This window comes from Leptopilina boulardi, unplaced genomic scaffold (assembly GCF_019393585.1).
Source record: "Leptopilina boulardi isolate dan_hultmark-lab unplaced genomic scaffold, ZJU_Lbou_2.1 LbouV2_316, whole genome shotgun sequence".
Classification (NCBI taxonomy): domain Eukaryota; kingdom Metazoa; phylum Arthropoda; class Insecta; order Hymenoptera; family Figitidae; genus Leptopilina; species Leptopilina boulardi.
In genome coordinates this window covers 4,189,978-4,262,066 of record NW_026137881.1, presented here as the reverse complement: position 1 = coordinate 4,262,066, position 72,089 = coordinate 4,189,978, and the positions used below count along the sequence as shown (strand labels likewise).

General features: G+C 29.6%; 2 protein-coding genes across 16 annotated transcripts; one reads left to right on the top strand and one right to left on the bottom strand.

The window, feature by feature from the left end:
• Positions 1–48,902: 48,902 nt before the first annotated feature.
• On the bottom strand, positions 48,903–71,730 carry LOC127283922 (odorant receptor 9a-like). Of its 10 annotated transcripts, none has more exons than XM_051309051.1 (11): positions 54,693–56,311; positions 54,341–54,424; positions 53,984–54,259; positions 53,806–53,918; positions 53,302–53,419; positions 52,897–53,152; positions 50,567–50,683; positions 50,293–50,383; positions 50,074–50,210; positions 49,653–49,785; positions 48,904–49,489 (listed from the first exon to the last, which is right to left on the bottom strand). In XM_051309051.1, exons 3-11 carry the CDS (start codon positions 54,213–54,215, stop codon positions 49,436–49,438), a joined length of 1,251 nt encoding a protein of 416 aa, XP_051165008.1. In that variant the 5' UTR covers positions 54,216–54,259; positions 54,341–54,424; positions 54,693–56,311; the 3' UTR covers positions 48,904–49,435. The 10 variants fall into 10 exon arrangements, with proteins under 10 accessions (XP_051165010.1, XP_051165008.1, XP_051165009.1 ...); XM_051309052.1 differs by having other exon boundaries at positions 54,341–54,800; positions 54,909–56,311; XM_051309053.1 differs by having other exon boundaries at positions 48,903–49,489; positions 53,866–53,918; positions 54,341–56,311.
• Positions 59,187–65,799, top strand: LOC127283925 (odorant receptor 4-like). 6 transcript variants are annotated; one of them, XM_051309062.1, is made up of 9 exons: positions 59,187–59,445; positions 59,512–59,603; positions 63,405–63,522; positions 63,666–63,918; positions 64,460–64,576; positions 64,764–64,854; positions 64,959–65,098; positions 65,182–65,314; positions 65,487–65,799. In XM_051309062.1, the coding sequence occupies exons 1-9, from the start codon at positions 59,289–59,291 to the stop codon at positions 65,538–65,540; spliced, it is 1,155 nt and encodes a 384-aa protein (XP_051165019.1). In that variant the 5' UTR covers positions 59,187–59,288; the 3' UTR covers positions 65,541–65,799. The 6 variants fall into 6 exon arrangements, with proteins under 6 accessions (XP_051165019.1, XP_051165021.1, XP_051165022.1 ...); XM_051309064.1 differs by having other exon boundaries at positions 59,189–59,445; positions 59,512–59,624; positions 64,824–64,854; XM_051309059.1 differs by having other exon boundaries at positions 59,192–59,445; positions 59,512–59,624.
• Positions 71,731–72,089: the final 359 nt, after the last annotated feature.

Genomic DNA, 72,089 nt, shown 5'->3' with positions numbered 1-72,089 from the left:
CCGATCCGAGTAGAGGAACACCAATTTTATGACCATTAATGCGATTTTCGTAAAAAAAAATTTTCAAAAAAATTCAATTTTTCTTAGGCAGACTATTTTATTGCAATTTCTTGCACAAAATACACCTAAAAGTGTAGAAAAAAATTGACAGCCCGATCCGAGTAGAGGAACACCAATTTTATGACCATTAATGCGATTTTCGTAAAAAAAAATTTTCAAAAAAATTCAATTTTTCTTAGGCAGACTATTTTATTGCAATTTCTTGCACAAAATACACCTAAAAGTGTAGAAAAAAATTGACAGCCCGATCCGAGTAGAGGAACACCAATTTTATGACCATTAATGCGATTTTCGTAAAAAAAAATTTTCAAAAAAATTCAATTTTTCTTAGGCAGACTATTTTATTGCAATTTCTTGCACAAAATACACCTAAAAGTGTAGAAAAAAATTGACAGCCCGATCCGAGTAGAGGAACACCAATTTTATGACCATTAATGCGATTTTCGTAAAAAAAAATTTTCAAAAAAATTCAATTTTTCTTAGGCAGACTATTTTATTGCAATTTCTTGCACAAAATACACCTAAAAGTGTAGAAAAAAATTGACAGCCCGATCCGAGTAGAGGAACACCAATTTTATGACCATTAATGCGATTTTCGTAAAAAAAAATTTTCAAAAAAATTCAATTTTTCTTAGGCAGACTATTTTATTGCAATTTCTTGCACAAAATACACCTAAAAGTGTAGAAAAAAATTGACAGCCCGATCCGAGTAGAGGAACACCAATTTTATGACCATTAATGCGATTTTCGTAAAAAAAAATTTTCAAAAAAATTCAATTTTTCTTAGGCAGACTATTTTATTGCAATTTCTTGCACAAAATACACCTAAAAGTGTAGAAAAAAATTGACAGCCCGATCCGAGTAGAGGAACACCAATTTTATGACCATTAATGCGATTTTCGTAAAAAAAAATTTTCAAAAAAATTCAATTTTTCTTAGGCAGACTATTTTATTGCAATTTCTTGCACAAAATACACCTAAAAGTGTAGAAAAAAATTGACAGCCCGATCCGAGTAGAGGAACACCAATTTTATGACCATTAATGCGATTTTCGTAAAAAAAAATTTTCAAAAAAATTCAATTTTTCTTAGGCAGACTATTTTATTGCAATTTCTTGCACAAAATACACCTAAAAGTGTAGAAAAAAATTGACAGCCCGATCCGAGTAGAGGAACACCAATTTTATGACCATTAATGCGATTTTCGTAAAAAAAAATTTTCAAAAAAATTCAATTTTTCTTAGGCAGACTATTTTATTGCAATTTCTTGCACAAAATACACCTAAAAGTGTAGAAAAAAATTGACAGCCCGATCCGAGTAGAGGAACACCAATTTTATGACCATTAATGCGATTTTCGTAAAAAAAAATTTTCAAAAAAATTCAATTTTTCTTAGGCAGACTATTTTATTGCAATTTCTTGCACAAAATACACCTAAAAGTGTAGAAAAAAATTGACAGCCCGATCCGAGTAGAGGAACACCAATTTTATGACCATTAATGCGATTTTCGTAAAAAAAAATTTTCAAAAAAATTCAATTTTTCTTAGGCAGACTATTTTATTGCAATTTCTTGCACAAAATACACCTAAAAGTGTAGAAAAAAATTGACAGCCCGATCCGAGTAGAGGAACACCAATTTTATGACCATTAATGCGATTTTCGTAAAAAAAAATTTTCAAAAAAATTCAATTTTTCTTAGGCAGACTATTTTATTGCAATTTCTTGCACAAAATACACCTAAAAGTGTAGAAAAAAATTGACAGCCCGATCCGAGTAGAGGAACACCAATTTTATGACCATTAATGCGATTTTCGTAAAAAAAAATTTTCAAAAAAATTCAATTTTTCTTAGGCAGACTATTTTATTGCAATTTCTTGCACAAAATACACCTAAAAGTGTAGAAAAAAATTGACAGCCCGATCCGAGTAGAGGAAGACCCCTATTATGACCTTTAAAGCGATTTTCGAAAAAAAAAAATTTTCAAAAAAATTCAATTTTTCTTAGGCAGACTATTTTATTGCAATTTCTTGCACAAAATACACCTAAAAGTGTAGAAAAAAATTGACAGCCAGATCCGAGTAGAGGAACACCAATTTTATGACCATTAATGCGATTTTCGTAAAAAAAAATTTTCAAAAAAATTCAATTTTTCTTAGGCAGACTATTTTATTGTTATTTCTTGCACAAAATACACCTAAAAGTGCAGAAAAAAATTGACAGCCTAATCCGTGTAGAGGAACACCAATTTTATGACCATTAATGCGATTTTCGGAAAAAAAAATTTTCAAAAAAATTCAATTTTTCTTAGGCAGACTATTTTATTGCAATTTCTTGCACAAAATACACCTAAAAGTGTAGAAAAAAATTGACAGCCCGATCCGAGTAGAGGAACACCAATTTTATGACCATTAATGCGATTTTCGTAAAAAAAAATTTTCAAAAAAATTCAATTTTTCTTAGGCAGACTATTTTATTGCAATTTCTAGCACAAAATACACCTAAAAGTGTAGAAAAAAATTGACGGCCCGATCCGAGTAGAGGAACACCAATTTTATGACCATTAATGCGATTTTCGTAAAAAAAAATTTTCAAAAAAATTCAATTTTTCTTAGGCAGACTATTTTATTGTTATTTCTTGCACAAAATACACCTAAAAGTGTAGAAAGAAATTGACAGCCCGATCCGAGTAGAGGAACACCAATTTTATGACCATTAATGCGATTTTCGTAAATAAAAATTTTCAAAAAAATTCAATTTTTCTAAGGCAGACTATTTTATTGCAAGTTCTTGCACAAAATACACCTAAAAGTGTAGAAAAAAATTGACAGCCCGATCCGAGTAGAGGAACACCAATTTTATGACCATTAATGCGATTTTCGTAAAAAAAAATTTTCAAAAAAATTCAATTTTTCTTAGGCAGACTATTTTATTGTTATTTCTTGCACAAAATACACCTAAAAGTGCAGAAAAAAATTGACAGCCTAATCCGTGTAGAGGAACACCAATTTTATGACCATTAATGCGATTTTCGGAAAAAAAAATTTTCAAAAAAATTCAATTTTTCTTAGGCAGACTATTTTATTGCAATTTCTTGCACAAAATACACCTAAAAGTGTAGAAAAAAATTGACAGCCCGATCCGAGTAGAGGAACACCAATTTTATGACCATTAATGCGATTTTCGTAAAAAATAATTTGCAAAAAAATTCAATTTTTCTTAGGCAGACTATTTTATTGCAATTTCTAGCACAAAATACACCTAAAAGTGTAGAAAAAAATTGACGGCCCGATCCGAGTAGAGGAACACCAATTTTATGACCATTAATGCGATTTTCGTAAAAAAAAATTTTCAAAAAAATTCAATTTTTCTTAGGCAGACTATTTTATTGCAATTTCTTGCACAAAATACACCTAAAAGTGTAGAAAAAAATTGACAGCCCGATCCGAGTAGAGGAACACCAATTTTATGACCATTAATGCGATTTTCGTAAAAAAAAATTTTCAAAAAAATTCAATTTTTCTTAGGCAGACTATTTTATTGCAATTTCTTGCACAAAATACACCTAAAAGTGTAGAAAAAAATTGACAGCCCGATCCGAGTAGAGGAACACCAATTTTATGACCATTAATGCGATTTTCGTAAAAAAAAATTTTCAAAAAAATTTAATTTTTCTTAGGCAGACTATTTTATTGCAATTTCTTGCAGAAAATACACCTAAAAGTGTAGAAAAAAATTGACAGCCCGATCCGAGTAGAGGAACACCAATTTTATGACCATTAATGCGATTTTCGTAAAAAAAAATTTTCAAAAAAATTCAATTTTTCTTAGGCAGACTATTTTATTGCAATTTCTTGCACAAAATACACCTAAAAGTGTAGAAAAAAATTGACAGCCCGATCCGAGTAGAGGAACACCAATTTTATGACCATTAATGCGATTTTCGTAAAAAAAAATTTTCAAAAAAATTCAATTTTTCTTAGGCAGACTATTTTATTGCAATTTCTTGCACAAAATACACCTAAAAGTGTAGAAAAAAATTGACAGCCCGATCCGAGTAGAGGAACACCAATTTTATGACCATTAATGCGATTTTCGTAAAAAAAAATTTTCAAAAAAATTCAATTTTTCTTAGGCAGACTATTTTATTGCAATTTCTTGCACAAAATACACCTAAAAGTGTAGAAAAAAATTGACAGCCCGATCCGAGTAGAGGAAGACACCTATTATGACCTTTAAAGCGTTTATCGAAAAAAAAAAATTTTCAAAAAAATTCAATTTTTCTTAGGCTGACTATTTTATTGCAATTTCTTGCACAAAATACACCTAAAAGTGTAGAAAAAAATTGACAGCCCGATCCGAGTAGAGGAAGACACCTATTATGACCTTTAAAGCGTTTATCGAAAAAAAAAAATTTTCAAAAAAATTCAATTTTTCTTAGGCTGACTATTTTATTGCAATTTCTTGCACAAAATACACCTAAAAGTGTAGAAAAAAATTGACAGCCCGATACGAGTAGAGGAACACCAATTTTATGACCATTAATGCGATTTTCGTAAAAAAAAATTTTCAAAAAAATTTAATTTTTCTTAGGCAGACTATTTTATTGCAATTTCTTGCACAAAATACACCTAAAAGTGTAGAAAAAAATTGACAGCCCGATCCGAGTAGAGGAACACCAATTTTATGACCATTAATGCGATTTTCGTAAAAAAAAATTTTCAAAAAAATTCAATTTTTCTTAGGCAGACTATTTTATTGCAATTTCTTGCACAAAATACACCTAAAAGTGTAGAAAAAAATTGACAGCCCGATTCGAGTAGAGGAGGACCCCTATTATGACCATTAATGCGATTTTCGTAAAAAAAAATTTTCAAAAAAATTCAATTTTTCTTAGGCAGACTATTTTATTGCAATTTCTTGCACAAAATACACCTAAAAGTGTAGAAAAAAATTGACAGCCCGATCCGAGTAGAGGAACACCAATTTTATGACCATTAATGCGATTTTCGTAAAAAAAAATTTTCAAAAAAATTTAATTTTTCTTAGGCAGACTATTTTATTGCAATTTCTTGTACAAAATACACCTAAAAGTGTAGAAAAAAATTGACAGCCCGATCCGAGTAGAGGAACACCAATTTTATGACCATTAATGCGATTTTCGTAAAAAAAAATTTTCAAAAAAATTTAATTTTTCTTAGGCAGACTATTTTATTGCAATTTCTTGCACAAAATACACCTAAAAGTGTAGAAAAAAATTGACAGCCCGATCCGAGTAGAGGAACACCAATTTTATGACCATTAATGCGATTTTCGTAAAAAAAAATTTTCAAAAAAATTCAATTTTTCTTAGGCAGACTATTTTATTGCAATTTCTTGCACAAAATACACCTAAAAGTGTAGAAAAAAATTGACAGCCCGATTCGAGTAGAGGAGGACCCCTATTATGACCATTAATGCGATTTTCGTAAAAAAAAATTTTCAAAAAAATTCAATTTTTCTTAGGCAAACTATTTTATTGCAATTTCTTGCACAAAATACACCTAAAAGTGTACACAAAAATTGACAGCCCGATCCGAGTAGAGGAACACCAATTTTATGACCATTAATGCGATTTTCGTAAAAAAAAATTTTCAAAAAAATTCAATTTTTCTTAGGCAGACTATTTTATTGCAATTTCTTGCACAAAATACACCTAAAAGTGTAGAAAAAAATTGACAGCCCGCTCCGAGTAGAGGAACACCAATTTTATGACCATTAATGCGATTTTCGTAAAAAAAAATTTTCAAAAAAATTCAATTTTTCTTAGGCAGACTATTTTATTGCAATTTATTGCACAAAATACACCTAAAAGTGTAGAAAAAAATTGACAGCCCGATCCGAGTAGAGGAACACCAATTTTATGACCATTAATGCGATTTTCATAAAAAAAAAATTTCAAAAAAATTCAATTTTTTTAGGCAGACTATTTTATTGCAATTTCTTGCACAAAATACACCTAAAAGTGTAGAAAAAAATTGACAGCCAGATCCGAGTAGAGGAACACCAATTTTATGACCATTAATGCGATTTTCGTAAAAAAAAATTTTCAAAAAAATTCAATTTTTCTTAGGCAGACTATTTTATTGTTATTTCTTGCACAAAATACACCTAAAAGTGCAGAAAAAAATTGACAGCCTAATCCGTGTAGAGGAACACCAATTTTATGACCATTAATGCGATTTTCGGAAAAAAAAATTTTCAAAAAAATTCAATTTTTCTTAGGCAGACTATTTTATTGCAATTTCTTGCACAAAATACACCTAAAAGTGTAGAAAAAAATTGACAGCCCGATCCGAGTAGAGGAACACCAATTTTATGACCATTAATGCGATTTTCGTAAAAAAAAATTTTCAAAAAAATTCAATTTTTCTTAGGCAGACTATTTTATTGCAATTTCTAGCACAAAATACACCTAAAAGTGTAGAAAAAAATTGACGGCCCGATCCGAGTAGAGGAACACCAATTTTATGACCATTAATGCGATTTTCGTAAAAAAAAATTTTCAAAAAAATTCAATTTTTCTTAGGCAGACTATTTTATTGTTATTTCTTGCACAAAATACACCTAAAAGTGTAGAAAGAAATTGACAGCCCGATCCGAGTAGAGGAACACCAATTTTATGACCATTAATGCGATTTTCGTAAATAAAAATTTTCAAAAAAATTCAATTTTTCTAAGGCAGACTATTTTATTGCAAGTTCTTGCACAAAATACACCTAAAAGTGTAGAAAAAAATTGACAGCCCGATCCGAGTAGAGGAACACCAATTTTATGACCATTAATGCGATTTTCGTAAAAAAAAATTTTCAAAAAAATTCAATTTTTCTTAGGCAGACTATTTTATTGTTATTTCTTGCACAAAATACACCTAAAAGTGCAGAAAAAAATTGACAGCCTAATCCGTGTAGAGGAACACCAATTTTATGACCATTAATGCGATTTTCGGAAAAAAAAATTTTCAAAAAAATTCAATTTTTCTTAGGCAGACTATTTTATTGCAATTTCTTGCACAAAATACACCTAAAAGTGTAGAAAAAAATTGACAGCCCGATCCGAGTAGAGGAACACCAATTTTATGACCATTAATGCGATTTTCGTAAAAAATAATTTGCAAAAAAATTCAATTTTTCTTAGGCAGACTATTTTATTGCAATTTCTAGCACAAAATACACCTAAAAGTGTAGAAAAAAATTGACGGCCCGATCCGAGTAGAGGAACACCAATTTTATGACCATTAATGCGATTTTCGTAAAAAAAAATTTTCAAAAAAATTCAATTTTTCTTAGGCAGACTATTTTATTGTTATTTCTTGCACAAAATACACCTAAAAGTGTAGAAAGAAATTGACAGCCCGATCCGAGTAGAGGAACACCAATTTTATGACCATTAATGCGATTTTCGTAAATAAAAATTTTCAAAAAAATTCAATTTTTCTAAGGCAGACTATTTTATTGCAAGTTCTTGCACAAAATACACCTAAAAGTGTAGAAAAAAATTGACAGCCCGATCCGAGTAGAGGAACACCAATTTTATGACCATTAATGCGATTTTCGTAAAAAAAAATTTTCAAAAAAATTCAATTTTTCTTAGGCAGACTATTTTATTGTTATTTCTTGCACAAAATACACCTAAAAGTGCAGAAAAAAATTGACAGCCTAATCCGTGTAGAGGAACACCAATTTTATGACCATTAATGCGATTTTCGTAAAAAAAAATTTTCAAAAAAATTCAATTTTTCTTAGGCAGACTATTTTATTGCAATTTCTTTCACAAAATACACCTAAAAGTGTAGAAAAAAATTGACATCCTGATCCGAGTAGAGGAACACCAATTTTATGACCATTAATGCGATTTTCGTAAAAAAAATTTTCAAAAAAATTCAATTTTTCTTAGGCAGACTATTTTATTGCAATTTTTTGCACAAAATACACCTAAAAGTGTAGAATAAAATTGACAGCCCGATCCGAGTAGAGGAACACCAATTTTATGACCATTAATGCGATTTTCGTAAAAAAAAATTTTCAAAAAAATTCAATTTTTCTTAGGCAGACTATGTTATTGCAATTTCTTGCACAAAATACACCTAAAAGTGTAGAAAAAAATTGACAGCCCGATCCGAGTAGAGGAACACCAATTTTATGACCATTAATGCGATTTTCGTAAAAAAAAATTTTCAAAAAAATTTAATTTTTCTTAGGCAGACTATTTTATTGCAATTTCTTGCAGAAAATACACCTAAAAGTGTAGAAAAAAATTGACAGCCCGATCCGAGTAGAGGAACACCAATTTTATGACCATTAATGCGATTTTCGTAAAAAAAAATTTTCAAAAAAATTCAATTTTTCTTAGGCAGACTATTTTATTGCAATTTCTTGCACAAAATACACCTAAAAGTGTAGAAAAAAATTGACAGCCCGATCCGAGTAGAGGAACACCAATTTTATGACCATTAATGCGATTTTCGGAAAAAAAAATTTTCAAAAAAATTCAATTTTTCTTAGGCAGACTATTTTATTGCAATTTCTTGCACAAAAGACACCTAAAAGTGTAGAAAAAAATTGACAGCCCGATCCGAGTAGAGGAACACCAATTTTATGACCATTAATGCGATTTTCGTAAAAAAAAATTTTCAAAAAAATTCAATTTTTCTTAGGCAGACTATTTTATTGTTATTTCTTGCACAAAATACACCTAAAAGTGCAGAAAAAAATTGACAGCCTAATCCGTGTAGAGGAACACCAATTTTATGACCATTAATGCGATTTTCGGAAAAAAAAATTTTCAAAAAAATTCAATTTTTCTTAGGCAGACTATTTTATTGCAATTTCTTGCACAAAATACACCTAAAAGTGTAGAAAAAAATTGACAGCCCGATCCGAGTAGAGGAACACCAATTTTATGACCATTAATGCGATTTTCGTAAAAAAAAATTTTCAAAAAAATTCAATTTTTCTTAGGCAGACTATTTTATTGCAATTTCTTGCACAAAATACACCTAAAAGTGTAGAAAAAAATTGACAGCCCGATCCGAGTAGAGGAAGACACCTATTATGACCTTTAAAGCGTTTATCGAAAAAAAAAAATTTTCAAAAAAATTCAATTTTTCTTAGGCTGACTATTTTATTGCAATTTCTTGCACAAAATACACCTAAAAGTGTAGAAAAAAATTGACAGCCCGATCCGAGTAGAGGAACACCAATTTTATGACCATTAATGCGATTTTCGTAAAAAAAAATTTTCAAAAAAATTCAATTTTTCTTAGGCAGACTATTTTATTGCAATTTCTAGCACAAAATACACCTAAAAGTGTACACAAAAATTGACAGCCCGATCCGAGTAGAGGAACACGAATTTTATGACCATTAATGCGATTTTCGTAAAAAAAAATTTTCAAAAAAATTCAATTTTTCTTAGGCAGACTATTTTATTGCAATTTCTTGCACAAAATACACCTAAAAGTGTACAAAAAAATTGACAGCCCGATCCGAGTAGAGGAACACCAATTTTATGACCATTAATGCGATTTTCGTAAAAAAAAATTTTCAAAAAAATTCAATTTTTCTTAGGCAGACTATTTTATTGCAATTTCTTGCATAAAATACACCTAAAAGTGTAGAAAAAAATTGACAGCCAAATACAAGTAGAGGAAGACACCTATTACCACCCTTAGGTCAACCTGCATCATAAAAAAATCACTAAAAAAATTCAATTTTTCTTAGGCAGACGATTTTATTGCAAATTCTTGCATTCTTGAATACTGTCATTGATATTAAATTTGAAGGGGTTAATATTTATTGGAAATATAAGGTTTATTTACAAATTATTTGTGTTTTTAAATTTTCTACAATGTACTATTTATCTACTAAAGGCAATTACGACCATCAACAATAATTGGTGCACCATCGGTAACTGGTACACTTACCCTACTACGACTTACTTTTTTCAGAAACTATTTACGAAATAAGCCTTACGATTTCGTATATAAAAATTGACTGTCATTTATTATAATTTCTACCTTAACAAATAAGGTGAGAATAATTTAATAAAAAGTTCCGATAGATGTCACCTGATTACCATTTTCAATTCTATTCGTAAAATAATATTTGAAAAATTATAATTTCTAAGTATTTAGTAGTCTAAACGATTTTTCAATTTTATTACTTTGTTACCTGCGAGACCCGAGATTTGTTTTTGTTGCAGTATACAAAGGACAAGTCTTGAATTAATGGTCATAACAATGGGAACAGAAAATCTCAAAGATAATTAAATCAATTAATTAATTATTTTTAAAAATATAAATTTTATTCTCTGGTACATGACAACGAATTTTTATACTATTAATGAGTTATTCCGCAAAATTTTTGTCTCAATCTAAGGTCAGAAGTATATTTTTATATAATAATTAAAGGCGATTGTTTTCCTACAAAAATTTATTTCCTAAAAAATTTTTAAAATATTATATATTAATTTATTTTTATAAAGTTTATTAATATTATTTTAAAAATTAAATACTATGGAGAAACTTATTTTTTCTAAATAATAATAATAATAATTGCAAAAATTATATTAGTTTTATATATTTTGAAAATTTTAAAAATAAAAATATTCGTGTAATAATATTTGAATAATTGTAATTTGCAAGTATTTGTTTGTCGAAACAATTTTTCAATTTTATTACCTTGACACCTGTGTGACCCAAGATTTATTTACATTTAACGAGAAAGGAAAATTCTTAAATTGATGGTCATAACAATGGGAATAGAAAATTCCAAAGATGAATTAATCAATTTTGTAGGATTATTGTAAGAAAAATTTGGTTTTCCTGAATATATTGAATTTTTTAAAATCGAGATCGTTTAAATCTAGTGTGCAGCAGCAAAATTTTGGTGCAGCAGCTGTCCCAAACAAAAAAATTTCTATTTTCAGTTAATTTCGCTTATATAGAAACTCAACGTGAATATTAAGTATGAAGTTATAATTAAGGGTTTACACCACTTTGAAAGTTTTAAAAAATCTTAAAAATAATTTTTTGATTAAAGTACGCCTTATAGGCATAGAAATGATATGCTATATGGACCCGGCGTAGCTGATTACAGGTAATTTTTAATTTTATCATTGTTAATCACGATCAAGCTATTAAGAAAACTTTAAACGCGTTTCTCTCAAAACTACATTTGAAAAATCGGTGGGTACTCTAGCTGCCACAAATTTCAAGCGATCCTCTTAGTTTTTTTTATTTTGTTTGTGATATAATTATCCAGAGGAATACGTAGGGATTTTTCGAAATATTAATATTTAAATTTTCTAGGCTACGTATTCCTCTAGATTTTGAGTTGCAGAAACTAATGCTTTTTTTTATCTACACTCTAAATCTGAATCAGTGAAAATTTCACTGAATTGAAATCAGTGTTTTTACTGATTCCCAGTGAAATTTCGCTGGTGAATTAAAGAAAACTGAGCTCACACTGATTTTAATTCAGTGAAATTTTCACTGATTTAGATTTAGAGTGTAGCTCAATTCTGGACCGAGTTATGGTGCCCACCGCACGGCAATCCATTTTTGAAGCACTCCGCCATATAATTTGTCAGACCTACATTTTTGAAAAAAACACAACAAATTTTTTTTTTAATTCAAGAGTAACATAATACCCTACTGTATTTTAATTTTCTTAAAAAAATTTCTATTTTTTAATAAAAATTGCTGAAAAAGCGTATTTTTTGGGCGGGTCAAAGTGGTGTAACCCCTTAAATATAGAAATTTTTTGTTTGGGGCAGCTGCTACACCAACATTATTTCAGTGTATGTTTTTTTTATTTGCACAGAAATAACCCACGGTTGAAGACTATTAAAGGGCACTACAAAGTATTACAAAATTTATATTCTAATTTCAAAATTTTTTTTTTTGCTTGTACATTTTGAAATAAAATGCCCTATATGAAACAACAGATGACAGTAAACATTACAAAATAAAAATAAAATCTGTAATATGTAATTTGCATTTTATTTAATAAATGTAATTTTTTATATCGATTCGTATTAACTTTCTGAAATTATATTTATCGTTTTTTTTTCTTGTTGTAATGAGAAATTTTACACATTTTAATTCTTTATTCACCTTTCATTGATTACAACAAAAGAAATTTTTTTATTCTTAATTATGTACAAAGTACTGGAAATGTTTTTTTTATTTTTAGAATTCAAATAAACAAAAATAAAAGGTGAATAATAATTTAATTATTTTTTTTAAATTAAATTTAAGGTCTTGTGACTGTTAGGTCTGTAATGTTAATTTGTTCGTAACTTTTCTCGTAAAATGCTTAATGGATTCGAACTGAAATTTTGTGGAGGAATTTAAAATATGATAAAAAATGGTTGTTTTATATAATAATTATTTAACAATATATCAAAATTTTCGCACTTGATAACTACTCCTTATTATATTTAGAACACCTCCATAAAATTTCAAATCAATCCATTTAGTATTTTATGAGAAAAGTTACGGACAAATTGAAATTACAGATTTAACAGTCACATAACCTTAAGATTATTGCAAAATTATTAAGGATGATCAATCTATTGACATAAACTCAAAGTTATTTTTAACAACGAATAAAGCAGTTATGTAATTTAATTTTACAAAATTTTAAAAGATTCAGTTTTGTACTATTTTCAAAAAATTACTTGATTGATTACATGATTTTTAAAAATTTAGTGAAATGAATTTTATTTATAATTCATTTAATGATAAAATTAATTTTTAGGTTGAGGTTACACACAAGTGGTTGAACCGCTTTAAATGCAAAATATGTAAATGAAAGAAAAAATGATAAATGATCATAAAAAATAAAATTAAAAATAATATATGTATTTAAAACATATTTAGAATTTCTGTGTTAAAAATGTAACTAAAAAAATGGAATAAAAACACGAAAAAGATGATAAAAATTTTTTTTAGACTATTCTGCAACTCCCAAGTCGAATTCCAAGAAGAACAGTGAGAACAACTGGTGATATACCAACATGAAGTTGACACAACAGCATCTCGTGAATGAAAGTAGGAACACCGATAAACAGTTCCAGTTTATGGACACGTACTCCGACAGGTCTCATTAGTCCTGCAAGCGGATCAGCTTCAAGGTTTGTTTCATTTTTCAATTTAGTATAAAAAATGAAAATAATTTTCTTTTTTTATATCTCAAAAGAAAACTATATTAATTAACCCCTTTGCAGTCCAGTTAAAAATCGCTGGTGGGCCTAAAACGGCCCGAAAAAAAAGTTTCCAAAAAAATATGACTTCATCATATTTAAGGTTTTTGTGGTCGCTGAATTCGAATTTGAGGTCAGTTTTTCAAAATTCAAAATGGCGGATCCAATATGGCTGACAAATTTTTAAAAAATCAATCCAATTTGCCTGAAATTTGTTACTCGGGGGTTTTTGGGGTCGCTAAATTCAAATTTAAGGTCTGTTTTTCAAAATTCAAAATGGCGGACAAATTTTAAAAAAATCAAACCGATTTGCCTGAAATTTGTTACTCGGGGGTTTTTGGGGTCGTTGAATTTGAATTTGGGGTCGTTTTTTTAAAATTCAAAAACTAACATCAAATTCAAATTCAGCGACTCCAAAAATCTCTAAAAAACGATTTTCGGTGAAAACACATCAATTTTCAAATTGTCTGCCATATTGGATCCGCCATTTTGAATTTTGAAAAACTGACCTTAAATTCGAATTCAGCGACCCCAAAAACCTCTGAGCAACAAATTTCAGGCAAATCGGATTAATGTTTTAAAAATTTGTCCGCCACATTGGATCCGCCATTTTGAATTTCAAAAATCCGGCAGCCCCCTACGGGGGCGGCCACATTCTCATCACGCGCTTCGCGCGTAGGAGCTCGCTTCGCTCGCATAATTGAGCGCGCCCCGGGGCGCGCGTAGGACGATCGTCCCGCTTCGCGGTCCGGTATTGATGCTGACTCTACATTGACTGCGCAAACGTGTACGTGAACGTGAACGTGCTGACGTCACAATGTTATTCAAATGGGTGACGTCAGCACGTTCACGTACACGTTTACGCAGCCAATGTAGAGTCAGCATGATTGCGCGCTTCGCGCGCATTTTCTTACGTTGCGCTACACGCTCCGTTTGTCTTTTACAATTAAATAACCTAGTATCATTAATTACTGTTTATCTAAATTGTGTAGTTCAAAAATTCATGAATTTCATTTAAAACTTGTATTAATTATTCTATCAGAAAGTACTTAAATGACCCAAGAATCAGTTTGGTAGAATGAGATTTTGTAGTAGTTTCAGATTTTTTAGTTCATTTAACTAAATATTTAAGTGATACGTGTAATAGAAAGAAATTTTTTTTATTAATTTTATTAAAAAGTGTAAATTTAATTACACACAGAGTTTAAATAAGTACAAAAGTAGTTACTTTAAGGTGGAAGCTTTATGTAAATGACCTGTTTTGTATAATTTATTAGGAAGAACTAGTATTGAGTAAACGAATAAATTAATTGAAAATTTTAAAACATTTTAAAAAAATAACTTTATAGTAAATCAATTTTTAAAGCAACAACAAAATTTAATTTTATACGAGGTATCGCCCTTTTTTTTAATTCCTAAAAAATTTGTGTACAATGGATGTAAGTGAAATTTTTTAAACATTTAATTTTCTTAAAGTACTTTGACTTTAAGGATAACATTCTCATCACGGCACTCGCGTTTCACGCTCGAAAATTAGAAAAAAGGGATAGCAAAACTTGCAGATTTAGAGGAATTATTAAAGAAAATTCAAAATAGTATAAATCTAATCTTAAAGAGAAAAAAATTTCTTGATAATGTTGTTATCATGTCGAAATTTTTGGGGTGCATGAGGCCAATGGTGTTTGCCAATATTGCACCATTATAAGAACATTAATCTAAATTTTCTTCATTAAAATACCAATCTTTTATTTACGACGTGCACAATATTAAACAAAAAAGGTTCAAAAAAATAGTTTAATCGATATACACCTTCACTTTACATATAATATAACTGAGCTAGCTATGATAGTTAAAATGTTGTACATAGAATTTTAATCCGAAAATTTTGATATATTTTAACGAAATTTGGATAATTTTATTGTTTTTTTGACGAAATCACCTGGCCATCGATCTCAGGCGACATTTTGGTACACTTAAAGTATATACCAAATTTGAAGTCGATTCATTAAAATTTATTCAAGTTATCGTCAGACCAAATTTTTTGTCTACAGACATTCATGCGTACATGACAAAGACAAAGACAAAGATTTTTGTATTGTGAATTTATTTTTTTAGGATTCTAGAAGTCTCAAAACGTGAAGATTCACTGGAATTATAGAAGGCTCAAAAGCGAGCAATTATAATAGGTGAGAGTGGGGAGTTGTGCTTAAGGTTTTGTTTTTCCATCAAAATGATTATATAATTTTTTTTTAATCTATTATATGAAACTTTTAGTAAATGTACAAACAACTTTTAGCATGATCGATTAATTAAAATTTAAAACGAAAATTTGCTTGTTTTCAAAAATACTGGTTTTCTTATTTTTCGAAAACAGTGAAAGATGACCTCCACCGTTAAAATTTGAAGAAAAAAACATTTTTTTTAGAATATTCTTTATTTAAATTATGAAATGTGAAAAAGTAAAATAACTTACATAGAATAAAGTAATAGATAGAATAATAAAAGATTAATTTTAGATAATTTAGATAAAGTTAAATTATTTTAAAAATAATTTAATTTAACTAGGTAATTAATTACATTTACAGTGAATACTGTTGTAAAAAGTCTCATTTTACTAAAAAACAATATTTAAATTGCATAAAACATTCTAATTATTCATAAATAATTTGAAATAAAAAAAATTTCCTCCATATTGGTTTGCAATTTTGAATTTTTTAAATTTTACCTTAAAATTGGATTCAGCGACTCCAAAAACTCCCGAGTACAAAATTTTAAACGAAACAAATCAATTTGAAATTATTCTGCCATATTGGGTCCGCCATTTTGAAATATTTAATTTGAACACAAATTCCAATTCAGCGAGTTAGTAATCGAAAACGTAAGAAATTCTGGTATAAACAACGCAATATAAACTATTTTGGAATAGAGGATTTTTTAAAAAACAATTGCAATGTTTGGAAATGGATAACAATGGTTGGACTTATAAAAAAAACAAAAAATTCGGTATTTTATGAGTAAGTTACTTTAATTTATGTTAATTTAAGGTGGTTTAAAGAGAAATAATACATAGTTGCTCATATTTTCTCAAAATAAAGTAATTTCGCCCTGCATTTTACCCATTTTTCATCCGTTTTTGTCATTTTTTGTCTTTTTTTAAAAAAGTGGTATAACTTTTTTGTTTTAATCGCTATTAAAAATTGTCAAAGAAAAAAGTGTTTATTTTTAGTCGTAATTTTCGAAAAAAAATTGAAAAAATTTTTTTTTTGAAAAATGCGAATTTCAGAACTTTTTAAAAACTAAAAATTTGAATTATTTTGTTGTTTTTCAACGAAATCATCTGGCCAACGAACTCAGGCGAGATTTTGGTACACTTAAGGTGTATACCAAATTTGAAGTCGACTCATTAAAATTTGTTCGAGTTATCGTCGGACCAAATTTTGTCTACAGACATACATACAGACAGACATTTTTTTAGGACCCATTTTTTCGGCATCAGATAGTCTCAAAACGTCGAGATTTACTAAAATTAGAGAATGCTCAAAATCACCCAAATGTAATACTTTCTCATTATGATGAGAATGTAAAAATAAATTTTTATTAAAAATTTAAAAAAAACAAAAAATTCGGTATTTTATGAGTAAGTTACTTTAATTTATGTTAATTTAAGGTGGTTTAAAGAGAAATAATACATAGTTGCTCATATTTTCTCAAAATAAAGTAATTTCGCCCTGCATTTTACCCATTTTTCATCCGTTTTTGTCATTTTTTGTCTTTTTTTAAAAAAGTGGTATAACTTTTTTGTTTTAATCGCTATTAAAAATTGTCAAAGGAAAAAAGTGTTTATTTTTAGTCGTAATTTTCGAAAAGAAATTGAAAAAAAATTTTTTTTGAAAAATGCGAATTTTAGAACTTTTTAAAAACTAAAAATTTGAATTATTTTGTTGTTTTTCAACGAAATCATCTGGCCAACGAACTCAGGCGAGATTTTGGTACACTTAAGGTGTATACCAAATTTGAAGTCGATTCATTAAAATTTGTTCGAGTTATCGTCGGACCAAATTTTGTCTACAGACATACAGACAGACAGACATTTTTTTAGGACCCATTTTTTCGGCATCAGAAAGTCTCAAAACGTCGAGATTTACTAAAATTAGAGAATGCTCAAAATCGCCCAAATGTAATACTTTCTCATTATGATGAGAATGTAAAAAACCGACCTCAAATTCGAATTCAGCGACCACAAAAACCCCCGGGTAACAAAGGGTATAGGGGGTTAAGGATACAAAAAGTGCCGTTGCAGGTATTCTGTTCAAATTGACACCATATATTGCTACCCCTATGAATATAAAATTCTGCAAGTATGAACCCATAATTCGAATTTTTCTCGAAAACTACTGAACCGATTTGAATAAGCTTTGAATATGTTATACATGTCGCTAAGACAATTCTAAAAAAAAATCTCAAAATTTTTTTTTTGAAAAAAAGTCAAAAAAAATTAATTTTGAAATTTTCAAAAATTTTTTTTGGGGTGATTTTTTGAAGTGACCACTTTAATTTTTTTTAAAAAGTTACCTTATAATATCCCCTTTAACATATATTTTTTTCAGATTTTTAAAAAATGTAGTTTTTGAATAATTTAACGAAAACCATCGTCGCGCTACATGACGCAGCGCGCACAGTGTGCTGATGCAGTATACAGGGTATTCCAAAAGTATGGAAACTCAAATATCTCGAAAAGTACGAATTTTTGTAAAAAATGTTCAAGACAAAAGTTGTTTCAAACAAAAAGATGTACATCTTTGAAACCAAAAAATTGGGCCCGGAGCCCAATAATGAAAAAAGTGGTTTTCTTAAATGAGACCACTAATTTTCAGTATCAAATTCGTAATCCCCATGAAATTCTGCGTTCAAACATGTGTTATAAGTGCCCAAAATATTGCGCCCAATCCAAGATATTGGGTCCAAAATTTATCAACAGATAAATAAATTTTAGAAAATCGCATCTTGGAGAGATTTTGAGATCACAGGGTTAGAAATTGGAAGCTAATTTTCAAATTGGGCATGGAGCCCAATGTAAGATTCCGCCGCCCAATGTGAGGCCCACGGTAAAAAAAATTAGTTGTCTTAAATAAAACCCATTAATTTTCAGTATCCAATTCGTAATCCCCATGAATTTCTTGAGTTAGACTTGTAGTAAAAATGACAAAAATATTGGGCCCAATGTCTGGGATTAGGCCAAACATTTTTCGTTAAATAAATTTAAAAAATCGCATCTTTAGGAGTTTTTGGGGTCATAGGATTAGAAATTCGAAGCTAATTTTCAAATTGTACACAATGCCCAATGTGAGGCACACATAAAAAAAATTAGTTGTTTAAATAAAACCCACCAATTTTCAGTATCCATTTTAGAATCGTTATGAAATTCTGGGTTTAAACTTGTAGTACAAAAGTCAAAAAATATTGGGCCCAATGTCTGAGATTTGGCCCAATATTTTTCGTTAAATAAATAAATTTATAAAATCGCATCTTTTGTAGTTTTTGGGGTCACAGGATTAAAAATTCAAAGCTACTTTTCAAATTGGGCACAGAGCCCAATGTAAGATTTCGCAGCTCAATGTGAGGCAGTAAAAAAATTAGTTTTCTTCTATTTCGTAATCGTTATGAAATTCTGGGCTTAGACTTGTGGTACAAATTCCAAAAATATTGGGCCCTCACATTGGGCTGCAGAATCTTACATCGGGCTCTATGCTCAATTTCTAATCCTGTGATCTCAAAATCTCTCCAAGATGCGATTTTCTAAAATTTATTTATCTGTTGATAAATTTTGGACCCAATATCTTGGATTGGGCGCAATATTTTGGGCACTTATAACACATGTTTGAACGCAGAATTTCATGGGGATTACGAATTTGATACTGAAAATTAGTGGTCTCATTTAAGAAAACCACTTTTTTCATTATTAGGCTCCGGGTCCAATTTTTTGGTTTCAAAGATGTACATCTTTTTGTTTGGAACAACTTTTGTCTTGAACATTTTTTACAAAAATTCGTACTTTTCGAGATATTTGAGTTTCCATACTTTTGGAATACCCTGTATACTGCATCAGCACACTGTGCGCGCTGCGTCATGTAGCGCGACGATGGTTTTCGTTAAATTATTCAAAAACTACATTTTTTAAAAATCTGAAAAAAATATATGTTAAAGGGGATATTATAAGGTAACTTTAAAAAAAAATTAAAGTGGTCACTTCAAAAAATCACCCCAAAAAAAATTTTTGAAAATTTCAAAATTAATTTTTTTTGACTTTTTTAAAAAAAAAAAAAATTTTGAGCTTTTTTTTTTAGAATTGTCTTAGCGACATGTATAACATATTCAAAGCTTATTCAAATCGGTTCAGTAGTTTTCGAGAAAAGTGGTTTTCTTTTTTTTCCTTTCCCCCACCATAATTCCCAAAAAATTCGAATTATGGGTTCATACTTGCAGAATTTTATATTCATAGGGGTAGCAATATATGGTGTCAATTTGAACAGAATACCTGCAACGGCACTTTTTGTATGCTTAACCCCCTATACCCTTTCAGACAAATTGGATTGATTTTTTAAAAATTTGTCCGCCATATTGGATCCGCCATTTTGAATTTTGAAAAACTGACCTCAAATTCAAATTTAGCAACCCCGAAAACCCCTGAGCAACGAGTTTCATGTAAATCTGATAAATTTTAAGTTTTCATGGTCGCCATTTTGGGTCCGCCATTTTGTTTTTTTGAAATCTGACTTTAAATTTGGATTCAGCGACCCCAAATACCCCCGAGTAACAAATTTCAGGCGAATCAAATGAAATTTTGTATTATTTTTTTGCGGTGGCCATATATGGCCGCACAAAGGTGGCCCGACTTTTTCTGGCCACATATGGGCCCTGGACTGTCAAGGGGTTAAACATTATTGAAATAATTACCCACTCAACAAAAGGATATCCCACGAAAAGATGGGATATCCCTAGGATATCCAAATTTCCACTCCCTGGGTAACCCGTGTTGTATATCCCAGGGATATCTTATACGGGATTTCCTGCAGTATCCCACATGATGCTAAACTATCCCAAAAATTTTTTTTGATATTTTGTATTAATAACAATAACCGATTTAACAATATTAATTTGTTTGATCGCCGAAATAGATTAACGATTAAATCGAGAAGTTTTTAGGCTGCCTAGATTTACTCATTTTTAGGGTTTAGTGGCCCAGGGCCGAAAACCTTATAGTTTCGCTTTAGCGTCCGTCCGTCGTACGCGGGTATACAGTTACCATAGCAACCCTTTTCATAGCAAATGTTTCCATGACCACCACCAATTATAAATTATTTAATACATATAAATGACTTTTGATCTGCATTTAAAATGCCACGAAACACTAAATGTAGACGCTTTGCGCCTGCTTCTTTTCCTGATTTTATAGGTAAAAAATACTTTTTTACAACGCCCCTAACGAAAACTGCACTTTCTACAGCTCTGTAGAGCTTCGAAATTAGCTAATGGCAGACGAGATCTCACTTGTCTACTTTCTTCCCGCTAGATAATAAATATTCTTCTCTAGGGAGGAAAGTTGATGACGTAGCGGGAGGAAAGAATATCTGGACTTTCTAATTGGTTAGTTAGATAGCCACACAGAAAAAACCTGTACTTATAATGAGTACGAAATCATACTCATTTTGATATGCAGCAAAAATGATAATACTCTTATTCATTTTGAGTTTTCAGTGAAAAAATATCAAAATGAAGCAAAAGTGTTTATTAATGATAAATGTCCCCTTTTTGTAAATCCAAACCATTGACATGACACGCCGATATCTCTTCGATTTCCTTCAATGTTTGCATATGAACAAGAATATTCTTTTGTCTATCGCGTTGTACCACCTAAATATCCAAATCCGAAAACAAGACCAATAAGAAATTTGTTACTGTTAATCCATGTTAATATTGCCTAATCATCGATATTTATTTGCTCACATTTTTCAAGGAAATCTGCAAAATGTTTTACCTCATTAGATTTATATGATTCATACTCAGATTGGCGTACCCTCAACTATCTATCGCTACTCAATTTTTCTGAGAACTCATTTAGGAGCCAACAAATTGACGATTTTAGAACTACAGTTTCTTTTCCGGTAGAATCGGTAACAATTGTAAATGGACTTGATTCATTCAATTTTATCTTACAGTCTGTATAGTCTCTCAATTCTAAATTACCTTGCACTGTTGATAATACTGTAAAATCTATTAAAAGATCAGAATCATTTTGCTCAGCATCGATGTTATCAGTATCAAGAGCACGCATTGCGTGAAATGCGTCTTGCTTCGCTTTGTTCATGATATAAACATTTTCATAAGCTAATTCTTTATCTTGACTCTTAAACGAAGCATTTAAATGTTTAACTCGAGAAAATTTGAATGTTTCAGTATGGGTTCGAACATTTTTTAAAACAACAGAATGATTCGTTTGGTAATCAGTCTGTGTATTTATTCCCCCTGATGTTCTTGTAGAATATTCACCGAACTGCTTATCAGACCTCTAGAAGATTGTCCAAAAGTAGAATCCATTATGAGTTCGTCATTTTAATAATGATAATCGGGAACATGTAAAGAAATTGAATTTTCAGAAAACGACGTAGGTTCAATACCGTTCATTAACATTTGGTTACCATTTTGAGACATACTGAAACTTTGATCTAATTCTCTATAAATGGTTCCATTTTCTTTATAGAGTAAGGATTTTCCCTTCCGGAATGTTTAGTAAAAAGTTGGGAAAAATTCGATTCCAAATTAGATTCGTGATTTTATTTTTCTGAAAATATTTCACTTCCACGTGCTGTTTACATCTAAGTTCATTGACTCCTCTATTTCATTTAGATTTTAAATTTTGTATTTTCAATTTAGTCTTGACGATACTGCGGTCTATAAACCTGACGTGCCAGCTTAGTCTGAGCAAAATAAAATTTTCTAACGCTAAGATGTAACGGTTTAACTAATTATTGGTAATTGTTATTACTTGTGTATTTTTATTATTTGTAAAAAAAATATAATGTGGTGTTATAAATAAAATTATAAATATTTTCATCAGATTTAACCTGAAGATGATGACGAACCAAGTCATCGAAACGTCGTTTCTTGTTTTGTGACAATAAACAATATTAATAACATACATTTTTTATGTTATTTTATTCCTTCCAAGGATCGAATTTTTCTTAACTTTTTATGGTTCCATTTTCTGTTTGATAAACGTTCTCATTTTCTGGTTGAAACGTGTTGGTTTGTAATGAAGGGTGAAATTCGCAACCTGAGATTTAGTTTTTTTTATTCAATTGTTTTCTGTTTTACTTATATGACTATTTATGTTCCTATAAAAAGTTAGATACTATCCATTTGCTCGATCCATTCTTATGTGATACTTTTGTAACTTTACATACCAAATCACATATAGAACATGTTATGTGAGATGTGTATGTGAATGAAGTTAAGGGATTTTCGGCATTAGATACACTTATAACATCAATCTTAAGATCGGTTAATAATTTTGCTTGTAAATCTGGGTTACTCAGTTCTTTAGATTTTTTTATGTACACAACAATCAAGTCCAATAATTTTTTTTTCTCGAGTTCGGTATTACAATTATTTGGAAATGATTGATTAGTCATAGACACCATCGATGATACTGTACTCATGTTTAATTTTTTTTTCTGTTCATTGTATAGGATTCGTTGAATTTACTTTCATTTTTGTATTCCAGTGTGACTGCTTTATTGAATTTGCATACTTCACATCAAAAATATTTGTTTTTATGCCACTTAGAAAACAGAAACTTTTTGGATTATTTCGCAATAATTTTCGAAATTGTCATTGGAATCCAAAAGTGAAGGCAAATCATTTGCGACAAATCTTTCGACTCCTTTAACATTCATTATTTGTATATGGTACACTTAATGTATATACATATACATAAACGGTCACATTTACATATTCACTGTTTTTCCCTTTATTTTTCATAATGTTTTATGGCTTTTTGGATTTTTCTAGAAGAATTATCACTTTTGGTAAAAAATGCATACAACATAAAATGTGTGTTTTTTGAGACCTATAACTTTTATTTGAAACATTTCACAAATTTTTGCGTTTTTTACGAGATAATCCCAAAAAACCATGATTTTATGGTGTTTTTTATGGTTTTTACTATGATAATCACATTTGCGCCAATTTTTACTATCATTTTTGTAATTAGGGCACAAAAATACGTTAATATACCAAGTTTCATTTAAATCGGGGGTGAGACCCTTTCGGAACTATATCCATAATTTTTTTCGCGCTTTAAAATGAGGGAGAACACGTTTAAAAAGTATAAACAAATTTTATTTTTTAAACAAATTGTTTAAAAAATAATTTTTTTTATAAAAATATTTTTTTTCTAAAAATATTTTTTTTCTAAAAGTTTAAGGTCTTTTGCGTAAAAAACATTCTCAACATTTTTCTCTATTTTTAGTACCGAAAAAGTTATATGTAAAGCAAAAAAATATAGCGCTGATTTGTTATTGTAAATATCTCGAAAAATAATAAAAATTTAAAATTTTGTATACTTATTTAGCACCACATTAATTAATAATATTCATTAGGGCAACTAAAATAACACATTTAGGAAAATCACCAATATTAAAATTTTTTTAAAAATAATTTTGCGTTTTTAAAACAGTTTTATATATTAAATTATAATTTATTATTTAACCTAACAATTATATCCAAAAAATTATTATAAACATACAGTTAATTGATTATTGTTACACATTACATTGTTAATAATAGTTGTTGAAATAGACAATAATTAATCAAATTTTTTTTTGCAGTTGTTTACTGAAGAAGAAGAGGTTTACGACATTTTCGATGTGCATACGAGCAGCAGAGACGTCCATCAATCGTATTACAAAATTTATTTTAACAAAAATTCTTTATGAATTATAAGTAAAAAAAATTTTAATTATCAGAGAATTCAAATTAAAATCGGTTGCGCGCCACTTCCAGTAAAGAAACAGCAGCCAATCAACGCTCAGCGTTCAGTGTTCTACCACCTCCAGCATCGAGCGACACTTCAAGAATAATCTCAGCCAATCAACGCCCGGCGTTCTGTGTTCTACCACCTCCAGCGTCGCGCGCAACTCCATCGACACTTGTCGAGTCTTCAACCATTTAGTCCGCCATCAGCCACGTGCCAGCATCGTCCGGAATTTTGGTGAGTTATTCTCATTTACTTTACCCATATACCACTTCCTTTTCCAGAAAGTTAACCATGTTAAGTTCCTTACTTAACTCTGTTAACTTCCAGTTAAATTGCATGAATTTGTATATATCTCCCTTTTTTCTTTCCTTTGTTATCTTTTCTAGTACTTATCAATTATTTACTAGAAAAATGCAAAGGATTATTTCTACAATATTAAAAGTGTATGTTTTAAAGTTTGTAGTTCTAATTTTTTTTAAATTATGTAATCTAAGTACTTTAAATTATTACTTGTGAATTTCCCCGAAAATAAAACTAAATTTTTTGGTAAATGGGACATTCTACTTGAATCGGACAACCTCGATCCTGGTTTGTTTTTCAATATTATTACTTTTAAATATTATTAATTTATTAAAAATTTATTAAGCGTAGGAAAATGGATAAATATTTTTTATTAAATTTAATTTCTTTGACGGCATTAAATTTAATATAAAATATATATCTATTTTCCTTCGTTTTGTGAATTTTTAATAAATTAATAATATTTAAATGTAATAATATGAAAAAGAAACAAGAGGAGATTTCCTCTTCATTTAGAAAGCCTCAAATGTATTTGAATTGAATAATATGTTTTTACACTTTTTTAATTAATATTTTTGTATGAATATTATAACTTGCAAAATTTTTTAAATCTCATTAAAATATTGATAATAAAAAGATGTTTTTGTCCAAAAAACTTCTTTTTATTATCAATATTATTAATTATTACTATTTTTTTATTATTACAATGAAATACATAATTGCATATATGTGACCTGGACAGTGAAAAGAGTGGTTACGTGAGAAAAAATTAATTTGTTATTGATTGGTTATTTTGATAGAGAAAACTTTTTTCTATTTGAATTACAAATCAATAAAAAATTAATTATTTCGCACTAATGCCCTCTTTTCACTGTCCTGGTCACAAATTTGCAATTTTGTATTAAATAGTAATAATAGTAAAAAGTAATAAAGTATAATATTGATACGAAAATATTAACTAATTAAATAATGTATAAAATATTAAATATATATAAATAAATATTATTAGAAAGTTAGTTTTATTTTCGGGAAAATTGAAATGTAAATAAACATTTAAAGTACTCTCTAAGAACATAATTTTTAAGAAAAATTTAAATCTACAAGCAACTTTCAAAACTTACGACTTTATTATTTTAGAAACAATCCTCTGTATTTTTCAAGTAAATGAACATTGATAAGTAGTAGAAGTAAACAAAGGAAACGAAAAAAGGGGGGATATATAGACATTCATGGAAGTTAACTGGAGAATGACAGACTTAAAACCGGGACAGTCTATGGTTAACTGAAAGAAAAGGAACCGGTATAAGGGGAAGTAAGAGAAGAACTTAACCAAAAAAAGGACAGCATGTACGTGGCTTAAAATGGAGGACAAGAGAGAGTAGGAGACAGCAGTACATAAGGGAAAACCAAGATATATTGAATAAAAAATTTATTAATCATTAAAAACATTTTTGTCTTCTTCTTTTTCTTTTTCTTCTTCTTCTTCTTCTCCTCCTCCTCCTCTTTCCACAGCCACGTACATCCTGTCCTTCTTCTTAGTGGAGTTCTTCTCTTACTTTCCCTTCTACCTGTTCCTTTTCCTTCGGTTAACCATGGTCTGTCCCGGTTTTAACTCTGTCTTTTTCCAGTTAACCTCCATGGATGTGTATATATCTCCCACTATTTTTCTTTCCTTTGTTTACTTATACTACTTACCACTGTTTATTTACTTTAAAAATGCAGAGAATTGTTTCTAAAATATTAAAGTCTTAAGTTTTAAAGATTGTTTATAATTTTTATTTTTTCTTTAAAATTATGTTTTTATAGTACTTTAAATATTTATTTACATTTAAATATCCTCGAAAATAAAACCAACTAAGTAATATTTATTTATATATTTAATATTTTCTACATTATTTATTTAGTTAATATTTTTGTATCACTATTTTTTTATTACTTTTTTTTATTATCATTATCAAATTTTTGGTTACTTTTACCATTTATTATTATTTACTATTAAAAATTGTTTATGAATTGTTGTCTTGTTTACTTTTAGATTATTACTCAAAAATCTGAAGAGAAAGAAAAATCAGTCTGATAAGGAACAACTGTTCTTATTGGTTTTTACAAATGGAAGAGCGATTTAAGAGCCTTTTTATTAAATATTTTATATACTTATAGCTTATACAATTTTTATTATTTCTACAATTAATATTTTTATTAATTAATTTTAAGTTACTGCTGTATTAAGAATTAATGAATAATATATAAAAATATTTATAAAATATAAGGTTATTATTGAGAAAATCCTATCACACTCCTAATCAAAAGACCACTAAAATTATACTTTAAATTATATATTTGATTTTATTATATTTAGAAGTTACTTTATTATTTAAATAAAGAATTATATAAAGAATATAGTTATATGTACTTTAAAGGGAAAGTCCAATAATTTTTTTTGTATTTTGGAAATTTTATCTTTTGCAAAAATTAAATTTAAAAAAATACGATTGTTTAAAATCTTTTTTAAAGAAGTTGAATAAAAACAACCAGTCATTTTTAAACAAATAAAAATATTTATTTTTAAAATTAATTATATTTCATTATTTTTCTAATAAAGCAGTATATGTATAATTTATTAATAACAATATTCAAGAGAGTAATAATAAAAATGTAATGAAGATATGATGTATAAAATACACCGTAAAAAACGTTTTTAAATAATTCCGACATTTGTAATTATCCATAATGACAATTACATCTATAGAGAAATTTTTTATCCTTTTGTGATGGTAAAGTAAATTCATAAACAATACAACAATAAAATACAAATAAATACATAATTTCATATATAAATAATCATATTTGTTACCTTTTATATATTTAATAAATTCAAAGAAATAGTGAATTAACAATAATAGTAATAGAAATAGTAATAATTACTAATATTGATTATTAAAAAAAGTTTTTTGCTTGTTTAATTTGTTAATAAATAAGATAATAAGTTTAGTAAATATTAATTAAATAAATATTTTTAAACAAACAATCAAAAAACCATCTTTTTATTATCATTATTTTTATGAGATTTAATAAATTTTTAAGTAATAATATTCATACAAAAATATTAATTAAAAAAATGTAAAAAAATATTATATATAATTAAATATATATATATATTAACCTTATTTAATGATATTTGGGGCTTTTAGATGAAGCGGACCACCCCCTCTTTTTTCTTCTTCAATATTTTGACTTTTAAATATTTTTAATAAATTAGTAATATTTAAAGTAATAATATTGAAAAACAAACAACAATCGAGGTTGTCCGCTTCAAGTAAAATGTCTTATTTACCAAAAGTTTAATTTTATTTTCGGGGAAATTCACAAGTAATAATTTAAAGTACTTAGATTACATAATTTAAAAAAAATTAGAACTACAAACTTTAAAACATACACTTTTAATATTGTAGAAATAATCCTTTGCATTTTTCTAGTAAATAATTGATAAGTACTAGAAAAGATAACAAAGGAAAGAAAAAAGGGAGATATATACAAATTCATGCAATTTAACTGGAAGTTAACAGAGTTAAGTAAGGAACTTAACATGGTTAACTTTCTGGAAAAGGAAGTGGTATATGGGTAAAGTAAATGAGAATAACTCACCAAAATTCCGGACGATGCTGGCACGTGGCTGATGGCGGACTAAATGGTTGAAGACTCGACAAGTGTCGATGGAGTTGCGCGCGACGCTGGAGGTGGTAGAACACAGAACGCCGGGCGTTGATTGGCTGAGATTATTCTTGAAGTGTCGCTCGATGCTGGAGGTGGTAGAACACTGAACGCTGAGCGTTGATTGGCTGCTGTTTCTTTACTGGAAGTGGCGCGCAACCGATTTTAATTTGAATTCTCTGATAATTAAAATTATTGTTTTTAATAGTTTAAGGGGGAATTTTTTTCCAATAAATTTTGTAATACGATTGATGGACGTCTCTGCTGCTTGTATGCACATCGAAAATGTCGGAAACCTCTTCTTGTTCAGGAAACAACTGCAAACAAAAAAAATGTTATTTATTATTTTATGTTTCAATAACTATCATTAACAATATAATAAGTAATAATAATCAATTAACTGTATGTTTTTAATAATTTATGGGAAGTAATTGTTACGTTAAATAGTAAATTATAATTTAATTTAAACTGTTAATAAATATATTATTTTCGAAAAAATTGATTGTCAATGATAAAAAACAATTAGAGACTATAACGATTTTCACTTTTAATAGTGTCAATAATAATTATTCTTTATTTTATTGGACTTAACGAAATAGAGGGTAGAAAAAAATCGTAATTATTGTTCAAAAATATAACCTCTCAATAGTGCAAAGATTATTCATAATATTATTATTTTTGCCCACAAAAATAGAGAATTTAAAATACGTGATTACAAACATAAGTAACATAACAAATTTTTTCAAAATTTTTATAGCAAATTTTTATTTTTCACATGTAATAAATTTTTTACCACACAGGCATGAATTTTGCTCTTTATTATGTCTGTAAGGCGGGGCAAAAATCGCTGTTATTCTATTGGTTAGGAGTAGCGGGAGTAAAAACTCCTTAGGGAGCAAATTTTATAGTAAACAGGCGAAAAAAGGGAAATATGTTTCTTCTTTACCGACCGACGGGAGTTTTCGTTTATTTTTTACATTATTTCGATTTTAAAAGTACGAATGCAGCGCTGCTCGAAAGTTTAAAATGTGTATCTGTGAATCAAATTGTAAGGTTATGTAGTCTTGTTGTCAGAAAAAGTATTGTCAATATTCGATAGTCTTTATGTTTATGTCCTTTGATGCACAATAAAATATTATAATTCTAATAAAAAATTGTGTATTAAGGATTGTATAGTTCATTCTATGAAATTTTAAATGATAATATAAAGAAAAACTAATTTCACCAGTTTTTGAAATTTTAAAATTAATTAAAAAAAATTTTTTATAACCTTCAATTTACCAGCAATTACGTCAAAATTATGATTAAATGCGGTTTAATGGCATTGAAAAAATAGGTATATAAAATTAAGTAACACTCTATCAAAATATGAAAAATTTCAAAACTTATGATTTTGAATATTTTTAAAAAAAATAACGTATCTCTCGTTCTACTGAATATTTTTAAATTTTGTTAATTTAAGATTTTAATTGGGCCAACACCTAAAATTCTGCAAAGTTTCAGGTAAATCGATCAAACCTTTTTCCCTTCATGCGCGGTCAATTTTTTGGGAACAGACACATACATAGGGGAGACCGGGGCTGAAAGTGATGGGGGTAATTTGTACCGATAGGAATATCTCAAAAACAAATTTTTTTTTAAAAAATGGAAGTAAGAGAAGTATTGTTTTACTTATGCGCATCTTTGGCAACTATTTTGATTTTGTTTGCTTCACTGAATAATTTGCTGTTAGTAATATGGTGCTTTAGCGTCACTTACGTGCAAGTTCTCATGGATACACTTTTTGGTCTATTTTTTTCATTTTTAAAGATATCGATACGTATTTTTTTTTAATGATCCAAATTTCGCTCGGGGCTGATTGTGCCGCTGTCAATCGCTACATAACCATAATCTACTATTGCCTCGTTTGTTCGAATAGTTATTCCAACCAGAAATCAAGAGAAAAGTGGATTCAATGCATCGTTTACAAAAACTGGGCACATTTAAAATGTGTGAAGGGTAAAAAAAGGGTCAGTTATATGTATGTTAATTGTAATTTCAATAAATCGTATTTCGAATAAGTATTCATGTCTTAAAAATTATTTATTAATCAGAAAGTAGAGTTTGTACAATTAATTAACGATACAATTAATTATTTCAAAAAATATTTTAAAAGACTGACTAATTATGTAATTGTAGAATTTAAGTCAGAAATGTTTATTTATTTACAAAAATCTATAAATGTTACGATTGTTGGAAAAATCTTTTAAATGTTTATAAAAAAAATACTTATTACGAAAACTATATTTTAAGTGACTGACTAAAATCTGAGCGGCACAACCGACCCTGGCGTCCGCACAACTCTCCCTAGCGCGGAGTTCAACGTGCCGTGTTGCCTCGCTGCACAAAATCATGTTTTACAAAAAAAACTGTTCAAAATTATAAAAAAATAATAATGGATTTAAAAACTACATTAAATTTCAAAATAGTTAGACTATAGATTAAAACAAAAAGTTCTCATTTTACTAGCATTTTATTTAGTTTTCTCAAAATCGGCACTTTCAGCCCCGGTCTCCCCTACATACATTTTTTTCTTTGTCATTTTTGGATTTTTTTAATGTATAAGAAGAAAAATTATAGAAGAAATTTTGAATTCTGTGCGATGTATAGACAAAAGTCTGATTTTATATATATAGGTAATTTTCCACGTAGCGTACAATTTGGTTTCTGTTATTATAGAATTTTTTTTAATTATAATTAAAATCATAATATAACTTTCAAAAATGATAGTCAAAAAAATAATTCCAATAATTTTGGAAAATGCGGTAATTGATAATTGTAATACAAATAAAATTTAAGATTTAAAAATTATTGCAGAAAATTTATAAAATTTTTGAGGTAATTTATAAAAAAAAATTTAATAACTAATTTTGGAAATTTATAGGGTAATTTATGGTAATTTTGAAAATTTATAATGTAAGCCAAATGGCTTCCTCATGATGCTGGGAATTAATAATGTTTTTTTAAGGAAATTATTAGCAATTTTCAATTGATTTCACATTTCTGACATTTATATTCATTGAAATAATACTACTACACATTATTTAATAAAAAACAGTTTTATTTTTTTAATTTATTGTTGAATATGTGAAGGCTTCCCCATGATGATTCTGTGATTCCCTATGTAAAATTGGCGCATTAAAAGTATAGAAACAAAAAATCAATTATGAAATTAGGTTCTGCCGTAATGAATCCTAGTTGTGGGAGTTAATTATTGCTTCTGCTAAAGTATAACTGAATTCGGATTTAATTTTTATGAAATATTTCAATTTTCTAAAAAGCTTCCACATGATGCACAAATGTATGGACAAGAATGAACAACGAAAAAAAGATTTAAAAAAATAAATTTTTTTAACAACTAATTTTTTTCTAAACTCTACAAACATGGGCAATAAAAAACGTAACCAATAATTATTTTTTTATTGTATATTACAAAAAATATTTATTATTGTTTTGTAAATGACACTGGGGACAGGCTTCCCCATGACGGTTTGGTTCTTTAATTTGCATTTTAAAAATACTATTTAATTTTATGAATTAAAGTGGCTATAAACTTTTGGGGTGTACTTCTGAAGTAGGGGTACCTCCGATTTTAATAAAACTTGGCGCAAATTTGATTATCATGGAAAAACCATAAAATCATGGTTTTTTGCGATTATCTTGTAAAAAAAGCAAAATTTTAAAAAATGTTTTAGACAAAAGTTGTAGTTCTTAAGAAAATACACATTTTATGTCGCATACATTTTTTACAAAAAGTGATAATTATTAGAGAAAAATACAAAAAACCATGAAAACTAATTCATAATATACCAATTTCAGTCATTGTATGTGACCCCCCCCGCCAAAGTTTCTTTAAAACGCAGAGTAGAAATTGACGCATCCTAAGGCCGCGTACATCGTGTTGCGTGAACTGCTGCTGTGGATCCCACCCAACTTTGTCCGCAGAATACTTTCGGCCATTTCCAACCCCCCCCCACCCCAGACCAAGGTTTCTTTACAATATAAACAGAACAGTACCTTACGTGCCCGAAACCGCATCATTATGTTACCTGAACTGGTGCTAATGAATCCACCCAACTTTGTCAGCAGAATACTTTCGGCTATATCCGACCCCCCCCCCCGCCAAGGTTTATTTAAAATATAAACAGAGCTGTAACTTACGCGGCCGAAGGTCGCGTTCATCAGGTTACGTGACATACAGCTATAGATACCACCCGACTTTGTCCGCACTATTTTTCCATCATTTTTTATTTTGGTTATGGTTTTTTTTTTGTTTTTTTTTCAAAAAATTATCACTTTTGATAAAAAATGTATACGAGATAAAATGTGAGTTTTTTGAGACCTACAATTTTTGTCTGAAATATTTTTCGAAATTTTGCGTATTTTACGAGTTAATCGCAAAAAACCATTATTTTATGGTGTTTTTAATGGTTTTTACGATGATAATCAAATTTGCGCCAATTTTCACTATCATTTTTGTAATCAGCGCACCAAAGTACGCACTGAGAAAAATAATATCGTAATAATAAGAAAATAATTTAGTTAAGCATTTTTAGTTGGCCTTACTAAAGTATGATTGGCACAACAGAAAAGAAAGTGGCAATCAATCGAAAAATTTAGTTTGCTCTAACAAAAAATATTTTTGAAGGTTTCATGTCTACGAACTAAACAGTTTGGTTCTTCGTACTAAATCGCTGGCACGCAGAATTGCGCACGCGCTGTTCTCGAAAATTTGGCGTCGGTCGTAGGGCCTAGTCAGTCGTGGACCTCTTCCGCGTCATGCTTATTCGATCATTTATGTCATGTGTTTTTATTGTTCGGCTGGTCTATTATCGTAGCAGTGTCAGTAAAGTTTTATGAATATTTATTTTTTAAAAGTGTACTGAAAGTGTTTCTTTTATTTCGAAAGAATGGCTGACGAAGTGACAAAACGTTTGCTAAGAGAATGGGGGTTAGAATGCCTCGTGGCATTCTGTATCAACTTTTAAAAATTTGCTCCTCAATTTTATGCTATATCATTTTGAGATATTTCATGAAACGCGCGTAGTGTGTACTTACGGGAAGATAAATTATTTTTGTAATGTCTAAGCATAATGAATTTAATAAAGTTATATTATTAATCTCATCTCTCTTGAATTTAAATACCTTATTTTTTTATACAAAATCGTAAAAATGACCAAATAAACTATTTTATAAAAAATAAATTATTTAGTTATTTCTACAAAAAAAATTTTTTAAATCAACGAAAACAGTAAGTTGAAAAAACTAAATTTTATTTACGTCAACAGAACATTTTTTTTTATTCTAATAAATGTATTTATTACGTAGACTAAATTATTTGGTTACACCTACTAAATAATTCAATTGAGCGAAATTTAACGGTTGGACAAAAAAATTTAGTACTCCCAACCAAACGGGTTAGTTGCACATATATCAAATAAAAAATTTGGTAGGGACAACCGAACTTTGATACATGATACCAAACAGTTTTCTCAGTGCGTTAGTATACAAAGTTTTATTAAAATTGAAGGTACCCCTACTTCGAAAGTATATCAGACTTTTGATCGTAAACACTAAAATTGCTTTTTCACGTTGGATTCATTATAGATTATAATACATACAATTTATTTCTTAAAAAACACAACGAACATGGAATTGTACGCTTTGTGGAGAATCACCCATAAATAGATTGTTATTATAACTTTAATAATTAATATAAATGTTTTTGAATATTTTTAATATATTTTAAAATATTTTATGTGTATCATCCAAGATATTACGTAAGCTTACAGCAACCTTGCACAACAAACTTGCCGCAAGCTTACTGCAAGTTTTGAATGTCCCACCTGACCCAAGCTTGCATGGTAAGCTTACCAAAAGATGGCAGTGTGTAAGGTTACTGCAAGATTGCACAATAAGATTATCGCAAGATTGCCCGTGTAGAAATTTATCGTGGAACTGTATGAGAAACTGTCCAGTAGTGCTAGATTCAACCTGGCATCTAGATGCGAAAACTAAAGTTGCTTGAACGTGGGATGTAACGCTAACAACGTCAAGATTTTGTACAGGTCTTCTGTCTAGTCCTTGTCTAGTAAAATAAAGTGATTCTAGCCAGTTCCACGATAATAAGAAAAGCAGTTTCTACCTACATAGAATATAATTGATATTTGTAAATATAGAAGAATATTTTTCAATTTTACTCTTTCGTTTGTTTTTTTTTTACCTGCACACTGACACTGTTCAAAAGTGCAAAAATATGGAAACTAATAACTAGATTTATAAATTTTATTTTTTCTTCACAACAAAATAAATTACAATAATAAACCTTTGGTTTGGTTTGACCGTGCAGTATGTCAAGAACTGATTTCGTCTGCTAGATTAACGGATTCGCAGTGCCACCTTCTCTACGACATATTGTACTAAATTCTTCAGTCAGGATGCTAGACAGGGCCTGGCTAATTCCTATAGACAACCTATTAAACGAACTTGTACTAAATTTTAAAATCAGTGTTCTAGACAAATTTTAGCCAGATTCTAGACAAGCATTCATATCAAAGAAAATAAAGGGAAAACTGTACATTTACTTTTCGGGGCCAGGACAGTTTTTTCAGAATAAATTTCCAAGACAAATACTGTCTAGCATTAGTTTATTTCTAGGAAGGCCACGATAAATATCTACACGGATGCTCAGTAAGCTTGCACGGTAAGCTTATAGCAAGATTGGTGCAAGAGTGCAAAATAACCTTGCTTTAAAGCTAAAAAAAATTTTTTTTTATCTTTCATCTAATTTGTATAATCAGATTTATATAATAAAATTGTATAAATTAGACGAAACATTTAAAAAAAAATTTTTTAGGTTAAAAATAAGTTTTTTTTTGCAACCTTGCACCAACCTTCTCAGTAAAACAAAACTAATTCAGATGAATTGAAATGAATTAATTTTTTTGGCAAGGTTCAATTCGTATTTGTCATTAAGCAAGATTCTTTGTATATTCAATTCAATTCGTATTAATGAGATTTCATCGGTTGAGAATTCAAACAAAATGACCAACTCGACTATTGAATTTGTGCTGATGATTTTGTCGCTAAGCGGGATTCACTGAAATCCACGGTATATTCATTTTCATTCAAATAGATTAGTTTTCATATGCTGGGTTGCTACAATCGTATACCTTGCGAGCTTACTGAGCAATCTTGAGATAATCTTATTGTGCAATCTTGCAGTAACCTTACACTGCAATCTTTCGATAGTCTTACTGACCAATCTTTCGGTAAGCTAACCATGCAAACTTAAGTCAGGTGGGACATTTTGAAGCTTGCCGCAAGGTTGCTGCAAGCTTACGTGCTACCTGGGACATATTACGCAAAAAAATCCATGCTATCCATGAACATAAAAAAATGCAAAACTGTCAAATAAAAACAATTGGAAAATGGTTTTTTTGTGTCCTAAGAAACGTAAGACTAATTGTAAGTTTGATTTTCATTTTTTGAAAAAGTTCATTTACAATATTTAGACATCAGATGAACTGATGTTTTTTTTAAATAACACGGAAAGAAATGCTATCGAAATTTCAGCCATAAACTTATGGTTGATATTTCTGGCTGAATTGGTTATACAGTCTGTCAAATTGGCAGGTAAGTTAGGTTATATTAGCCATGTGAAGTCTAGTTCAGGCAGTAATTACGAAAAATTTCTTTTAGTGAAGGCAAGAGATATATATAAGGCAAAATTCTTGAAGTGATCCAACTTTAAAATTAAGTTAAAAAATTAAAATTTTCAGAGAATGTCTCTATAATAATGAAGAACATTATAATAATAAACGGAAAAAAATCATATAATAAAGTTAAAATTATAAATATTAATGTATCAAAGTGATCTCAGGATCACTCTAAAAAAAGGAAAAGAAAAATTATTATAATAATGCCATTGGTGTCGCTTATTAAGCGATAATTATAACAAAAATCAAGATCCGTAGATACCAAAAATGTAAATTTCATTTTAATCATCCACAAATAGCCAAAACAAAATTGAAATTTTTTTGCAAAAAAGTTTAAAAAAAAAATTAAAAACCAACATTCTGGACTAACTGACATCACGAGAACGACAAATTAAACATTTTAATATAACAGGAGATTATTTGTGAACTGCTATGGATTTCATGGAAACGGTTGCTATACTAACCGGTCCCATGTTAACAGTTGCTATGGTAACTGTATACGAGTGTACGACGGACATACGGACAGACAGACGCCAAGCGCAACTGTAAGGCTTTCGGCCCTAGGCCACGAAAACCTAAAAATAAACAATATAAATCTAGGCAGCCTAAAAACTTAACGATATTAATCGTTAATCCTTTTCGGCGATCGAAACAATTAATATTGTTAAAACGGTTATTGTTATTAAAAAAATGACAAACCTTTTTTTTTGGAATAAATTACCATCAGGTGGGACAACAAATTCCCCAAGTTTCAGTTTTTTTCAAAAATTTAATTTATTAACATAGAAAATTACTCGAGAAATGCCTCATATGAGATATACCGTCTCCGATACTGCGAAAAATTCCGTAGAAGATATCCCTGGAATATACAACACGGCTTACTCACGGGGTGGGAATTTGTATATCCAAGGGGTACCTCACATTTTCGTGGGATATTCCTAGCATAACCTTTTGTTGTGTGGGTAATTATTTCAATAATGCTTAAATAATATACTTTTCATTTGAGATATAGAAAAAGAACATTATTTAAATTTTTTATACTAAATTGAAAAATGGAACAAACCTGGAATCTGATCCGCTTGCAGGACTAATGAGACCTGTTCGAGTACGTGGCCGTGCAATAGAACAGTTTATCGGTGTTCCTAATTTCTTTTCCAAGATGCTATTGTGTCGACTTAATGTTCGTGAATTACTAATCTGACTGCTCTTCTTGGAATGCGACTTGGAGTAGCAGAATAGTCTAAAAAAATTAAAAAATTTTTTTTTCATAAATCCTAAATTTATTTTAAAAACATACATTATTTTCAATTTTATTTTTTATCAGGGACTGTCTCGGACACGAAATGTTGTTGAATTTTAAGAAAGTGTCGTGTAGTGTCGCGACTCGACACGTTTGAAAACAATTAAAAGTATCGTGGCGAGACCTGACACTGTTAAAAATTCATAATTGTATCGTGGCAAAGCACGATACGTTTACGAATTTGTAAGCGTATCGCGGCAGGACTGGACACGTTTACGAATTTCCAAAAGTATCGTGGCGCGACTAGACACATTAACAATTTGAGAATCGTATAGTATCATGACTTGTCACGACACGATAATTCTGCATAAACACGTCGTGTCGCATGAAAAAAAAATTGTTCAATTAATTGAAACTTATCTATTATGTATTATCTATTATAATATAGTATATAAGGAATAATAATATGCATATAAAATAATATACAATAATATATAATTTTTTTATTATATTATATTATATTATATTATATTATATTATATTATATTATATTATTTCCACGAATTTCTGTTTTCATCCTGTACTGTTTATTTTCATGTATTTCTGTTTGTATTATCAACAACTTATTGTCTAGTATGTAAACAAAACCACCCTTAAAATTAAAACTAATTTTGTTCAATAAAATTAATAGATTAATTTAATTTATTACCGTTTTAATATTATTATGATTTAAAGAATTGAAAAAAATGTAAGACTTGATTACGAATTCAATATCAGTTTTTTAAAATTCAAAATGGCGGATCCAATATACCGAATCAAAATAACTAAAAATGGGCAAATTCGTCTAAACCATGTTACCCAGGGGTTTTCGGGGTCGCTGATTACGAATCTGACATCAGTTTTTCAAAGTTCAAAATGGCGGATCCAATATGGCGGAAGACAAAATAAAAAATTAATCGGATTGTATTAAAAACCTATTACTCGGGGGTTTTTAGGGTCGTTGATTACGAATTGTGACAAAAGTTTTTTAACATTCAAAATGGCGGATCCAATATGGCGGACGACAAAATAAAAAATTAATCGGATTGGATTGAAACCGGTTACTGAGGGGTTTTCAGGGTCGCTGATTACGAATGTAACATCAGTTTTTTAATATTCAAAATGGCGGATCTAATATGCTAAACAATTTTTTAAAAAGGATCGGATCTTTTGAAACTTGTTACTCGAGCGTATTTGGGACATTTTGAATTTGGAAAAATTAATGTCAGATTCGTAATAATAATATAATATAATATAATATAATATAATATAATATAATATAATATAATATAATATAATATAATATAATATAATATAATATAATATAATATAATATAATATAATATAATATAATATAATATAATATAATATAATATAATATAATATAATATAATATAATATAATATAATATAATATAATATAATATAATATAATATAAATTTAATATAAATTTAATAATTTACATTTGATATATATTCAATCTATATCTATTTTATTTTAATTTTATTTCTTGAAATGTTATTGAAGGATTAATAAACTCAAGATGTTGATCAACAAGTTTATTGTATGCGATACGATATTCATAATTATTTTGGTATTGTGTCGTGTAGTTCAGCCCCACGATACGATTCTCAAATTTTTATTGTGTCTAGTCGCGCCACGATACTTTTGGAAATTCGTAAACGTGTCCAGTCCTGCCACGATACGATTACAAATTTCTAAACGTATCGTGCTTCGCCACGATACAATTATGAATTTTTAACTGTGTCGGGTAGTGCCACGATACGTTTGAAAAATTTTAAAAGTGTCGGGTCTCGCCACGATACTTTTAATTGTTTTCAAACGTGTCGAGTCGCGACACTACACGGACACGACACAAATATTTCGAGACAGTCCCTGTTTTTTATGATCATTTATCATTTTTTTATTCATTTTCATATTTTGCATTTATAGCGGTTCAACCACTTTGTATAACCTCAAACTAAAAATTAATTTTATCATCAAATAAATTATGTAGGGTCTTCTCCAACTTGTATTTGTCTACTAAATTTTTTCTACACTTTGAGGTGAATTTTGTGCAAGAATTTGCAATAAAATCGTCTGTCTAAGAAAAATAGAAATTTTTGGTACTTTTTTTACGATAGAGGTTGCTTTAAGGGTCGTAATAAGGGTCTTTTCCTACTTGTATTGGAGTGACAGTTTTTTTCTACACTTTTAGTTGTATTTTGATCAAAAATTTGCAATAAAATTGTATGTCCAAGAAAAATGTAACTTTTGAGACTTTTTTTACTATGTGATTGCTTTAAGGGTCGTAATAGGGGTCTTCCTCTACTTGCTTTGTAGTGACAATTTTTTTCTACACTTTTAGTTGTATTTTGTTCAAGATTTTGCAATAAAATTGCCTGTCTAAGAAAATTTGAATTTGTTGGGAATTTTTTTGCGATAGGGGTTACCTTAAGGGTGGTAATAGGGATCTTCCTCTACGTTTAATTTCATTTGAGATATATAGAAAAAGAAAATTATTTACATTTTTTATACTAAATTGAAAAATGAAACAAACCTGGAATTTGATCAGCTTGCATGACTAATGAGACCTATTGGAGTACTTGGCCGTGAACTGTAAACGTTTATCTGTGTTTCTTATTTATTTCCCAAGATGCTGTTGTGTCGACTTGATGTTCGTACATTACGAATCTCACTGTTCTTCTTGGAATGCGACTTGTAGTTTGCAGAATAGTCTAAAAAAATTTTTTATTTTTCATAAATCCTAAATTTATTTTAAAAACAATATTTTCAATTTTATTTTTTTAGGATCATTTATCATTTTTTCTTTCTTTTTCATATTTTGCATTTAAAGCGGTTCAACCTCTTGGTATACCTCAAACTGAAAATTAATTTTATCATCAAATAAATTATGTAGGGTCTTCTCGTACTTGTATCGTGGTGTGAATTTTTTTCTACACTTTTAGTTGTATTTTGTGCAAGAAGTTGCAATAAAGTCTGTCTAAGAAAAATTGAATTTTGAGTTTTTTATCATAGAGGTTGCTTTAATTGTGGTAATAGGAGTCTTCCTCCACTTGTATTTGAGTGTCAATTTTTTTCTACACTTTTAGTTGTATTTTGTGCAAGAATTTGCAATAAAATTATTTGTCTAAGAAAAATTAAATTTTTGGGTATTTTTTTGCGATGAAGGTTCCCTTAAAAGTGGGTCATTTGAGATATAGAAAAAGAACATTATTTACATTTTTTATACTAAATTGAAAAGTAAAACAAACCTTGAACTTGATCAGCTTGCAGGACTAATGTGACAAACAGGAAATGGGAGAATACTTAGAATCTGTTTGGGATGATCTAAGGTTCAAGCTTTAAGGACGTATTTATTTAAAAAATTTGTTATTTAACTGAAATAACTACTGTTTCGATTTACTCATTGTTCCTATTTACCCCAAATGACCCTCAAAAAATTTTTTTGTCCGATAAGCCTGTTTTAAATCTTATTAATAATTATTTGAGATTTTGATATTTTTTTTAGTAAATTAGTCAACAAAATTGTACAAAACAAAATCATTTAATATTTGGTGTAATTAAATTATATTATTCGTTGTTAAAAGAACTTTGAGGTTATGTCAATAGATTGAACATTCTTAATAATTTTGTAATAATCTTAAGGTTAGGTGACTGTTAGATCTGTAATTTTAATTGGTCCGTAACTTTCCTCGTAAAATGCTGAATGGATTGAGTTGAAATGTTATGAAGGTGTTCTAAATATGATAAGGAATTGTTGTCAAGTGCAAAAATGTTGATAATATATTGTTTAATAATTTTTATATATAAAACACTTTTGAAAGTAGTTAAAAAATTTGGGGTTAGGAGTGTCAGATTTTTTAACAATTTTTATGTCTTTTATTATATTTATTTAACAATATATCGACATTTTCGCACTTCGAAACTTTTATTTGTCCTATTTTAAATTCCACAAAATTTTATCTCAATCTATTAAGCGTTTTACGAGAAAAGTTACGGACAAATTAACATTACAGACCTAAAAGTCACATTACCTTAAATTTATTTTAAAAAATTTTAATTATTTACCTTTTATTTTTGTTTTGTTCATTATAGACTTACGAAACACAAGATTTAAGCGATCTGGATTTTAAAAATTTCAATATTTTTCAGGAAAGCCAAATTTTTCTTACAATAATCACACGAAATTGATTTAATTATCTTTGGAATTTTGTATTCCTATTAATTGTTAAGACCATCAATTTAAGATTTGTCCTTTCTATTTAAATGTAAATAAATCTTGGGTCGCACAGGTATCAAGGTAATAAAATTGAAAAACTGTTTCAACAAGCAAATACTAGGAAATTATAATTTTGCAAATATTATTTTACGAATATTTTTATTTTTAAAATTTCCAAAATGTATATAACTAATATAATTGTTGCAATTATTATTATTATTATTATTTAGAAAAAATGAGCTTTTCCACGGCATTTAAGTTTTAAAATAATATTAATAAATCTTTTTATAAAAATAAATTAATGCATATAATATGTTAAAAATTTTTTTGTAAGAAAACAATTGTCTTTGATTATTATACAAAAATATATTTCTAATCTTAGATTAAGACAAAAATTTTGTGGAAAATTCTCATTAATAGTATAAGAATTCGTTGTCATGTACCAGATAATAAATTTTATATTTTAAAAAATGATTAAAATTGTAAAGCAGTCAAAATGAATTTATCTTCAACTTATGCAATTTCCTAAAAAAAATATAAACAGGTCAATGTACGAGTTGTAAATTTGATTTAATTATCTTTGAGATTTTCTTTTCCGATTGTTATGACCATTATTTTCAGATTTGTTCTTTGTATACTTCAATATAAACAAATCTCGGGTCTCGCAGGTATCAAGGTAATAAAATTGAAAAATCGTTTCTACTTTTAAATACTTGAAAATTATAATTTTTCAAATATTATTTTACGAATAGAATTGAAAATGATAATTAGGTGACATCTATCAGATATTTTTATTAACTTTTTCTTATCATATTTGTTAAGGTAGAAATTATATTGAATGACATTCAATTTTTATGTATGAAATCGTGAGAATTATTTCATACATAGTTTCTGAAAAAAATGAGTTGTAGTAAAGGTAAGTGTACCAGTTACCGATGGTGCACCAATTAAGGCGCTGTCACACCTTTTTGGCTGCCTGCAGATTACCATGGTAACACATGAGAGTGAGTGCGACAGAAAATTAAAAACTTTTAATATTCATATTTTCTGTCTCACTCACACACGTGCATTGCCATGGTAACCTGCACGCAGGCAGCCAAATATGTGTGAGTGTGCTATTATTGTCGATGGTCGTAATTTTCTTTTTTAGATGAATAGTACATTGTAGAATATTTAAAAACACAAATAATGTGTAAAGTAACCTTATATTTTCAATTACATATTTACCCAATGAAATTTAATATCGATTTCACTATAATAATTATTCTTTTAAAATTATAATTCACTGCTGTCAAATTTACTCGATTCGACATTTTCTTAATAATTCAAGTTGACGGGAGTTAAATTTAAAAAAAAAACAAATTAAATGTATTTCTAATAATTTTTTTTTAATTACATTTTTATTATACCATTCTAGAAGAACTGTATTAAGTTTCTATATAAATATATTTGTCAAAATAAATATTTTATATTTTTTAAAAGTAAATCATCGGTATCTGGTTTCATATTTTATCTCAGCTACATTTTTCGAGGTACTGACTTGAAAATTGGTGCAGTCAGTTTTTTAGCTGATGTACCATTTGACGACAGAGTTGCCAATAACCTTACCTAAACGCTACTGCGCTACGACAACTCTCTTATAGATCGAAAAAAGCGCGCTTATATAAAATGCTTAATAATAAGAAAACTTTAATAAAGCAATATAAAAATATTTTCACTATTGATTTTATTTTTTTTGGTAATTATATTGCTTCCTAATAAGAAAAATATTAATTTCCTTAATATACTTAAGTAGGGGAGACCGAGGAGGAAAGTAACAAAAATCAGTTTTTTTATGCTAGCATTAAAAATATTTGTCGGATAAATTTGTCCAATATATTAAATGAAAGCTTGGACATTCACCTTTTAAATAAAATTTGAATTAAACATTTATAATAAGTTGACTGTTCACAGTATAACTTTTACGCAAGCTCTTCATCTGTTACTTTCCTCCTGACCCCCGAGGAGGAAAGTAACAAGCTCCTAGGAGGAAAGTAACAGTATAAAATTATGTAAAATTCTTTAGACTAATGACTATTATTAATTAGAAATATTTTTATTAGGAACACATAAAAGTTTAAGTACACTTTATACTTATTTGGCACATATTTGGGACATATTTAGCACATATTTCGAACATTTTATGAATTTAGCTCATTTTTTTCTTAAAGATATTTTATGCTTACCTAGATCACAGGTTTTTCTTAAATAAATCTCTGTTATTCGTAAAATTAAATACGATTTGCTTCAATCATTAGTTAAAACATGGACAATATCGACAACAGGAGAAAAGTAGCTTGTTACTTTCCTCCTCGGTCGCTTTTTTCTTGTATGTCAACAAAAAAGTTAAAACTACACAAATGTTAAATTGTTTGTTTAAGCACAACTTAAAGACAGATAATAAGGCTACAAAATAACGAAAGGCACATTTTGAAAAACAATAAAATTAAAGAAATACGAGACTTTGAAAATTTGAACGAAAACTTACTTTTGACGTTTTTTCTGCACGTCACACCGGAATCAGACCTAACCTTTCCTGTCAGGCTCGGACACACTATGGAGGAGGAAGGGGGAACAGTGCTGACTAAAAATATGTTTCAACCATGTCTATCCGATAATTTGTTTAAAAGTTATAAGCTTTGTTACTTTCCTCCTCTGTTACTTTCCTCCTCGGTCTCCCCTATATCATAATAATTTAGGTATCGAGAGGCATAATCAAGCGGAATTCAGGAAGAGCATAGGGACTATGGACCATATATATACGCTAAATTACCTAGTTAATAGAAACCTGGAAAAAAAGGAAGGGAAATTAATCGCGTTGTTTGTGGATTTTGAGGCGGCCTTCCCGTCAGTGTATAGGAGTATATTGTGGAGTGCACTGAAAAAGCAAGGTATAGATGAGGAACTGATTGAAAGGATAAAAGAGTTGTATGAGGATGACAGAGCGAGAGTGAAAGTGGTTGAGAAATTTGGGAGAGGTTTTTTTGGATGTGGAGGGGGTTCATGCAAGGGTGACGTTGAGTCCAATGTTGTTTAGCTTGTTGATTGCAGATATGGAAGAAAGACTGAGTAAAAGAGGGAAAGGGGGGGGGGTAATATTAGGAGTGGGAAAATTGTTTCGATGGCGTATGCGGATGATCTAGTATTGATAGCGAAGGAGGAAAGCGGTATGAAATTGATGATGAAAGAATTTGAGAAATATGCGAAAGAGAAAGATCTTTGGGTGAATGTGGAAAAAACGAAAATTATTAGGTTTATAAACAGAAAGAGTGAGAAAGAGGATGAATGGAAATTGAATGGCAAAGCGATAGAGGAAGTGGATGAGTTTTGTTACTTAGGATATTGGTTTAGATCTAATGGAGGAAAAGAATTGGGGATTTGGAAAAAGAAGGTTTAAGAATGACTGGAAGAAGATAATATGGCTGTTTGATGCGTTGGTTTGGTCGGTTTTGTGTTATGGGATAGAAATATGGGGATGGAAAGAGAGTGGAAAGTATGCATGAGAGGTATCTGAGATGGGTTATGGGTGTGAGTGAGAACTGTCCAGGGTATATGTTAAGGAAAGAGATAGGAAGAGAGAAGATGGTTGTAAGGCAGAGAAAAAGGGCATGGGAACTAGAAGAAAAATTGAAGCAAAAAAGAGGAAATGATTGGACAAAATTATGTTGGAAGCAAATAAAAGAGAGAGGAGAAAGAGGTGGGAGTGAAAGATGGAAATAGGAGAAAATGAGAGTAGAGGCATTGAAAGAAGGAAAAGGGGAGGAAAGAGGCTGGATGGAATTAGCGGAAGAATGGAAAGATATGGATGCAGAAGAAAGGTGGAAAAAGATAGGAATGTTGAAATGTAATAGATGGTTCAAAATGGTGAGAGAGGTAGGAGAACCTCAGTACTTAAGGATGATGAGAAAAGAGAGTAAGTGTCAAAGAATGATGAAATTTAGAATGGGAGAGGGAATGAAAGAGTGCAAGTATTGGTTGGGAAGGGATGAAAAACTGTGTAGACTGTGTGGATTCGAGGTGGAAGATTGGGACCATGTATTGGAAAGATGTGTAAAAGGTATGAATGAAGAGAATGATTGTTGGGGAGTAGTTGCAAAAGTGAGATGAATATTGAATGAGAATGGCAAATTGGCAACTCTGTTTGTCAATGCTTCGAATGAAAAAAATAGGAAATAAAGTTGGACAAGTTTTTATTTATTAAGGCCAGGTCCAAATGAGGCAGTGCCATCTATATTGAAACTAAAATTTTGGAAAATTTCCAACAGCCTTTTCTTGAAAACAAGAAGGTAAAATGCTTTTTTTTTATAGATAATTGATTATTAGCAAGAAATACACCAGCTAAAACTTTTTTTAGGTTAAAATGATGAACAAAATTTCATGTCAATAGATTAAATATGAGCACTTTTTTCACAAAAACTGTAACAGTACTTTCTCAGAAATTACAATCAAAAATGCAATTTCCATTTGGAAAATTAATAAACGCTAAAAAATACACTACCTAAGATTTATCAATCACGAAAATAACAAAAAAAAGTTTTTTAATATAACATATTTTACTACACTGAGAAAAATGCCGTCGTAACTTTACAACGTCCAACGTGACTCGAAAAATGTACCACGTCAGACGTTGTAAAGCTACAAAACGGACTGTTTCTGTTCAAAATATTGCAACTTTACAACATCAGACGTCGCTGTATTCCTAACCTCTGATTTTCTTACTATGTCTAACATTGTAACTTTACCAAAAAAATCATTTCTACCTTTTTCTCAGTGTAATTATGACAGCCGTTTGGCAGGTTATATATGTCACCAGACGTTTCGCGATTTTGCCGAAAGGAGGAGATTGGCGCTGTTACTAACCACCTGAAATACATTTAATTTTTGCAAATGGAAATTGCATTTTTTATTGTAATTTCTGAGAAAGTACTATATACTATTCAAAAAAATTTTTTTCGTTAACATATTTTGAAAGTCGATGAAAAACTGAAACTATTTTGTATCTTGGTCATAATTCCTAAATTCAATACTTTTAGAGTTAGATGTCATTGAAATTAGGTGTATTTTAAAATAACTCGGAAAAATCAGATTTTTAAAAATTTATAACTCAAAAATTTGAGCACTTATAATAAAATGAAAAAATACGTAAACCTTTTTTTCTATAAAGATCGAAAAAAAATATATTTACCCAATTTAAAATGTCATAGGTGAATCTCACGTGGAATCGCCCACATATATTATATTCAAGGTTAAGAATAGGTAGCGACGCTCGCATCAATCTGACGGTGCAAGTTTTTCGGCAAGGAGATATCGAGTGTGTCGTCTGCTGCGAGGGCCGATTGTCCCGCCGCCTATAGTTTGAAGTTTGCATTAGGAAATATTCAAAAATGCGGGAGATAAGAAAATTAATATAAAAAATTGAAAACGAAATCGGGGAATAGCTGCTATTTAAATAGATAATGAAAATTAACGTGAATCGTTACAATTTATTTTTTAATAATAAATAGATAAATAGATTTTTTTATAATGTAAAAATGTAATTATAATTCCGAAATTTTGCCGGTTAGTGGTCACCCTGAAAATTTAAGTAATAAAAAATTAAGTAATTTCTTTGGATATACTTCCGAAGTAGGGGTATCTCCGATCTTAATGAAACTTGGTATACTAACGTATTTTGGTGCGCTGATTACGAAAATGATAGTGAAAATTGGCGCAAATTTGATTATCATGGTAAAAACCATAAAAAACACCATAAAATCATGGTTTTTTTTACGAATATCTCGTAAAAAACAAAAAATTTCGAAAAAAGTTTTAGACAAAAGTTGTAGATCTCAAAAAAGCACACATTTTATGTTTTATGCACTTTTTACCAAAAGTCATTATTTTTCGAGAAAAATGGTCCAAAAGTAATTTGCGGAAATTGTGGGGTGGAGTGTACAGCAGCGGTAAATGCAAAATAGTAAACACGGCCTTCGGCCGCGTAAGGTACTGCTCGCTTTACTTTTTAAATAAACCTTGGCGAGAGGAGGTGGATATGGCCGAATGTATTTTGCGGAATTCGTTGGATCCTGAGTAATGGTGAATATGATACTATATACGAGTCAAATAATATGTCTAACCATGACTGCTGTATATGTTTTCATTATCATGGTGTTTTTCGTTTTTTGGATTTTTCTCGAAAAATAATGACTTTTGGTAAAAAATGCATAAAACATAAAATGTGTGTTTTTTTGAGATCTACAACTTTTGTCTAAAACTTTTTTCGAAATTTTTTGTTTTTTACGAGATAATCGTAAAAAACCATGATTTTATGGTGTTTTTTATGGTTTTTACCATGATACTCAAATTTGCGCCAATTTTCACTACCATTTTCGTAATCAGCGCACCAAAATACGTTAGTATACCAAGTTTCATTAAGATCGGAGGTACCCCTACTTCGGAAGTACACCCATTTCTTTTTTTAATTATTACCAGTGCTGTCTAGAGATTGTAAAGAACCATATCGACTACTCTGTCTAGAAGCCGGCCTCGAAGCTAGTCAGCTTGATGGACGACTTCTACCTTTAAATAAATACGCCAAAATTTTTTTTGGTGATACGTTATGAAAATTGTACAATGAAACCAGTAAACTTTATAATTATTTTCTAACGCATTAAAAATGGTGTTTTATCTTTAAAATTAAGTCATATGAAATGGTTTTTTTTTAAATAATGCAATATAATTAACCTTTAACTAGCACAATTCTGCTTTCGAACGTAAATAACACAACGGGTCTGTTGGACCCGACATATACAAACGTGTATTGTACAGCCGGTATTGAATATTTTTGCACAAAAATTTAATCTGAGGTAGCTTATGATGGGTTTTTTAAAATTTCATTAGTTTTACAGGGATTCATTTATTTTAAGTTTATTAACAAAATTGTGAAAAAGAAAAACGAAAAATTACGTGTTTTTACTTAAAAATTCATGAGTTATTTAAATTTTAATTTTATGACCTTTAAGGTCATGATGTATTATTCTTTAATGAAAAAATTACCACAACAGCAGGACTTGTAAAAAAGGTATTTATTTTGCAAGATAAAATGGGACCTCTTAGGTTAAAATAAAAAATTCATAATTATTCATGTTTGAAGCTAATTTATTCTTTTGTATCTAATTAGTTGTATCAAAAAACTTAGAAAATTACTAACAATGCAAAATTAATTAAGTAGGAAAACGTTACTTCACTGTTTATTGAGTGGAACACCTCATATCACCAGGGAGATTTTAATTTTAATTTTTCCAAAACCATCTAAGATGTCCATTAAATTGGGAAATGTAAGATCGTGTTAATTAGTTTTATATGTACTTTGCATCTTATTACATAAGCACCTTATCAAAGCAAAATTTGTAAAGTTTAATAATGAAAATACTTTACTGCATTTGATAATCAAATAACAATTTATTTATTAAAACCACATGAGTTTTCCGTTCCGAATTTTTCAATCTCTATATCTGATATGGTTACATACTGTAAACTATTACTTTTGAATTTTTAACTATTAACTAAATACAATAAAAAATTTAATGCCATATCTAAATAGTTTTAACTATAATAATTATATAAATATCATGTTTAAACTTATCTTTTGATAGTAAAATAATTTTAATCAACATTAATATTAACTGCAATTTAAAATCTAAATATTTTTTTAAAATTAAATATTTAAGAAAGATTATTTGAATATCCAAATCATTATTTCAGAATGCACGAGTCGAAATGCCATTTTATTCTTGTACAGACATCAATACAGTGAAATATGACATTGATGTTTGAAGAACCTTTAAGAAATTCCATAAAAATTAAAAACAGTTGCATTTTTGCACATCTTTTGGAATTAACCAAACGGTACCATATTTTACTAAAAAAAAAATATTGCTAACACTACAATTTTTAAAAATTTAACGAAAAGTGAATTTAAATTTTCTTTTATATTTTTCATACCTTTGTAAAAGTTTGAAATGAGAGTACAAATATTCTGCCAACAACGAATGTAGTGGGTTTGCATTCTCTAATCATTATTATGAGTAAAAGTTTTTTTGTTTTCATTGATAGATTGAACCAGTCTGAATTGTATCTAAGAAAATAAATTTTTAATTTTATTCACTTTGCTATAGATAGCATTGCAATGTGAAGATATCAAATAGTGCTTTTTTAAATATCTAAAATTTATAACAATTATTTGTTTACGAGCGCAATTAGCTAAAAAAAACAGCACCCATTCATAGTACTAAGCTATACTCTCGTAGTTAAAATAATGCACTTAGCTAAAAACCTTGTAAAGTATAAATTAATGTTTTGATCATGTTTACTATTTTCCTTAAAAAAAAATATAGGTATTATAATAATTAAAAATAAGCTGTACATTGAGCTAGAGAGACTAAGGCTGTTATCCAGTAGATGCTGCGTTGGCAGAGTTAAAAAGAATATATGAAACACTTGACATATTGCGTATGTTCCAAATCTTATACCAGCCCCAGAACCCTTCGCACTCATCACATACTGAATCACATAAGATAATATAAATTCCTTTTTTTTACTAATATACATGTATAAACTTTGTTTATCATTAAAAATTATTTACCTGGACTCCTGTGATGCTTAAATCTATAATACTGAGCCCAAATATGAAAAGATAGGCCGTTGATAAAACTTCCTGGACATCATTGACAAATCTCGCAATATAAAATACTTTAATTAATTAATTTCAAATTATACATTTATTTTTTAATAGTAATTTAAACTGAAGATTGCAAAAATTTTTTAGTTAACGACTTTTAAGCAGCTTTGCTTTGCATTCCACAGTTTTTAGTGAGGTTAGAAATTTAAAATATATATGAAATTTCTAAAATACAAACAATAAAAGTCTTCTGTGCATTGACACACAAATTTTAATTTCGCCCTGTAGCTTCTTTTGAAAACTGACATTATTATTGGAATCAGGATTTTCTTTTATGGCAGTAGTCAATTTATGTCTGTGAACAGTAAATGAATAATAGACTTATTTAATACTACAATTATAAAAGGCAGGAAATTCAAAATGGAAATAAATTAGTGCCAGGAATGTAAAAAACAGTTTTTAATATTTTTTTGTATCCTGGTAGCAAATTTTGCAGAGAATCAACATGTTTACTCTTTAAATGTGAATAAGTGAAAATTTACAAATGGTATGTCAATATTCCCAGATAGCACGGAAACTTGAAGCGAGCTTGCGGCAAGCTTACCGTACAAGCTTGCTGCATGCTTGTCTGAGCTAGCGAAATGTCCCACCCAGGGCAAGCTTGCTGTAAGCTTTCCAGGAAAGGTTGCTGCAATCTTGCCATGAAAGATTGCTACAAGATTGCTGCAAGCATACTAAGAATGATTGCGGCAAGCTTGCTACGTAAGGTTGCAACTGTTTTTCAACTTATAAAAACAGTCGAGGATTAAGAGCAAGATTTTTTTATTCTCTGATATTTGGTCGAGTAGGTTCAGGGGTTAGGGTCTTTGGTTAGTGTCTGTCGAACCCGGGTTCAATTCCCAGTCCTCTCAAATTTGTTTCGAAAATTTTCTCGTTAAGTTTCCAAATGAAAATAAACAGGACATAATTAATAATAATAAACGTCACAAGGATTTTCAAATTTAGAAAACAAATAAATTTTTTAAAAATTTAAAATGTATTTTTTAAAAATTGCAGCAACCTTTCCAGAAGCTTGTTGAAATTCTCCTGCAACCTTACGTAGCAGGCTTACAGCAATCTTTCACGGCAAACTTGCCGCAATCATTCTTTCCTTTCCTGGAAAGCTTTCACGGCAAGCTTGCCCTGGGTGGGACATTTCGCTAGCTCAGACAAGCTTGCCGCAAGCTTACTGCAAGTTTCCGTGCTATCTGGGTTTATTAATTTTAAGAGTTCTTCATTTTTAAAAGTGAATATTGAATGTACAGCAGTGAATCGTCGAGTCATCTATCGTATTTTCTTCCAACTGTCAACAGTACTAGACCTTGGAAAAAAAAAGGAATCGAGATTGTAAGTATTCAGCTGTTTTGTAATGAAAGTGTTGTAACGATAGCATATTTGTTAACTATACGGCATACAATAAGAGAAGTTGATTAGCCAGCACTTAGAGAGAAACTGACGACGGCGCACCAATGTCGCGTCTGTCTCCCCCACCTCTCACGGTCATCCCGCTGGCTGGCAGCGAAGGCTATATAACTGTCCGCACGCATCTTTTCTCTCAGTTCGTCTTACGACTTGCATTGATGCTGATTCTACACTCACCTAAAACTGTGCGAGCAGTCCGCATTTGCGTTACGTTTTTTATATATATAGATATAGTTAAATATGGGAAGCGTCTCTACATCCTCTCTCAGAAACTTCTACGACTTCTAAGTCGCGGAGACGGTACTCCAGAATCTTGGTTACGACGTCATACTCGCATCCTCTCGCAGACGATCTTACAGAGAGTTCGTGAAGACGAGGAACAAAGAAGTCAAGGAGGTTCTGTTAAGACGGTGACTTCCATAGTCAAAAATACCTCCCTTTGCTTTATCTGTATTCAATAATACAGGGAGGCAAGAGGGAGTTCTTTTCCAGTTGGCCAGAGTAGCTCCTCTAGGAGAGTCAAATGGCGACTGAGGTAAAAAGTGCGAGTCGGCAGTTATATACTATCACTGGAAGCTAAATGACAGTGAGTGGTGGGGGAAGAGTGGCATTACTAGTAACGCTTTCTACTGCCATTCTTCGCAGGGCTACTAGACTACGATACCAGGGGCGTAGCCAAAAATAAGTAGACCTTCTCGTGGTGGCGGGGCTTTTCACTAAAGGACATCGCAGAGTCGAAATCCAGTGACAACAGTGCTGCAGTATTGGACACCTTGGGTCCTGCAGCATCCAATGCCACAAGGAGTATTGACCATGTGGGAACCTATAGGTTTTTAATGTTTCCCTGGTCCGTTTAAAAAATAAAAGATGTTTCGGTCTCGCTACCTAAATTACCAAACACACAATTCGTATTTTGCCAGTATAGCGTACAATACCAAGCCAAGCTAAGAAGCTAATGATACATGTAACTATTATTATTTAATTTTTAACGTCATTTGAAAATGTGGCAAAAGACTAGATTATTTAAAACTAAAAGTCATAACTGTCAAAAAATGTTCAATTTATGTTTAAAATGTGAAAACAATATATATGTATAATTTAGTTTACCCTAAAATTTCAAATATTCCACAAGCATGCTCCAAGAACATATAGAGAAGTGTATCTCCATTAACAAACGCAACAGTACAAGCAAATGCAGCTACATAATTGTGAATTGATATCGAATAATAGTATTTTTCTGCATCTAAACCATACTCAAAGAGAGTATTAGCCGGTCGATGCTCATGATTATTTCTAAAAAGGTTAATCACTAGAGGAATAAGATGTGAAAACACATAGATTGTAGCATGACCAAATGATCCAACTGAAAAATGAAATTGATTAAAAAGAGACAGAAAAATTAAAATTTATTTAATAAGTAAAATAAGAAAGTTATATTTAGTTAGAAACACTTATAAATTTTTATTAAATTTTCTAATAATTAAATTGTTATTCTGATAACGAAATATCTACTAAAGGATAGTATAGTGTAAAATCTGCATTGTCTTCCATATTTATGTAGAATATCAACTTCACGTTTTGATTTTAATGTCTCCCAGTCGTTTTGCATTTTTCCAAAAACAACATTCATCTATAAAGAAATTGTAATGATTTATATAAATATCTGATAATTAAAAAGTAATATTAAAAATACAATTATTTAAAACTGTTAAAGGAGTGGCCTGCTTTGCATAATTCAGAAAAACAATGTTTCTATTACTGTAATATTTACATTTATTAATTCGAATTTCTGATTAAAAATATAAAAATTATAGCCTCAGTAAAATTTATGTTTTATGATTTGAGTTTGGCGTTTTCAAAGAAAATTAAAGTGGATGTAAAATGCCTGCGTTGCAGAATATTATCTTCTGATCTTATCAAGCAGGTCACCTCTTCGCGAATGTTCTATTAAGTTAATTAATTTGACTGTGTTTGTTTTCTTACATTAAAATATTAAATAAAATTTAAACTTATTACTTGTTTTACTTTCATAATGTTATTTATAAAAATAATTGCACTTATTGAACTATAACATACTGGCGGAATGCACAACAACATCAAGTCAATATTACCAGATACTTTTATGAAACCTGAAATCTAATTTTATTAATGTTTATACAAAATTTAAGATAACTGTAGTTAAATATAATATTACCTGAGCAATAATAAAAGAAATCATAATAAACAAATAAAATAATTTTATTAAGATATTTAGCCACTTGGCCTGATATTGACTTTGTCCTGATACAATTATAGTATATCTGATAATATTGTAATACGGATTTTTTATTATGTCCATTTTTTTTATGCTTACACAATGATAGCTGAATGTAATATGAGATGTATGACTGCTTGTAAGCTTTCACACGTTCCTTGCACGAATCCATAGTGGGTATTTAAATATTCATGCAGATGTAGAATTTCCTTAGATCTGTAAACGAAGGTATCATTAAAATAATTGCCGTTTTTGTATGTTAACTTAAATAGTGGTGACTGTAATTATAATAATGACCAGTTGAAAAGCTTTCAGTTATATATGAAAAAAAATTTAATCAATGCGGTTGCATTATAGCGTCTATAGACTCTGTAGACAAAACTAAAATACAAATCAGTTTTCTTGTAATTTTTGTAGACACAACACAGTACACAGAGAGAAAAAAAAAGTTCCAACTGCTTTCTTTTAAGTAGTCATGTTGATTTTATAAAGTCAAGTAATTATAACCAGGGAGCCAGGCTGTTTTGACTTGGGTCTTTAATTGCAGCTATTGTTGTTCTCAGGCGATACCGACCAAGCTTTTTCCTGCTCAATTGATACTACTTGAGACAGCCAGGCCAAAACTGCCTGGCTACCAAATTATACTGACTTGTGTATCGGTAGTTGCGTTCACGCCTGCGTCGGTCAAGTAGTTTCAACCGGAGTCTCCGGTTGTTGCAACCTAATTTTTCTCTTCCTGTACATGGGAGTATTTCACCTATTTTAGATAAATAAAAATATTATATTTCTGTCGTCACTTCCTCTTACTTATTATTTCAAATCCCATACAGGACGCGTATTGGATTAATAGCTATAATTTTCTTACCATGATACTCAGTCATTTATATACTCATCCCAGAACAAGCCATATAATAAAGCTTTTTATGGCCATAAACTTCCAAGACAGATATTTGGAACCCGTACTCCTAAGTTATGTGATAATGAGCGTTCTTGTTCGGGGGTGATATTTTTGAAATGAGTTCCTTCCACAAATCGGAGACTTTTGAATGACTTTGTCGAAAACCGTATTCTCGAACTGCTCACTGAGCGTTCGTAGACGAAACGATTCAATTGAAATACATCGAGGGGTCTTGACCACTCGAAGCAAGAGTTTCGTGTTCGAATTTTGGAACTGCTCATGCACAGTAGTAATATTTACTAATTTTGATGTATACATATTTAAAAGGATTCAAACTAAATCCCGCTTACACTTGCAGAACTACACTGAAAAAATTTAGTGTCACTGCCGTAACAGCGATTGTCGCTAGTTTGCTAAACAGAGTGTAGCGCCTCTCTCGCTTTTGGAATATCTGCCTTCTTTTATGGTAGCACTTGCGTGCCGTGGGAGACCGCTCCGATACTTTTTTTCTACTACCAGCATTCCCATTGAAAAAAGGAAGCAGCAATTCAAAAATCTGTATCGCTGCGCTTCTTTTTGGCAATGCAGCATTCCGATAACGAAGCAGCAGCCTACCCAAAGCAAGAGAGTTGCAACGCTACGGGTACTGTGGTGCAAGCGACACCAAATTTTTTTCAGTATACCTTCCAGCTTTCAACTCCGTTAGCGGAAGAAGTCCCCTTTATGCTTCCTTACTTCAAATCCATAAACTGGAGATAAGCAGAACTGGGAGAAGATCAAGAAAACGGGTTCTTCTCCTCCTTCCACGGAAACCTAGTCAAGCATTAGGATTTCTCCAAGGTAACCTCGTTCTATTAACAAAATTCTTAATCTTTATTACTTGAATGATAAATGACTTAATACTCCAAGAGTCAGCGCTTCTAACCATAATAAGAACCATGTTTTTAACTCTGAATTTATTGCTTACAGACGAAAACATGTTATGGTAATACAGAATTTGAGGTTCCGAGTCTCTGTTTTGTAATATCAGTTTCTCACTCGGACGCTTTTATTTTCATTTTCAGATTCAAGGCAAAGGACAGTGTGAACACAGAAGCTCAAGAGACGACTCGGAGTTCGGACCCTAAATAGAAAACGGAACAATATGTATACCGTAAAGCAAAGGAGAAGAGATGATGTAAAAGACTGCAAAAAGAGACTCTTTTTATACATTTTCTATTCCACATTGATTCTCTGTACACCGAGTTTTTGTTACTTTTTTAGTTTAAGTGGTCAAGCTAAACAATCTACAAGAGAGCACCTGTCCGTTAAAGTTGCGCAGCTCACGGTGGGCTTGAACTGAGGATTGAACCAACTTTTAATCGAAGATTTTAGCACATCAAATTTTTTGTGAATTTAAGTTCTTTGGGTCCTAAATAGTGTTTAAAAAATTATAGCCCATAACTTAATGTCGAGCTATTTTTTAAAAAACTCATTTTAAAAAAATGCTTGTTTAAAATTTATAATACTGTCTATAAAACAATTCAAATTTAAGCAATCACATTTATTACCTTTACACTTTTTAGAAAATATAATAATATAAGTAAAAAAAATATATTTTGGATATAACATTTCTTTGATAAATTTTCAATATTTTATTGCATATTTATACAGTATTTTTTTATGCTGTAGAATCGTTACATTCAGATTTTCAAACAACATGAGCCAAATACAAAGTTTCCAATCAGCATTTAGAATATCCATCTAAATTACTTCGGGCAGTTCAAAAATACAAATCTAAATACACATAAACATTTTATTTCAAATAACAAACAAGATTCACTACCGTCGGAAATTGTTGGTACGGCTGACGTTCGAGGAGTGGAAATTTGGCGCTGACTTTAAAGCAAAATATTTCAAGTTAGAAAAAAGTTAGAGACTTCTAACTTAGATGATTGGAAAGCTGATAAAATTCTGCTTCTGAATGTATATCAAGAAAATTTTTTTATTTTTTTTTTGGTATTTATAACACCGAAAAGATTTCAAGAAAAAATTATGCAATTTTCCTACTTTCGTACTAATGTATTTGACTACCGGCATAATCTAAAATAATATATGGAAAAATTTGACAATTTTACAACATAATCTTTAGGGTCTTAGCTTTTATATTTTGCTTTAAAGTGTCAGCGCCGAATTTTCACTCCTCGAACGTCAGCCGTACCGATAATTTACGACGGTAGTGTATTTGTGAGAGAATTGGTATTATCGCAAGAGCTGTATAAATATGCAACAAAATATTAAAAAATTTATCAGAGAAATGTTATATTACTTGAAAAAAACTAAATTGTTATAAATAAAGGTAATAAATGTGATTTTTTCGTTACTACCGGTAGTCACTATCGGTAATTTTTCCGGGACTACCGGTAGTCACTACCGGTAGTCATTACCGGTAATTTTTCCGAGAGTTACAATCAAAATTTGTTATTTGGTAATAAATTCACTACCGGTAGTCATTACCGGTAATTTTTCCGGGAATTACAATCAAAATTTATTACGAAATAACAAATTTTGATTGTAACTCTTGGAAAAATTACCGGTAATGACTACCGGTAGTACTAGAAAAATTATTGGTAGTAACTACCGGTAGTACCGGAAGAATTACCGGTAGTGACTACCGGTAGTCCCGGAAAAATTACCGGTAGTGGCTACCGATAGTCCCGGAAAAATTACCGGTAGTGCCTACCTGTAGTTTCGGAAAAATTACCGGTAGTGGCTACAGGTAGTCCCGGAAAAATTACCGGTAGTGCCTACCGGTAGTCCCGGAAAAATTACCGGTAGTGTCTACCAGTAATCTAGGAAAAATTACCGGTCGTGACTACCGGTAGTCACTACCGGCAACTTTTCCACCTGGATACTTAAAATTGAATTGTATTATAGCCAGTATATTAAATTTAAAAAAACTTACTTTTTTTAAAATGAGTTTTTTAAAAAACAGCTCGACAAGTTATGGAATATAATTTTTTTTATTCACTATTTAGGACCCAAAGAACTCAAAATCCACAAAAAAATTGATGTGCTAAAATCTTCGATTAAAAGTTGGTTCAAGCCCACCGGGAGCTGCACAATATTTTAAAATTTATAATATTCATAAACGAAAAAATATTGCGTTAGTGAGGGTACCTATGGAATTTTACTATATTCTAAATGTTTTCTACTTTCCACTAGAAAATGCAATGGAATACAACAAAATCCTTTGTGCATATCGGATTTCGAGATTTAATGTACACAACGCAATCCATCTAAGGTGGAGTGCATATGTGGTAACAGACTTGCAAAATTTCATAATATTATTTACCTTCTTCAAAAAAAAAAAGCTTTTTTTATTGAAATGTTGAAAAAAATGTTCCGTTTGATCAGAAAAATGATTCCACAAAACGAAAAAAATGATTTTCTATACAAAAGTTATTGCAAAAAATTATGTAGCGCGGTTTACCTCTACTGCACAAATAAATTTTAACAGTTTTTTTTATTAATATTAATGATCATAAAATAAACTTTAAAATTGCGTTTACTACTTAATATTTATCTTTTAATTTTCTCATATAATTTAAATTCATAACATTACTCTATATAGAAAATAAACAAGTAATTTATTTCTTAAATTTCAATAATTACGATGTTGAAATGTTTCATAATTTTGAAATTTATATGACATAAAACTGTCAACTTCGTAATTATTGATTTTTATACAAGTTTTAAAACATCTCTTTTATACCAATTATTATAAATAAAAATTATAATAATAATACTTAAGTTTTATTTAAATCCGTTAAACTTTCAAAATTTGTTTAATATATTGGATCCGCCATTTTAAATCTCTATAATCTGACTATAGATACATGATGATTTGATCATCTGCAGTCTTAGTCAAAGACGTATATGTATTCTTTATTTGAGCTTAGTCATAATAAGTCTTATTACAAATATAAAAAGCTACTATGTCTTCACTATAAGGTACATGAGGTACTCCCATGTAGTGTTGTGTCTATGAAAATTATAAGATAAATGATTCCTTTCTTATTTGCATCTACAAAATCTATAGACACTATAGTGTAACAGTATTAATTTTTTCTTTCATACAAAGTTAAAACTTTTTGCAACTTATTATTAAATTAATTACAGACTCTCCAATATTTGAGTTAAAATGTAGAAATGGCAATTATTATAATTATAGGTAAGTCTAACAGTTCTTAGGATTCACATCGTTATAACATAAATATTTAAATACTCTCTCTGTATTGATTAATACAAAGAGTTAAGGTGCACTCTAGAAGAACTAAACTACATTACTTTTTGTCAATATTGTAAATGCACCGAAAAGATGGACATAATAATAAAGCCGCACTACGATATTACAAGATTTTTCATAATTTTTACAGGATTAAGTCGACATCATCCTTTGTGGTTCAATTTTATACCACAATCAATTTTATTTTTTGTCTTCTTCACATTTTTAAGTGTTCAGGTAATATTACATTTATTTACAGTTTTTTTTTAATGTAATACAAACATTAATAAAATTAGATTGCAGGAATGACAGAAGTATTAAATGATATTGACATGGTATTGGAGTGCTTTCCACCAATATTATATACTTTAATGGGTTTAATTCTTTATATAAATGTAATGGTGCATGCAAAACAAGTAATCAGTTTAAATACTTTGTTTTGCTTTTTCAAAGGATAATTTTTAATTTGATAATATAAAATTTCTTGCAATTAATTGTTATAAAAGAATTTTATCTGTAATTGTGAATTTTTAACATTAAGTGGATTCTACATAAACCTGTTATAAGATTTTTTTGATGGAATGGGATTTGTTCATAAATTGGCTTAAGTGACACTACTATGGTGACTAAAATTTACACCAAGTATTTTTTCAAATTTTTCAATTATCCGAAAAATAATATAAAAAAAGGATATGACATTTTCAATATTGAAAAACTAACATCAAATTCGTAATCGAATTTAAATTACGATTTTTATAAAATTTAGGTATCAAAGAATAATTTATAATAGTTGAGAAAGGTTTTTTTCGTTTGCTGAAAAATTGGAGTTTCTTTGTGTTTTAAGAAATTAATTTTTCGAGATAGAAGAATATGGTTAAATCCCATTCAATCATGAAAATGTTATTACACTGCCCTGCATCGATTTTGCGAATAACATGGAACATATTGTTTCCGAACGGATTTTTTGTGCTGAACACGAATCCGGGGTCAAAAATTTCCCATCACGTCACGTTTTCGAGGAAATAGAAGTTGAAACCCCACAAAACAGGGTTTTTGGCCATTTTTGAAAAATTATACAGCGGAAACCTGACGTGGTATAAACTTTGCTGATATCAGAAATTAAATGTTGGTTCACGCCCTTTCAAACGAGCCCTATTCGAAATTGATCGCACTCACCCTTAGAGCAGGGGGTGTGTTTTTTTCTAGGGGTTCACAAAAAAAATGTCAACATAACATAAAAATTCAAAATGGATAACAATTCAATAAATCATTTTGAATTTTTGAAATCTGACTTCAGATTCGTTATCAGCGACCCCAAAAACCCCCGAGTGACCATTTTCAAGTGAATTGTTTAAAATTTTTAATTTGACATCCGCCATATTGGATCCGCCATGTTGAATTTTTGCAATCTGACTTCAGATTCGTAATCAACGACCTCGAAAACTCCTTAACTATGATGATTTATTGAATTGTTACCCATTTTGAATTTTTATGTTATGTGTACAATTTTTTCGTGCACCCCTAGACAAAAACACACCACCTGCTCTAAGAGTGAGTGCGATCAATTTCGAAAAGGACTCGTTTGAAAGGGAGTGAACCAACCTTTAATTTCTGATATCAGCAAAGTTTGTACCACGTCAGGTTTTCGCTGTATAATTTTTTAAAAATCTCCAAAAACCCTGTTTTGTGGGATTTCAACCCCTATTTTCTCAAAAATGTGACGTGATAGGAAGTTTTTGACCCCGGATTCGTGTTCAGCACAAAAAATCCATTCGGAAACATATTGTCCCGTGTTATTCGCAGAAAAAAATTTGAAATTTGCTGGGCAGTGTTATTAGTTGACGTGGAGTCCATTATGAGGATCATTATTTCTCGTAATTTTTTAGTTCCTTCTAATTTTTCAGTAACCATTTCCTTCGAGGAAGCGAAATATTCATAAAATGAATATAGTTTTTATGAATGAAAGAAAGACTCTTTTTTTGCTAAAAATTTCTATATAAGATCGTGAACATTGTTCCGTACAAGTTCAGAAGCTGAACTTCTACCAATTATGGTATTTCCTATGCAGGAAATTATACATGTTCAGCATAAGATCTGTATAATTTTGAAATCCTACTTCCAAGTCAGATATCTGGGGCCTGTACTCCTAGTTTATGTGGATATGACTGCTCCTATTCTGGTCGACCCACTATAAACCAAACTGTTTTTGAGACTTATCTCCACTGACGGAACTGTCGTTAAGTTTTGCACATCGCAAGGGGAGATTTCCTTACCTTGCTGCCTTACCAAAATCCTTAAACTAAATGCTAGCGGATAAGGGGGGAAATCTAAGTCTCCTTTGTCTTCCACGAACACCTAGACTAGCCACGGGAATTCTCCAGCGTAACCTTATCTTCCTGTCGTTCTCCTTAGTCCTCATTACTTACGTAATGAATAACTCAACATCTCTTCAAGAGTCCGCACTTTGCAAAATAAATGAAACCATGTTTTCAGCTGTAACTTCAGTGTCCACAGCCGAAAACATGTCTTGCCTCGATTCACGTCAGAGTCCACAGAAAAAGAGCCTGTGCACCGCGTTGTCAATGTATGCTGCTTCGTCGTTGCCAGAACCGTTGCAGTACACACATTTCGCATCTGTTTCTAATTTAAATCAACGAAAGTACTGACCGAAACAACAATGACTCGACAGCGCTTACGTAAGGTAATAAATAGCGATGCTCCATAGAGATCGGGTATGGAAAAACTGCCACTATAAGGTCCATAGGACCAAAGCCACGTTAAAAGAAGACCGAATGCTATTCCAGGAGGAGACGGTTAGCATTGTCATCTTTCGCCCGTGTAAGATTTGGAATCCTTGAGCGGGAGAAGGAAGAAAAAGTACCAAGTGGGGACTTAGTAGAGGTTCTGTCTCCGAGCTAAGCTGCACTCTCCGATGTTATGGTTGGTCATCACACTATCATTCATTCATATATAACCATACGAAGACACATTCAGTCACTATAAAAAAAACAAAACCCACCATCAATAACCCCGGGAATTACAAAAATAACCCACCACCAGAACAAAAGGAACATAAAACCAACGCATTAATATTTCCTGCCGAACCAAACTTTTGATTATTCAGATGCTGCTGGATTTTTGCATGTGCATTATTCTTCCCGCTGGATCACTGTTTCAAGTGGTCAATGCGGGAAGAATGTTGCCCTCCCTTTTTAACTATCTGCCGAACCAATGATGGAGTGCAGATGGATTGTTGTTTTCACTTTTGCATTAATCTTGCCTAACGGACCAATATTACAATTATTCTGGTGCAGGAACATCGGGAGAATAGTCCTTAAGGACCCAGGTATCCCAGTCGGCCTAAACGATGGAGCGCAATTCTGATCTGATGCAGGCAGATTTTGCTCTGACATTAATCTTTCTCGCCGGACTACTGTTTTAAAGTGGCGAGATGGGGAATCAGGCAGTAATTCCACCTTCCTTTTGATTCCACATCCCATCTCTCCAGCCATCTTTGAACGAGGCTGTATCTGTACTCTCCTCGTAATACCAGTTTGAGTCTATCGATACTTTCTAAAGTATCTGTCAGATCTTTGTTAAGCTTGAAAACTTCCTGCCTTTTTATCATCAATAAATCTATTGGCGGTAATCTAGCAAGTACTAGAACAGCGTAAGTAGACATCGTTCTAAAGGTTAACATTATTCTACGTGCTGGATCTCTCTCAGTCCTTGAAAGATTTACCATGCATTAGGTGGCTTTGAGTGTTGTGATGTTTTTGTTATCTAAAACTTAATTGTTTGTTCAAAATCTCTCCCAGGTACTTCAATTGACTCCTCAATGGGACTTCAATTTCACCTATTTTTACCTGTAGGAGTTTGAAGTCTTTCCGGTTTGTGACAAGTAATACTTTGGTTTTCTCGAAGGCCATTTTCTTGTACAAAAAAACGTCTATGTGTATGTTCATGCATTTTAGTGTAATACTAAAAATGAAAACTTTAAAGGCTGCGTAGTCGGTTTTTAAGGCATTTACAGCTGCGCAATAGCTTTTACTAGTAGAAGTACATGCATGTAAAGTTGTTCTAATTTCTTATACTGAAGATGTACAATTTGCAGTACAGTAATTGACCAAAACTGGTAGAAATTTAGTTACTGAACTTAGATATACATACATTTATCATATGACATTTCTTTGTAGATAAATGATGTCTTCTATAAGATGCGCGATGACTGGGACACATTAACATCAGAATATGAAGTTGATATTATGAACAAATATGGAAGAAAATGCAGATATTTAACTATAATATATATTAGTATATATTTTGTTATTAAAATAATGAGATGTTCAAAAAATTATATAAATTATTTATTTTTACTTTTAAATATAACTTTATTCACGTTTTTATTTAAAAAAGAACATTCTTTTTCTACTTTTTTTATCAATATCATTTTTCAGTTGGAATGTTTGGACATCTTGCAGTCTATCATTTATCACATGGTTTGCCTGTGCTGATTAACCATTTTAAAAAAAATGATAAACCTAGGCCATATCTTTTTATTCTTAAGTTGGGTGATTTTCAAAAACATTACGTATTGGTATCGTTTTACAGTTATCTAGCTGGTTACGTTGGTAGTTTTGGGATGGTAAATGGATATACAATTCTTTTAATGTTTCTTGAGCATGCTTGTGGAGTATTTGAAATTATAGGGTAAACTTAATTGTTGAAATTTTTATACAGAAAAATAATTTGCAATTAGCTTGCAATTCACCAGATTTACAGTACCGACAAAAGCTCGAATTTTTATTGTCAAAAAACTGACCTTTTCTTCCGTTTTAAATTTCTAGTCATGTAATGGCGAAAAGTTTGGTATGCATTTGGTGATTTGTTTCCTGAATGCAATTAATACAGTCTTAATATTTGTGTTTATAGATAATTTAAGAATATTATATTGTGCAATAAATGAATTTTATTGGCGATTTTGAGTGTTTTAACGATAAACAAACTCAAAGATACCCGTGATGATTTAAAGATCATTTTATATTGTAAAGGAGAAAAGTAAATGATGCTTTCTCTGCGAAGTTGTCAGTACGAATGCGTATAACAGCGATCGTGGCGCGTCTTTTTTATACCCACATCTCACTCGTTTTCTCCCACTATTACTTTCCGACTACATAGTGGGAGGTCTCAATCTGAAATTTCCCATTCAACAGTCAGTATTAAATACATTAAATAAATATATTGTTCACAGGCACAGATTGACTGTTATCATACAAGAGAATCCTGAATCTATTAATAAAGTTGGTTCTCGAAAAAAGCTTCAGAGGGAAATTAATATTTGTGTAACAATGCATAGAAGAGTTTTATTGTTCGTATAACAAAAATTTTACATAAAATTAACTAAATTAAGATTGTTGAATGCAGATCATTGAAGTTACTTAAAATCGAAGCTAAAAATGATCTGCTATCTACTGTCAAAATTATTATTTTGAGAATTAATTTTAAAAATATTAAACTACTTGATTTATATTAATTAAAATATTTTACTTTTCGAGATTTATCAATGATATTCAAAATATTTTTTCAATTCCCTATCTTTTTGTGTTTGGGTTCAGTGTAATTATGTTGAGCATTTCAGGAGTCCAAGTAAGTAATTTAAATTGAAAAAAAGAAGTTTTTCACATGAAAAAAATATATATCATTTATAAAGAGAATACAAATGTAAATTTTAATTTTATTATATAATTCAGTCTGTGTTGAGTATGAATAGAGATGCAAGAGATTCCGTAAGGTTTGGAGTTTTTACAATTTGTCAAGTGATGCACATATACATTTTAACTATCCCAACGCAGCATTTACTGGACAACAGCCTAATTCTTTCTACCTGCATGTACAACTTATTTTTGAATTATTAACTTCATATTATAATGTGCTGTGAGGAATAAAATCAAAACTAAACATTAATTTTATTAGATACGACACAAATTGGTACCATCTATCAACTGAAGGAAAAAGATTATTGCTCATGGTAATGAGAAAAGGATCTGAACCTACTACATTTATCGTTGGCAAAATATTCATACTTTCATTGCAGTTTTTTACAAAGGTATGGTTTTATAAATTAAATATAGAAATAATTTTTTTTTCGAATTATTATTGAAAAATTAGCATTAACTGTTATTTGCAAATTCTTTTTATAAATAATTTCCTTTTTGAAATTTTACAATTTTTTTTTTGCTTGTGTGAATTGTATTTAATAATTATTAAATTGTTTAAAGGTTCTTCAAACATCAATGTCGTATTTTACTGTATTAATGTCTGTACGAGGATAAATCGAAATTACTGCCCTTGGATTATAATATTATAATGATTTGGATCTTTAAATAGTCTTTTCTCAAGTTTTAGGTAAAAGATAAAACATTAAGAGCATTGCATATTGTAGAGAAACAGAATGTGAAATTAGTTAAAATACATTTAATAGGAATTGTGCTTCTTTAAATTGTAATCAAGAATTTAAAAAAAATTCTGTAGCTCTTTATGTTGAAACACAATTGTTTTAAAGTAAATAAAATTGATTATAGAAACTGTTAATAGATTTCGTTTTTTTTTCTACAATTTATATAGGACACCTTTATTTTTATTTAAAGAATCATAGAAAGATCAAGATAAAATTTTAACGGTTAACATGGTTAAGGTTGCTATGGAAACGGTTGTAATGATTACGGTTGTTATGGAAATTGTTACCATCACAACCATACAAGTGTACGACGGACTGACAGACGGACGTCAAAGCGAAACTATAAGGTTTTCGGGCCTGATCCATGAAACCCTAAAAATATAAGGTGGTGAAAGTATTTCACCAAAATTTCTTTTCCATTTCTTTTGTACACTGTCCAAGTATTGATAGAGAAGATACTTATTAATTTTGTATTAAGTGTAAAGATTTTAGCTCAGCTTTGGAAATCTCGTTTTCGATTTTCTAAGTAGGTCTTTAAAAATGCACAACAGTGATACAGAAGCTTTAAAGAAGAAGTACCCTATGATTATAATAATTGCATTAATTACAGGATTTACATCTCATTAATGTATAAGGTTTGAATCAATTGTATTGATTATTTTTAAATATAGGTCACTTATAGTCAGTCGTAATCTAACTTTCGTAGCATCAGCACTTCTATAGACCATTAAAAGCTCTTGGTGCTGATAACTCTTTGCAGTTGTCAAATTATCCCTACTATAAGAATATATTTAAATATATAACTATTTCCCATAGTTCTCACCAGACGTCGGATCTGATACTTTCTCATGATGATGGTCGTTAGCAACTGCAGGAAGTAAAAGCATAAACAAAATATTATTTATCACTGTAGGCTTGTGCCAACTGTTAATCGAAGATTTTAGCACATCAATTTGTTTTATAGATTTGAGTTCTTAGGGTCCTAATTCTAAATGCTGATTGGAAACTTTTTAGTTTGCTCAAGTTGTTTTAAAATCTGAATGTAACGATTCTATAACTTTCTCGCTCTAGAATTCTAGTCTTTTACCTTCTTTTTCACAAAATTGAGAAACATGAAAAAATACTTTATAAATATGAAATAATCTTGTGAAAATTTATCAAAGAAATGTTGAATTACTTAAAAACTGAATTGTTATATAGTCAAAATAATTTTTTATTGTTTTACTGATATTATATTTTATAAAAGTATAAAGTTAATAAATGTGATTGTTTAAATTTGAATTGTTTTACAGCCAGTATGTTAAATTTTAAAAAAGCATTTTTTTTTAATGAGATTTTTAAAAAACAGCTCGACAAGTTATGGGATATAATTATTTTATACAATATTTAGGACCTAAACCACTCAAATCCACAAAAAAATTGATGTGCTAAAATCTTTGATTAAAAGTTGGTTTAAGCCTACCGTGGTATTTCTTGTATTTAAAATTTATTTTAAAAACAAAGTAGTTATAATACTTATAAATTAAAAAAAATTTAAATTGGTAAATTCTTCAGATATATGTAAAGTAAATACATCACATAATTGCATAAATGCAGTCCTTCCGATTTGACGGCATTTTTAAAAGTCGTACATTTATTAATAGCTTCATGAAGTGTCAGATTTCACTAAGAGGCTACGACATATAAATAACGTAATATAAGTAGTAATATAACCCACTTGGAAAGATTCCCCGGAAAGTGCCCCCTGGAGGTTCTATCAGAATTCCGCCGGAACTTCGAACGTAATTCTGTTGGAATTCCATCGGAGTTCCAAAGAATTTCCGACGGAGTTCCGATTAATTTTTTCAAAATTTTTAGAGTCCTAATTCCGTCGGACTCCCATCGGAAATTCTTTGGTACTTCAATGGAATTCCGACGGAATTACGTTGGAAGTTCCGGCGGAAGTCTGATAGAACCTCCAGGTGGCACTTTCCGGGGAATCTTTCCAAGTGGGAAGGTAAAGAAATCTTCAATTTCTCCCAAAAATTGGTAATTTAAAAAAACAGAAAATTTATAACTGTCAATTATGCTAACTATTGTTTTTGAACCACTAATTAAGAAACTAATGTTTTTCAAAAAGCCTCTGATTTAAAAAAAAATTAAATGAAAAACGAATTATTAACCTTTATGGGACTGACGAGGTACCCGGGTACCTTTTGCATTTTCAGATTGTTTTTTTTTCGTAATTTTTAAAATCATACCGACCTACGGTTTTTTGACATCTCAAATTTATCCATATAAAGTGTTTTAATATTATTTATAATGTACCTTTCTTATTTATTTATTTGGAAATAATAAACAAAGTTTCTTCACCCTTAAAAGGCGGACAAGGTGCCCGGGCACCTCTGTACATTTCATGTAGATAAATGTAGAAATTTCTATTAAAAAATTATGAAAAACTACAATAAAAATTTTTTTTTTTAATTTTTATAGTAATGCACATAATTTTTTTTTTATAAAATATGTAATTTAGTTACTATAGTTAAATAATAATATTCATAAAAAATCGACATTTTTTAACTTAAAAATTACCGTAAAAATGAAGTTTGAATAGAATTAATTTCTATTAAAATGAATTTTAAATAATAAAAAATAAATTTCTTACATTTTTATATTTGATTTGATAAATAATCTGCCTAAATATGTACCTGTTTTGCAATCTAGCAAATATTATATACACGGATACTATTTAATGAAAAATCAATGAAATTGTGAATATATACAAAATACTTAATACGTAATGGACAGTTTTTGAATAATCAACCAATAATGATAATTTTTTATTAGCAAAAAGAAAATCTTATTTTAAGATGAGTCTTAAAATCAGTGCTGGTAGCTGTAATGGAAATTGCATTGCGTAAATTTATCAAAGTTGCCTTAAAAATGTTGCATCTTAAGAGGGGCGCCTACTTTATAGAAAGTCAAAAAAATGTGTAAATTTCAGGAATTTTTTTCTCAAACGCATTAAAATAAATTGATACGAGTTTTTGTGGATGTTTTCTTATATATTTAAACCTTCAAAATATAATTTTTTTATTGAAAAAAAAATGAAATTCAATAATAAAATAAACGTCATATACTGGCTGCTGAAATTTTCCTATTGAGTCCAATCTAGGGTCCACAATTCTTATCAAAAACAAAAAAACAAAATTTTTTCTTCAATCGTACATTAGTGCCTTCTGTATGAATAAACAATTTTTTTTAAAAGTTGAATTTAACATTTTGGTTTAAGAAAAAGTAAGTTTTTTTTGGCAAAAATTAAAACTTTTTTTTTTAAAGTCATGTAAAATTTTTAATTTTCACTTTTAGCAGCAAGGCGTTATATATATGACATTTATTTTATTATTAAATTTTATTTTTTTTTTAATGAAAAAATTATTACTTTTACAGTGTATTCGTATTATGTAATTATTTCTTTCATTGAAACGTCCACTACACTTAAAATTAATTGAACTTCTTATTTTAATACAAAATCTTTAATAAATTAAATATAAGTATCCGGGTGCCTCGTCCGCCCATAGAAGGTTTTTTTCTCAGTCCCATAAAGGTTAAATTTTCTTAAAAATTATTTAGTATAATAAGTATTTTGTAAGTTTTCTTCAACATAAAATTATAAATTATTTATTTTTTGTACACATTGCATTTTTTATATGTCTTCGCAAAGTTTATACTTTGTTTACCATTGGTAATTTAAATTAGTTACATAAATGATACGTTAATAAATTAAAATTAATTGCTTAAAGTAAAATTTTTGAAAATGAAGTTATATCAAGTGATAAATTAGACTGAAATTTGAAGGTAACAAAATTTTCACATTATACTTATGGAAACAAATAGAAACCCTATATAAATGTCAGTGCAGTTGTTACGTTTGAACTTGCAAACAACTACTTCTAGACATAAAATTTAAATACATAATTTACTGACATGTTTAATTTAATTGATTTAAATTTTAAAAACAAATTTTTGAATGCCTTGAAATTAATACTTATCAAAACTGATTGAACATCAATCCAAAACTTTCGTTATGATTATTATAATCTTTTTTAATATTAGAAGATTATTATTAAAACTTAAAACATATTTTTGGGAGACGTTTTTTAAATGATTAATTATTGAGTTGATTGTTTCCAATTGTTTTGTTCTCTTAAAGAAATTTCCTTAGTTTTTTAAAATTAATTTTCTATTGAATAATATTAATGTTGCGCAAAATTTTAATAACATTTTTATTATTATCATTACGAAAAGAATAATACGCAAGTAGTATACAAAATGTAAACAATGTTCCATTTTTGTTGAATTAAATGACTTAAACAATAATAATTAATAGCTATCACTGAAAGAAATAACTATGGAGTACAGCGATAATTATCGGCAGACGGACAATAATATATTGCTAATATAGATACTGTCACACGGTATCGGTGTTAAAGTCATACAATAATGGGTGACAAAGTATTTGTAAAGCTGCGATATATTATTTCTGCTACAGTTATATTTAATATTTCTAAATTAACCATATGTATTACTCATTTAACTTTACCTTGAAAACAGCTTAGCATGTTGGTTCCTTTGATAATACCACCGCGCCACATATATTGCAAAAAAATAAAAGAAACAAAAATTAATTTATAAAATTCTCAAACTAAATTATTTATGTTAACACTTTTTGAGAATCACTGCAATTATTAATCACAACACTGTAAAGTTTTATATCGAAAACTATTTGACGCAAGGGGAATTTAAACGCATTACCTAACGATTACGATCCCGAAACTTAACCACGCGACTATATTAACGCTTGAGAGTAAAAATTTTAATGACTGACAAATATAAATACTGAGAGACCTTTTGGACTGCAGCGGAACAAGGTAAGTGACAGCAGCGCCACTATGGTTTTGGTGTGCGGCTGTACAATTTTGGGAATGTGACTGTCCAAAATGTTAGTGAGTAGCTCACCGAAGTTGTGGGGACGCAACCTTTGGTTTGTAGCTGTACAACTTTTTGGCAGACACGCGCCCAAAAATGTACCTCAGCAACCCAAACGTATAGTCTCGTAGCTTACCAACAGAATGCTCCGCATTCGCCTGTCGAAAGTCAGAACTACGGTGCAAAAGGTCTCTCAGTGAAGGACTTGAGATTCAGAAGATTTTAAACAAACTTTCAAGTTGGTGTCGTTCATAGTTCAGATACTAAGCTCTAGCAGCGCGGCAACGGTGTGAACTAAGTTATACGAATATAGATTGGAAATTGTCGCAACTTGTATAGATAGAACAGAGATACAGCATTATTGCCATAAAATAAATATAAAAATCTCTCTTTCAAGCAAATGAATATTAGAACTTTGTTTTTGCTATTTCTATATTGAATAACTACACTATGTCTGTACTAACTTTACAGCAAATGTGCACGGAAAAAAATTTCTATTGTTATCAACTGGATCTCTAGCGCCATCTATAAAACCCTGTTCGAGTATTCACAAAACGCTGAGGTTTGTGAAATAAACAAATTTCATAGAGTGTGTCACAGTACAATTCGTTGCGCATGCGCTATGCATCCGTACAAATGGAAATCAGGTTGTGCTGTTTCCAATTTATGCGTTTGAAACACAATTTTCTTACAGTCTATATGACAATCTATAGAATTGTATTTTCTGAAATTTGTAGTGTTTTCGCTACAAGTAATTTTTTTCCGTGTGTGTATCAAAAAAATCTTCTATTCGACGTTTTTCCCAACATATAGTTAAATGAGACATGAGAGGTGTCAGGCATATTGGCTTTTACGTTTCTCTTATTTAAGTATCCCGAAACTACAATATATAAGCCAAGAAATGGTAAATTATATTGCAATTTTACAAACAACTCAACAAAGCATAATCGTATAGTTACAACAAATATATTATTTCTTTCAGTGTAACACATATAAAGTATAAAAAGGTGTATAATAAAAATAATTTTTTAATATTTCTATAAACAATTACTTTCCAAGTCATCCATTACAATATTTTCAAACAATTTGATACTTTTTTTTTCTATTGTCACCTTTATATTTCAGTCTAATTTATTATTTTTCTATAAAAGCTTAATTTAATAAACTTTAATTTTCATTCCATAATTTACCTTCATCTGCTATTCGAAAAAAAGTGTAAAATGTTTTAAATTGAAATAATAATAAATATTTCGACATTAAAGGTAAATATTAATCTTAAAATAACATTCAAGTACTTATGTTATGATAAAATTCTTGTGGAATATAAAAAAAACATGTGATCATGTAGATATACATAAATTAATTATTACTGACATTATTTTACAATTTTTTTTTCTTTTTAATTACAATGTGAAATAATATGCCGTTTATATCTATATGTTTTTCATATACATTC

What these genes read in the sequence shown, in the direction of transcription:
- LOC127283922 (XM_051309050.1), bottom strand. Translation starts at nt 54,215, where the DNA reads ATGGATTCGTGCAAGGAACGTGTGAAAGCTTACAAGCAGTCATACATC. An exon ending in GGAATATTTGAAATTTTAGG is followed by an intron (nt 50,684 to 52,896) that starts GTAAACTAAATT and finishes TACTGTTCACAG; the next exon opens with ACATAAATTGACTACTGCCA. An exon ending in CATTTCAAACTTTTACAAAG is followed by an intron (nt 49,490 to 49,652) that starts GTATGAAAAATA and finishes AATTTCTTAAAG; the next exon opens with GTTCTTCAAACATCAATGTC.
- LOC127283925 (XM_051309059.1), top strand. Translation starts at nt 59,289, where the DNA reads ATGCACCGAAAAGATGGACATAATAATAAAGCCGCACTACGATATTAC. An exon ending in TAATGGTGCATGCAAAACAA is followed by an intron (nt 59,625 to 63,404) that starts GTAATCAGTTTA and finishes ATTTCTTTGTAG; the next exon opens with ATAAATGATGTCTTCTATAA. An exon ending in TTTAACTATAATATATATTA is followed by an intron (nt 63,523 to 63,665) that starts GTATATATTTTG and finishes ATCATTTTTCAG; the next exon opens with TTGGAATGTTTGGACATCTT.